Genomic DNA, 72,089 nt, shown 5'->3' with positions numbered 1-72,089 from the left:
GACGATACTCAGGGGAAGAGACACTGTTCTATTTGGCCAGGATCAAGAATCCCAAAGGCTGTGTTCCCTGGGTTCAGGATGTCTCACCTGGAGCAGGAGAAGAAAGATCCAGTTGTCGTGGTTTCTGTAGGTAGAGAGAGGAAAGAGGTTCTGCTGACGGAATATGAGCAGCTAAATTAAAAATCAGAACTGAAAAAGGTAATAATCTCTAGATTACTACCAGAGTCACGAGAAAATTGGCACAGGGTCAACAAGATTGAAGAGGTAAGCGCATGGCTGAAAGATTAGTGTGGGAGAAACAGTTCACATGCATGGGACATTGGCACCAGTACCAGGGAAAGGAAGAATCTGTTCTAACGGAAAGGGCTTCACCTGAATCATGCTGGGGCCAGAGTCCTGGAAAATTTCATAACTAGGGCTGTAGGTAGGGTGCAAAACTAAATAGTGCAGTAGGGGGTTCTGTTGCATGGAAAATGTTAAAGGGGGCAGTACAGAGGTTTTTAAAGTTTCCAGAACAAGTAATAGGATAGAGTATGGAAAGGATCAGGAATCTAACTTCAGGCACAGAAGGTCAGGGGACAACTATGAGAAGGTGGGCAGTCAACACAGGACTGAGATGTTGTACTTAAATGCACGCAGTGTACAAAACAGGGTAAATGAAATGAACTTTGTTGCACAGACTGAAATTAGCAGGTACAATGTTGTGGATATTACAGAGACATGGCTGCTTGGGGATCAGGGCTGGGAATTAAAATTATCCAAGGCTACACATCCTATCAAAAGGACTAGGAGATGGGTAGAGGGAGTGGGATTGCATTGTTAGAAAGAAACAAAATTAAATCGATAGCCAGAAGTGATGTCAAGTTGGAAGGCGTAGAATCGGCGTGGGTGGAGTTGAGGAACCGCAAAGGAAAACAAAGACCCTGATGGGAGTTGTGTGCAGGCCTCCGAGCAGTAATCAGGATGTGGGGAAGAAAATAAACCAGGGGATAGAAAAGGCCTATATGAAAGATACTATTACAATACTCATAGGGGACTTCAACCTCCAGGTGGACTGGGAATATCCAGTTGATAGCAGATCTCATGAAACAGAATTTGTGGAATGTCTACGAGATAGTCTTTTGGAGCAGTTTGTGGTACAGCCCACGAAGGAACAGGCAATTCTGGATTTAGTGATGTGAAATGAGGTAGACTTGATTAGGGAGCTTAAGTTGAAGGAACCCCTATGGGGCCATGATCATAATATGATGAATTCACCCTGCAATTTGAGAGGGAGAAGCTGAAATCAGATGGAACACTATTACAATTGAGTACAGGTACAGTAATTACAGAGGCAAGAGGGAGGAGCTGGCCAGAGGAGATTGGAAGGGGAGCCCAACAGGGAAGACGGTGGAGCAGCAATGGCAGGAGTTTCTGGGGGTAATTCAGGAGGCAGAGCAGAAATTCATCAAAGAAGAAACATTAAGGGGAGGATAAGGCAACCATGCTTGGCAAGGGAAGTCAAGAAAAATATAAGAGCAAAACAAAAGCATTGAATGTGGTGAAGATTAGTGAGAGAGTTCAAAAGGAAATAGCCGACGAGACTGTCACCAATGCCTCTACAATCCATCAGGAATCACTGAAGTCAGGAAAGGTCCCAGAGAATGGGAAAATGGCTAATGTAAGACCCCTGTTTAAGAAGGGAGGGAAGCAGAAGACCAGCTTACGACAGTTGACCTAGGACACCATCCTATAGAAATGTCCTGAAGTTGACATCCCAATCAAATGGGTCAATAGCTGAAAAATGGCAGATGAAGCTCAATCTGGATAAATGCAAGGTACTGCATTTTGGTACAACAAACAGGGTAGGGCTTACACAATTAATGGTAGGGCCTTGGGTGGTGGTGTAGAACAGAGGGACCTAGGGGCGCAGGTACATAATTCTTTAAAGTTTGCATCACATATAGACAGGGTGGTTAAGGCAGCGTTTGGCATGCTTGCCTTTATTGCTCAGTCCTTTGAGTATAGAAGTTGGGACGTTATGTTGGAGGTTGTACAAGACATTGGTGAGGCCTCTTCTGGAAATACTATGCCCAGTTCTGGTTGCCCAGTTATAGGAAGTACATTATTAATCTCAAGAGGGTTCACAAGAGATTTACCAGAATGTTGCTGGGTATGGAAGGTTTGAGTTATAAAGAAAGGCTGGATCGGCCGTGACTTTTTTCCCCCCCACTGGAGCGCAAGAGGTTGAGAGATGACCTGATAGAAGTTTATTAAATAATGAGGAGGGATAGATAGAGTTAATGGTAGTTGTCTTTTCCCTAGGATGGGAAATTTCAAGGCTGGGGGGCATTTTTTAAAGATGAGAGGAGAGAGATTTTAAAAAAAAAGACACAAAAGGAAATGTTTTACACAGAGGGTGGTTCGCGTGCGGAATGAACTTCTTGAGGAAGCGGTGGATGTGGGTCCAATTACAATGTTTAAAAGACATTTGGATGGATACATGAACAGGAAAGGTTTGGAGGGATATGGGCCAGGATCAGGCCGGTGGGACAAGTTTAGTTTGGGATTATGTTCAGCATGGACTAAAGGGTCTGTTTCCATGCTGTATGACTCTCCAAGATGACTGACCAACAACCACAACCATGTTCCTATGTGGCAGGTATGACTTCAACCAACAAACATTTGTAGAAGTGAAAGTGAATTAAACAGAACAAAAAGCAAATATTTCAGATGTTGTAAAGTCTGAAAATAAATTATGTTGTTGAAAGCACTTAACAACATTTCAGGTCAATGACTTTTAAAGAAAGTATTCTCACATTCTACAGAAGATGATAAGATGAGGCAATTAATACGTTAAAAACACTGCTTACATTAATGCAGTAAATTTTAATCATGATTACTGAGTTCTCCTTTCTGTTTACAGAAACAAATACAGTATATATTAAATTTGTATGTGGACAGTAAATGCCTACAGCCATATTTGTTGTGAAAATTGCCCATGTAAATTTACCACATAATAATTATTCCTCATCACCAAAAGGAGATGCTGCAGTGATGGGAGCTACTGCATTACAAAACTTATCAACATGTGGTCATAGATGATTCAGGGAATACCTAAATAATGATAAAATATATACTTTTAAAATGTGTGTGTGTCTAGGTGAAATTAGCCTCCCCAACACACAACAAATACATGTGGCTTCAATTTACAGATTAAAAATGTACATCAGAATAACCAGAGCAACAGAAACCAATAGAAAATAAATTTGTTAGCAGCACATTGGAGTTCAAATACAACATGTACACCTCACAGTACCAATCCAATACAGATACATAAGCAGTGTTCAATTAGCATATGTAATTTTCACATAATCCTTCAGTAACCCTGGATTTAAGTCATTAAAACAGTATGCGATCCCCTTGGCAATAGGGCTATCAATGCAGCATATGGTCAAATTGTTGCTTCTACACACATTGCAGTCAACTAGCTCTTGGTACTGGTCTCGGCACAAATGTAAACTTGTCAGTCCTTGAACTAAATTAAGCAGAAACCAACCTTAACCACACCTGGAATAATCCTTCCCTTCACTGCTGTCAAATTTGAACAAATACACTCAACCCTAACATTTGAGGAAGCACTACTTTTTTTTCCAAATTTTCTTCTCAGAAAATGAGCATCACAGTCAAGAACATCCATAACTGCTCTTGAGAAGTTGGTGTCAAAGAAGGTGCCTTCTTCAAACTTCATTACCTCTACCAGATGGACTGCCATGTCACAGTGATGTTAGGGAAGGAGTTCCAGGATTCTGACACAGCAGTGAAGAAATGGTGATATAGTTTCAAGTTAAGATGGTGAGAGACTTTGAAAATTCTTTGATAGGATACGACTATCGCTGACAAGGTCAGAATTTGTTTCCCATCCTGAATTACTCTTCAATGGTTAGCGAGCCTAAGGGTTACATGTAACCAGACCAGATAAGGAAGGCAGAATTCCTTCCCTCAAAACAGATAGACAACAAATGGCCACTATTACAGAGAATTTTCAATTTAAATTCAGCTAGTTGCCATAGTAGGATTTGAAGCCATGTCCCCAGAACATTAGTTTAAGTTTTTAAGACTACTAATCCAGTGATATTACGATTAGGTCAACATCTCCCCCTGAATTGGAGAGGGCTTTACAAACGGTGTTCCCATGTAGCTGCCGCCTTTGTTCTTCTAGATGTTCGAAGTTTCAGATTTACAAAATGCTGACAAAGAAGTCTATAGTTGCTGGAGTACATTGTGTAGATGCTGTACACGGTGGGTCAGTGTTGGAGGAAGTGAACGTTTAAGGGCGACAATCAAGCTGGCCACTTTGTGCTGGATTTTTCTTCTAACCTGCTCTTGCAGTCACAATATTTATCGAGCTAGGCCAGTTAAGTTTCTGGTCAATGGTCACCCCTCAGGATCTTAGTAGTGGGGGCTTCTGCAATGATAATACTATTGAAGTTAAAAGGAGAAAAGGTTACATTCTCTTCTGTTGAAAAAGTCATTCCCTAGCATTTGTATGGTGTGAATGTTGCTCATCATGTCTCAGATCAAAGCCAAATGTTATTCAGGTTTTGATGAGTGCAGCCATGGACAGCTTTGGTATTTGACAAGTTATGAATAACACTAAACATTATGCAAGCATCAGCAAAATCCCCACCTCTTAGCTCATCATGGAGGAAGGTCTATGGGTGCAGCAGATGAGGATGGTTAGGCTTAGGACACGACCCTGAAAAACTTCTGTAACAATGTCCTGGAACATAGATGATCAGCTTCAAACTACCATCTTCCAATCAGTAGAGTTTTCAACCACCTCCTACTAATTCCCATTGACTTCAATGGTGCCAAGGCTCGTTAATGCCACGTGAGGTCATTGCTCTCTAAGTACAGTAGATAGCACTGATGACAACACCTTCCATAACTTTAGTGACGATCAAGAGTCATCCAATGAGTTGTAAACTGGCCAAATTGCATTTGTTCTGCTTTTTGCAGACAGGACATACCTGGGCAATTTTCCATATTGTTGGGTAGCTATCTGTTCTGCAGTTGTATTGGAACAGCTTGACTACTGATGTAGCCAGTTCTGAATCACAAGTCTTCAGTACTACAGCCAGGATGTTGTCAAGGCTGATAGTGTTTGCTATATCTCATATCCTCAGCCATTTTATATCACATGCACAACATACAGATATCAGAAAGCAACCAATTTACTTGGTAAAGAAGCAAAATACTTCAGGAAAAAGACAAAAACATTTTACACCCATGTTTCCAAAAATGACAGTGAAATTTGCCAACGCTTAAAGGGAGACTTTACAACACATCAATGCAAAAGAAAGTTTAGGGACATAACCCAACACTGCTAAAGTAGCCATTCTGTATGATTCTTGAAACAGTTAACAAATGCTCACTGCAGCATTATACAAGGTCATGTCAAATTGCTCAGTCTCAGGTCATTGTGTCTACACAGGTAGCTTACTGAAGCTTTGCACTTTTTTTCAAATTTCTGAAAACAACTATAAAGAATATTATATCTAGCACCATGTCAATACTTTCCAATAGTTAAAATAATATGCATTTATTTTGAACCTAAGAGGTTTTTTTTTCCGTACACCAGCAACCTTACTTTGTTCAAATATTCATGCTCTGGGGTTTGGACAAGTGAAAGTTATTTAACAGTCAGAAGGAAAAACAACTCTTATTTGTTTCCACAGTCAATAGTGAATTACATAGTGGCCCTGGCAGAGTCTGGAAGTCTTCGTACCTCGGCAAGAGTTTATGATGGAGATAGGTGGACCATTTTTAATAAACCTATACTTGAACTCTCATACTTTTAACTCAACTATTTAATCGCATAAAACTTTGAGGGTTTGAAGACAAATAATTTGCGAACAGCCCTGCCTCAGTCAGTACTTGATAATCAGTCACAATCGACAGAATATGCTTAAAAGCTCATTCTTACAACTTCTACTATTGCATGCTACAATAATAGTATTTAACTAATGTTCAATTATCAAAATAATAAAAAACTGTTTAGTCATCAGGCAAGCATAACCATATTTCAGGAAAATAAGGTTCATTATAATTATATTTATTCATTATCTTATTACTTCTACATAAAAATTAGAGGACTGCATTGTCATTGCTTCCCACTACTCTAACTGCATACAAATGCTGGGCATATAATGCAGTTGCAGTATGCAAGAGACATCTTCACACAATGTATTCACAATTACCCTGGATATTTGGGGATTTATTTTTTGCACTGGTATGACCAGTACACAGACCTATAATCCCATACTTTTGTTCGCATTCTGCAGATAATATTATCACTATTTAGGATGTGGGTGTATAATCGCTCATGTTACATTTACGTATTACATTTCCCACTCCGTTCGACAATGGATTTTAAAATTGAATTCCAACAGGCGAGGAATGTGGTGTCACACAAAAGGCCTCATTCCAGACATTTTGAATACGGAGGACTAAAATACGTGCGTGAAGCATCAAACGCCACAAATAGCTTCACCAGATGGATTTAGGTGCACTTTGAACAGAATAAACAGAGATCACACTGTCGCTGAGTTTAACTTCTCGAGTGATTGGGGGTTGGGGAGAAGAGGAGACAAGAGAGAATCTTCATGACTAACAGCACACCTGCAACACTCAATAGCTCTAGGACTCAGAACCATAATATAGGACATCAGTAGTCTCCTCAGAGGGATTCCCTGACTGCAATATAACATCTTTAATCCCACGAGAGCCAAATCCTCACTTTCTACCAAATTAGATTCACATTCCCTTGATTAAGAACCTATTGCAAACTCACACTTAACTGCGCCAACCGTCCCGCCCCTTGGATGATCGATAGCGTGGCCGTCCAATCAGTGAGCGCAAATTCCCCAGAGGCACCAATGATCACGAAGGAGAGGCAAGACTTCCGGTAGCAGGTGCGGTTGACTGAGAAAAGGAGACAAACGTCTCGAAAAGCGGGCAGCTTTAACATTGCATTTCTCGTTTTATATTTTTACAGTAAAAACGCAGAAAACAAAGCAAACAAAGTTTGCTGAATTTGTTCCCGAAGCAGGTAGATTTGCAAAACAAACACTCCCACCCTCCTCCCTCAGAAGATAATAGTGAATAAATGTTAGGCCGCGGGTTCGTTCGCTTGACAGCGCGACGCGGACCGACATTTTATGTACCGTTTGATTTCGTGTTTAAACACTCGCTTCAGAACTGAATAAAAGCCGGTTTTTACCTCAAAAATTAGCGTTTACAGATACAGCAGCATTACCTCCGCTCGGCTTCGAGCAATTGAATTCCAGTCAGCGAACAACTTCCGCCATAACTTCCGAGCAACAGGGAAGCGAGCAGAACGACAAAAAAAATTCATAACACTACCAGGGCGAGTAGCCAAACTCCACCGAATCAATTCATACCGAGAGCAAGGGTAACAAGCAGATCGCTGATACACTGATCGACATTGACACTAACGCTAGCGATTGGAAGCCTGAAGAAAATCAAATTAGATCTTGTCTGACTTACAAAAACAGACAAATTTTTTTTTGCAAAAAATTTCACTGCAACGTCCATTCATATTAACGGAAACATTAAAGTGAACACTACATTCTTTGCCAAAATTACAGGCCAATTGCCAAATAAAACGCAAAATTAGTCAGGCAGCAGCCAATGGAGAGAGAGTAAGCTAACGCTTTGAGTTTAAATGACTCTTCATCAGAGCTGTAATGAAGAGTAATCTCGACTCAAAACGTTAGCTTGCTCTCTCTCCACGGATGCTGCATAACCCGCTGTGATCTCCAGCATTTCTTGTTTACAATCCAGATTTCAGCATCTGGAGTAGTTTGCTTCGAAAACGCAAAATTAATTGTATTCAGATATAAGTGCGTGTAGTATTGGAAAGTGAGGATTCAGTGATTTACACTATTCCCCAAAATGTGGACAAGATGAGAATTATTTCAAAACAAAAACAAGATGGTAATTTAAGATCTTTCATGTTTAGCCTTGAATTTTCATTGAATGAAGAGGAAATATAATACAATATGTACCTAGATAAACAAGATCTAAATGGAAGATTACAGACCTGAAACATTAACTCTTTCTCTCAACAGATGCTGCCTAACCTGTCGAATATTTCAAGCATTTTCTGATTTCAGACATATCTACATGAAATTTCCAAATTATAGATTTTTTTGGTAAATTGATAATCCCTTGCAGATGAGGATGACTTTCTTCCACTCTCAGGGTGAGTCGGTACGTGGATGTACAGACCGATGTGGCTTTTGCAGACTTTGTTACACTTGAGGCAGAAGGGGGTCATGGGAAGGGGTGGGTGGGGTGTGGTTGTATGCTCCTTGCCCTATTTTCTCCTGACTTCTTCTTTTTCCTGGTGGCAAGTCTTGAGGCACTCATAGAGTCAGAGAGATGTACAGCATGGAAGCAGACCCTTCAGTCCAACCTGTCCATGCCAACCAGATATCCCAACCCAATCTAGTCCCACCTGCCAGCACCCGGCCCATATCCCTCCAAACCCTTCCTATTCATATACCCATCCAAATGCCTCTTAAATGTTGCAATTATATCAGCCTCCACCACATCCTCTGGCAGCTCATTCCATACACGTACCACCCTCTGCATGAAAAAGTTGCCCCTTAGGTCTCTTTTATATCTTTCCCCTCTCACCCTAAACCTATGCCCTCTAGTTCTGGACTCCCCGACCCCAGGGAAAAGACTCTCTCTATTTATCCTATCCATGCCCCTCATAATTTTGTAAACCTCTATAAGGTCACCCCTCAGCCTCCGACGCTCCAGGGAAAACAGGCCCAGCCTGTTCAGCCTCTCCCTATAGCTCAGATCCTCCAACCCTGGCAAACATCCTTGTAAATCTTTTCTGAACCCTTTCAAGTTTCACAACATCTTTCCGATAGGAAGGAGACCAGAATTGCACGCAATATTCCAACAGTGGCCTAACCAATATCCTGTACAGCCGCAACATGACCTCCCAACTCCTGTACTCAATACTCTGACCAATAAAAGAAAGCATACCAAATTACTTCTTCACTATCCTATCTACCTGCGACTCCACTTTCAAGGAGCTATGAACCTGCACCCTAAGGTCTCTTTGTTCAGCAACACTCCCTGGGACCTTACCATTAAGTGTATAAGTCCTGCTAAGATTTGTTTTCCCAAAATGTAGCACCTCGCATTTATCTGAATTAAACTCCATCTGCCACTTCTCAGCCCATTGGCCCATCTGGTCCTGATCCTGTTGTAATCTGAGGTAACCCTCTTCGCTGTCCATTACACCTTCAATTTTGGTGTTATATGCAAATTTACTGTACCTGTTATGCTCGCATCCAAATCATTTATGTAATTGACAAAAAGTAGAGGGCCCAGCACCGATCCTTGTGGCACTCTTCCTGGATGATCCTCCTCCACTTTGGACGATCTTGGGCCAGTGATTCCCAGGTGTCTGTTGGAATGTCATACATCACCATTGAGGCCTTGAGAGTATCACTGAAACGTTTTCTCTACCCACCTGGGGGTCGCCTGCTGTTTCGGAGCTGGGAGCAGAGCACCTGTCTAGGGAGTCTCATGTTGATAATGCGAACGATGTGCCCAGCCCATTGTATCTGATCAAGGGTCATCAGTGCCTTGACGCTGCAGATATTGGCCTGGTCAGGGATGCTAGTGTTAGTGCATCTTTCTTCCTAGTAGATTCGCAAAATCCTGTGCAAGCAGCATTGGTGGCAGTGCTGTAATGCCTTGAGGTGCCTGTATACAGTTCATGTCTCACAGCTATATAGGAGGGTGGAATCCACCACCGCTCTATAAACCATGATCTTGGTGTTGGATCTGATGTTGTCCTCAAACACCCTTTTCCTCAGGCAGCCGAAGGTTGCACTAGTACACTAGAGGGAGTGCTGGATCTCTTCATCAATAGCTGCTTTAGCCAACAGGACACTCCCGAGGTATTGGAAGTAGTCAACATTCTCTAAGGCCTCCCTGTGGACTTTGATGATCAGGGGTTCCCTCCTCAATGCCAGGCCAGGTTGGTGGAAGACTCTTCATCTTGCGAATTTTTAAAATGAGACCCATGCTCTCATATGCCTCCGTATAGGTGCTGAGGATGGTCTGGAGTACATCTCTGAGATTGCATGTACACAAGCAACATCTGTGTACTGCAGCTCAATGAAGCTGGTTGAGGTGACTTTGGTCTTGGTTTGACGGCAGTGGAGGCTGACTACTTTCCTTAAGAATAAGAAGGCTGCTGGAGCAGATAGTGTCCTCATTGAGACATTGAAGTGTGGAGGCACACAGCTCCTGCTGCAGCTACCTGCCCTTGTCTGCCTTATCTGAAAGGATGAGAGCTTAGCAATTTCCTTAGCAATTTCTCATTACAAGTTTTTCAGCTGTATTTTCATAATTAATACTTGGGACTTGGATGTCACTGGCAAGACTGGATTTTATTGTCAATCCTTTAGTACCCTTGAGAAGTTGCTAAATAGCCTTATCCTACAATCCAAAAATGTGCAAGTTTTTGGCCATACTAAATTGCCCATAGCATTCAGGGATGTATAGGTTGGGTGCATTCGTCAGGGGTAAATATAGCGTAATATGGTAAGGGAATGAGTCTGGGTGGGTTACTCTTCAGAAGATCGGTGTGGATTTGTTGGGTCAAATGGCCTATTTCCACACTGTAGGGTTTCTACAACGATGAAGTCAAGGAAATGTGCCTGCAGTAGGCCTTTGTTGACCAAACTGTTAAAATTGCTGAAAATGTGTTGCTGGAAAAGCGCAGCAGGTCAGGCAGCATCCAAGGAGCAGGAGAATCGACGTTTCGGGCATGAGTCCTTCTTCAGGAAAGCCCTTCTTCAGGCTCATGCCCGAAATGTCGATTCTCCTGCTCCTTGGATGCTGCCTGACCTGCTGCACTTTTCCAGCTCTGATCTCCAGCATCTGCAGTCCTCACTTTCTCCTCGAAAACTGTTAAAATTGCCAACATTTTGATTGCCTAATTGCCTGAAATAAATTGCTTGATCTTCAAAAGACTTGGTCATCTTTGACCATCCAAAGTCATGACTGTTGATCTTCAAAGATTTCTGCTCATGCAGTCTTTATATAAGGAAATAAAACAAATAGGATATTTTGCATAAGTGCCTACATTTTGAAGAACTTTCTAAAAGGAATTTTAAAATTTTTTCATACCACATTTGTAACAGTTGATCAAGCCAATTTATATAATCTAAGCTTGACATCACTATAAATATATTAATCTTTAGCATTGCTTAAAAAAAACACGTTTTCAAAGCTTTTCATCATGTACTCATCAGAATAATTTGCAAGAATACAAATTTAATGGAAAATCAACATTTATACTATATGAGAGTGCTGATTAGTCACCAAGTGGACTCTGTTTTGTAGAGGTATTCCCATGGAGAATACATCAGTTAATAATGATTGACAGTTAACAGCCAGGCTTTGTTTGAATTTTAAAAAAGGCAGGTTGACTCTGATTGGTCGAGGCAATGCCCTAAGAAATGAAATGAATGGTTGCCACTTATTTTGTTGAGTTGAAACAGGCAAAATTGGTCTACAAAGAATATAGCCCCATGCATTGTTCCCCAGGAGCTGCATGGCTATGTTCACATGCAGCCACTCTGATGTTCAGCGCATGGCAATCAGCATCAGCACACTGATTCCTCCAGTTCTGGAAGTCAGTGCTATTCATGGGTCTTGAAAGCCTGCGCGGTCATTAATAAAGTTTGGGGCAATGTTGGTGCCGTGGATGAATGTTTGTAGCTTCTAGTACAGACAAATGGACCACACACTGCAAGCCTAAGTGACAATCATACACTGATTGTCAGCATGATTCTTCACACATTCAGCAAATATTGTCCAATTGAAGAATCTAATATAGAAACAGTGTTGTAAGTTTTGCAAGTATGGAATGGTGGGTATAGTCAGTACCATACTTGTTGTGAACACCCATGTGGTACATGTATTTCAGTGCCGGTGTGATGCTAGATATGTCTGAAGCATGTGCCAGTAACTGGCAGATTATATCAAACAACATATCCCCTCAGCTGCTTGCTGTTATACCTTCTAAACTGATAGGGAACATTGTCAGAATTACAAGTAACTTACCACAATTCAGAGTTTACAAAGCTGAACTTCATTAATGGCATCAGCCATAGTTTAGCCTACATGTCAGAAGGATCTGAGTTCATTCTGCTCCGGTGACTTCAGTACAAGGATCTTGGCTGATATTCCAGCATACCACTGAGGGAGTGCTACACAGCCTTTCAGGCGAGACATTAAAGCAAGACCCAAGCTTCTCTCTAAGGCGGATGTAAAAGATCCTATTGCAATATTTCAAAGGGTCATTTCAAACAGCACAGAAGGAGGTTATTCAGCCCTTCAATTCTATACCTGGTCTCTGTAGAGTAATCCAGTCATTCTCATTTCCCTGCTTTATCAACAGCGAGTTCCATGTCATCACTACTCACTGATTTAAAAATATTCTTCCTCATATTTTACCCTGTACCCTGCCCAAAACCATAACATTCTGCCCTTGTCCTTAATGGAAACTTTCCAATGTCTACCTTTTATGTAAAAATGTCATAATCTTAAACACTAATATCAAATCTCCCCGGACCTTCTTTGCTTCAAGGAGAACAGCCCCAGTTTGTCCAATTTAACATTGTAGCTAAAATCCCTAATCCCTGGAACCATTGTGTTAAATTTCTTCTGCATCCTTTCATGTTGCAACAATGACAAGAGGAGTGTGCTCGTAACCAGGCCCCACTACTCCGTGAATCGACGTTTCTGGCATGAGCCTTTCTTCAGGAATGAGGAAAGTGTGCCAAGCAGGCTAAGATAAAAGGTAGGGAGGAGGGACTTGGGGGAGGGGCGTTGGAAATGTGATAGGTGGAAGGAGGTCAAGGTGAGGGTGATAGGCCGGAGTGGGGGTGGGGGCGGAGAGGTCAGGAAGAAGATTGCAGGTTAGGAAGGCGGTGCTGAGTTCGAGAGATTTGACTGAGACAAGGTGGGGGGAGGGGAAATGAGGAAACTGGAAAAATCTGAGTTCATCCCTTGTGGTTGGAGGGTTCCTAGGCGGAAGATGAGGCGCTCTTCCTCTAGCTGTTGTGTTGCTATGGTCTGGCGATGGAGGAGTCCAAGGACCTGCTCCTGTTCCTTGGATGCTGCCTGACCTGCTGTGCTTTTCCAGCAACACATTTTCAACTCTGATCTCCAACATCTGCAGTCCTCACTTTTTCCACTACTCCGTGAGCCACACCATTTGTGTAACGTTTTGATTCTGTCATCAGAATGGCCAATTGTTTCACTTTGGTACTGCTATCCAGAATAAAAGAGAAAATTCTCAGGTGTTTTTGATGAACTTAAAAATAATGTATTATAAAATAAAAGTCATTTCTAAAAACAAGTGACAAAACTGGTCAACATCTAAGATATAATCCAGAATTATCCCCTTTTAATCCTAGCACAAACAAACCCACATAACAAAATGACAACAAAGAATCTGTGCAAATATTTTGAAACGGGCCGAAGAAAAATATCCTTATTGTCTGAAAAACAGAAAATGGAACTTCACAAATTCTCATAGTCCACCTGGTTTCTTGTTGACAAATTGCATTGTTAACAGCTGTAGACTGATGGAAGGCCTTCCAAACTAGCTTCAGGTCAAACAAAACACCAACTATTTCCAAGTCTTTGAAAAATGATCACAATTCAGATTCTGAACAATTAGAAGGCAGTCAAAATACCGTGATATGGAAATTTTATCAGGTTCACAACTACTTCAGCCAAGAGAGAGGGAGAGTGTCTTACTGATTTTATTTCAAGTTTTAGAGGTTTGCTTGTTTCTGACTCCCTTAAAGCTTTTTGAAACAGAAACCAAGATTAAAAAGGATTGCTAGGCAATCATCAGCACAAGTCTATTCCAAAGTCAGGTTTTCCAGTAATTTAGGGCAATAAATTCCATTTCTTATCTCACTAAAAGTTTTGCTAGGCTGTTTTCCCAAAGTCACGACTTTCTATAATTATCAGGTAGATCACTGCCCACACTAAATTGTTGACCTAGTTGCAGTTGTACTGGAACAGCTTGGATGTAGTAAGTTCTGGTGCATAAATCTTTAGTACTATTACTGGAATAGTGTCAGGGCCTGTAGCCTTTGCAGTATCCAGTGCCTTCAAGCGTCCTTTATATTGCCTGGACTGAATCAAATTGCCTAAAAACTGAAAGCTGAAGTGAACAAAATTAAAGAACAAAAAAAAAATTGGATTTGAATTATTAAGGGCTTAGGAGTACAAACACTTAGTCAGAAGTATCCTCAGGATGGATATAGATGAAGGGAGAGCTGAAGAATTTTGAGTCCATGTATGATGATATTTTAATGGTATTGGGTGAAGTGATCTGTATCTGGGAAATTTGAGAAGAACAAACCAAATTAAGGAGCATAAATTTGAATCAATATTATTGAGAGATTATGGATAATAGGATATGGTGAATTTTAACATGGAAATAGATAAACTGAAATCCAAAAAATATTTCACAAATATTATGTCAGTGATTTAAGTAGATCATCACACTTAAAAGGTTAAAGAAAGAGTGATCAAGAACATTGATAAGACAGGGGGTGATAGTAGTCTTGTCTTATAAAAGTGAAAGATTTAAAGAGAGTGTTTTCAATGCCTTCCTCAATTTGCAAATAATATTTGTGACTAAGAAAATGAGTGAATTTCATCTTTTATTGATAGTAGAATGGTTAGTGACTTATCTATTGGTTGCAATTACACTAGTGGAAAGATAGAACAAGAGCTATCATATGTAGCTAAGAGAAATAGTATGCAAAGTATTTAAAGTAGAGTCAGTATGATCAGAACCATATCTTTTGCATCAGCTCATCCAATCTTAATTGAGCAGCATGTGTGAGATAGCTTGGAATCAGTCACCATTTTATATGATATGATATGTGGGGTAAAAGCAAATAAATCAGTGAGCTACCCTTACCTTCACACAAACACTTATTGTGTGACATGTCACAACAAGTAATTTAAACACAGTAAGGACAGATATCCCATGAGGAACCGAACTTCTATTTTAAGCTAACTTAGAGCATGCAAATAAGTGACACAATCTGGAGAAATTAGAATTGTAACTACAACTGCAAGATAGATAAGAAAATTATTATGTGAAGCATCAAATGCCTCAAGGAGGTGACTTGTAGGATTAATAGGGAACTTATATTTGAAATTAACACTTTATAAATGACTTAGTTTAGTTATAATCACATGATGAAAGTATATTTATTGATTCACCTAATATAATAGTATTCTGCTTAAGTATAGCTAATGTAGATCATGACATTCTAACATCACATGACTTACCTTCAATTGACACAGAAATGCACCATGGGATTGCAAACAGGGTGAAGATGATAATCTAATGTTTTAGATTTACGTGCTATAAGGCTGAGGGGCATCTGTTTAGTTTCATGATCCATGAATCATGACTACAGCTATGTATTGGTGTATTTCAAACGTACTGCAATTGACTAAATGTAACTTTTGCAATGGAATTACCAATCTACAATGTAGTCAAGTTTGTAGTTGTATAATCCTTAGACTTTAACATATCCTTAATAAAAACTTTGTAGAATTTAGCATACTTTCTGATCTTATGTATTAAGGGGATTGGTTAGCTGGATGGCTGGTTTGCAATGCAGAGTGATGCAACAGCATGGGTTCAATTCCCACACTAGCTGGGGTTACCATGAAGGATTCTGCTCCTCATCCTCTTTCCTTGTCTGAGGTGTAGTGACCCTCAGGTTAAATCATCACCAGTCATCTCTCTCTAGTCAGAGAGAAGCCCTATGATCTGGTAGGATATGGAGACTCCATTGTTATTAAGGTAATATAAGGAACACAAAATGTTTCTAAATATTTCACATAGCAGAATCAAACTAGCCAAAAGCAAACTGATCATAATACGTAAGTGTCTGATTTAATGGGAACTTTATCAATTACTCAAGGATTGAGACACGAACTCAAGACATCAGTCGAGTCCAGATTATATATCCCTGCCATTTCCTTTGAACAAAGAAGCAATAAATATTTATCTTACTAAAATCACAAAACAAAATTAATGAAGCGGATTGATCCATGGACAATTGACACATTAAGGAACCAACAAGCAGATAGTGGGAGGTGATAGCAGTGAACAGCTAATTAGAGATTGATCACACATCCCTTAAACCAATTAGTAACAAGTCTTGCTTAGTTTAGGCAAGCAGAATGTATTGATGTAATTCATAAAATTGTGGGATGTAGTTTGGAAAGAGTTAATAAGCAGCAGCTTTCAATAATGAAGGCACATAGATGAGAAAGTCTGAAGTTGTGTTCCTAGTGGTGGACGAGAAAGAACATGTATAGTATATATAATACACTCTGCTCACAAACGTGTCTTCTTTTGCTTCACTATAAAAAATATACAAACTCTATTCACAAAGTTGTCCTTTTCTGTCTGACAATAAAAAAAGAGAAAGTTTGAAGTTATCCCATTTCCAACTAGGAGAGGAAGGCCAGTGAGACATTGGAGAGAGAAAGAGAGATTGGGTGTCAACCTGTGCCCTCAGCCAGAAAGTAAGAGCTATAGTACGCCTGTAAAGTCATTGCTCTGCTTTTTGATAAGTTGATTATAAATTTTTATAACTTACTATAAGTTTACTGAGTTACTGCACTGGAATGTATGTTGTTGCCTTATTGGTTAAAGTTTTCAAGTGAAAAAATTAATATTGGGATTTGAGTATTAGACCTCTATAAACTTACCCCAGCCAAATCACATAAAGAATGGTTGAAATTCTGTTCTGGTTAAGAGTTTTCACAGTCACTCATTTAAATTAAGATCAATGTATCATTCTAAAATGATGCATCATCCAACTGTCTGCCAATTTGCACACTAATCTACATAAAAGACTAAGTTGTATTTCAGCCACTTCATCAATCTAACAGACCTCAAATGAATTTCCCCAATGGTTGTGTGCATCCTTCATATTTAGATAAATTAAGTGTCTGACTTCATCGTACAGAGAAGATTCTGAACATTGTGCAGTCAAAATGCAAACAGGAAGACAGGACTCTAATATAGTAAATGTCAGCAGCCTATACTCCATACCTGACCTTTGTAATTCACAGTATTTCCAGTAAAATCATTAATAAAGCCGTTTAAAGAGGAAGAGTCTGATCAAGATTAGAAAATAAATTTGCGCAAATCCAACCGCAGTGTTCGAATACGTCTGAAAAACAGAAAACCACTGACATACTGTGACCAGTTTCTCAATTCTGGAGCAGAGCGTTGATATTGCAAGCATGTGTTTAGTTGTAGAAATGGAATGAGAATAGCAATATTTTAAAATTTCTAATAGCCAATACTGCAGATACATAAAATTGGTAATTAAGGTGGTGGCAATTCATTTTAGTTTTCTGAAATGATCCTGTTTTCAAGTAAAATGTAAGATTTTTAGAAAGCTAAATGTTGGGAGTTAATGTTCTTGGATTTTTTTATATACTAATGTAATTGAAAGGGGTGCTACGATACTAAAGTATCTGGAATCTATAACCTAAAAGAATGTATTTGTGAATAACTAAAAGCATCAAAGAGAGATTAAAGAATAAAACCAAATGAAGATCCAAGTACTTCTTTGTTTTAAACATTCAAAATAAATTTTGAGGACTGGAAATATATTTGTTGAACACAAAGCCAAGATAATGATGTTATTGTGGTTTCATAGCTAATATTGTTTGTGGACTTCAGTTTGAAGGATTATGGATACCTGGATTATTCTTTAAGAGGTCAATGACAGGATAACAAAACATTTTTAAACAAGTCGTTTCTTCAAAGTCACATCTTGCTATAACTGCTTGTTTACTGCAGGGCCCCAGTCTGGCTTTACAATTGATAGGTTTGCAGCTTCTATTTTGAAGATTGTTTGGACTTTTCAGTTGGCAGCCAGCTTGTGGGAAGGAAAAGAGCTCCCCAGTCCAGCTCTCCTTTTCCTGAAAAAAATATTCTTGTTGCAGATCCAGAGAGGTACATGCAGCCATGGTCCAATTGGAACCTTGATTGTTCTTCTGAAGAGCATTTGGTAATCCTGATCCTGTGTTTCCTGTGTAAGCTGCTTTGGCACAAAGACATCTGGTTATGTTTGGTGACATACATCTTTGTTTGGTAGATTATTAGATGGCAGTCATCTGTACTTTCCACACCTTATCTTTTTTTGCTTTCAAGATCTATGATTTCTGGCCAAAAGTCTTGTCCCCCGCAAAGTGAATTACTATAGAGAAATGTTATTTTCCTTTTACCTGTAGTGTAGCAGTAGTAGGCCATTCAGTCCATTGAGTCTGTTGTGCCATTCAGAGGTTATTGATCTGATAATCCTCAAATCCACTTTCCTGCATTTTCCCTGAATCCCTGTTTCCTTACTGATTAAAAATGTCTATTTCGGCCATGAATATACTTTACACTCAGCCTCTTCAGCTCTGTGTATTAAAGAATTCCAATAGATTCACTACTCTCCAAGAAAAAAAAAAATCCCTATCTCCGTCTTAAATGTGTGACCCCTTATTGTGATTATGCCGTCTTGTCCTCGATTCTCCCACAAGGGCAAACAAACATTTCGTATCCACCCTGTCAAGTCCCTTAACAATATTTTATGTTTCAATAAGGTCGTGTCACATTCCTCTATATTCTAATGAGTAAAAGCCCAACCTACTCGATCTCTCCTCATGAGATAGTCCCTTCATACACAAGATTTGGACTGCCCCAAATGCCAAAATATCTTTCCTTAGACGGAGCCTAAAACTGTTCACTATTCCAGCTATGGTCTAACTAGTTCCTTGTACAGTTTTGCAAGACTTCCCTATTTTTATACTCCATTCCCTTTGAAGTAAAGGCAGATATTCATTTACCTTTCCTCTTACTTGCTGAACTTGGATGCTAGCTTTTTGGGAATTATGCATGAGTATTCCAAATCCATCTCTGCTGTAGTTTTCCACAGCTTTTAAAAAAATCTAAATAATATTCTGCCTCTGTATTCTTCATGCCAATGTACGTACTATCACATTTTCTCACATTAGATTCCATCTGCCAAGTTCATGCCCACTCAATTAACCTGTTTATATCCCTCTGCAGTCTTTATGTCATCTTCATCACTTGGTTCACAGAAGAAACAGGAAACAGAAAGTATGCAAGAAATATGCGTAACTTGAGGACCCTGGTTCAACAGAAATAGTAAACTACTAGCAGACCTTAAGTGTTGAAACTCAGTGTATCTATTGTAATATAGATGCGGTCAACAAGTTTAACAATTGCGTTAAGTAAATGTGGAAATTGTTAGAAGTGTGCACTATATACGAGACTTACAATATAGGATCAATCAGATGAAAACAGCAGAAGTAATTAGGCCAACATGAGAAGACAAAATAATTAACTAGAAACTGTTTTCTATTATTTTCTCTTTCTCTTGCTATGTTTGTCAGCCTCCAAGAGACCAGCAGTTGAAAAGCTACACGAGAGGGCTCAGTTTGAAAATAAAAATCAATGATATCATAGGAGTAATGTTCATTAATCTCAAAATTCATTAACCTCTAATATTCACTTTGTAGTAAATAGCATGTGAGAAATTGTGGACACTTCCCGTAACCTAGATGAACACATGTGCAGGGAGTGTTAGCAGCTGCAGAAACTTGAACTCCAGGCTTTAGATCTCAATTGGCACCTGGAGTCACTGTGGTGCAAAGGCTTACAGTTACATGAATTTTCAGAGAGGTGGTCACACCACAAGTTAAGGACATGCAGGCAAATAGGAAATGGATGACTGCCAGACAATCTGAAAGAATCAACCCAGATAGTACAGGTGTCCCCTGTGGTCCTGCTCAAAAATTGGTTTTCATTTCTGGATAATGGTGAGGTTGATGGTTCCTCAAATGAGTGCAGCCACCTCTAGGTCCATGGCCCCACAGGTGGGCCAACTGTACAAGAGGGAAGGAAGAAGAATGGTTGAATGTACTGATTGGTGATTCATTAGTTAAGGATAGAAACAGGCATTCCTGTGCTATAGACATGACTCCAATATGGTGTGTTGTCTTCCTTGTGTCAGGGTCAAGTATATTGCAGAGTGGCTGTAGGACATTCTTCTGGGGGAGGATCATCAACCAGAGATTGTGGTACATGTTGTACAATATAGTAAGAAGGTCGATATGGTCCTGCACTTGTAATCTAGCAAGCACCAGGAAACCAACAAGGAGGACTTCAAAAGTTGTGATCTCCAGATTGCTGAGCACAGCACAAAAATGAGTACAGAAATAAGAGGATAAGGCAAATGAATTTATGGCTGGAAAGATGGCACAGGAGAGAAGCCTGGGACAGGATCTGAGGAGATGAAACCTAGAGAAGCTGCATGGGTTAAACCTGAACAGAATCAGAACTTAGTTCTTTGCACAGAGTTTTGGTAGTTCTCTTGGGGAGGTTCAAAACTAACTTAACAGGGGTGTGGAACCAACAGAAAATACTAGAGAGTATTACCATGGTGCACAAAATATTTGGAGAGTCAGATAGCACTAAAATGGAGAATAGTCAGTTATTAAGTAGAGTTGGAGTGAGAAATTAAAACATTCTAAATCAGGGAAACACTATGTATATAAATGTGTGGAAAATATTAAATAAGATTGGTGAGCTACAGATGCAGATTGCCATTTGGAATTATTATAATATAACAATAACAGAAACCTAATTGAAGGAAGGACAGGATTGGGTGTTAAATATTCTTAGTTACAGAATGTTCAGGAAAGATAGGAAAGGAAGGGAAAGAGGAAGGGTGGTATCAGTTAAGGAAAGCGTCACAGTACTTTAGAAAGAAGATATTTCAGAGAGGTCTAGGACAGTATTGATTTGGCTGGAGCTTAGAAACAAGAGAAGCCAGGAAAATGGCATTATGTTATGACTTTTATTCAGGGGGCTGGTGCAGAGATGATGGGCTGAATGGCCTTCTTCTGCATTGTAACAATTCTTTGATTTTGAACTCCATCTGTGATACCCCAGTCCACTCCTCTTGTTTTTGCATGTGTGAATTGAATTGAATTGAATTTATTGTCACGTGTACCAAGGCACAGTGAAAAGCTTTGTCTTGCAAGCAATACAGGCAGATCACAGAGTTAAGTAGCATAGATAGTAAATAACAGGTAAACAGCAGCAAAAACAAAAACACAGGTACAGGTGAATGTTAAGACTTTGAGAGTCCATTCAGTATTCTAATAACAGTAGGGTAGAAACTGTTGCAAAACCGACTGGTGCGTGTGTTCAGGCATCTGTACCTTCTCCCCAATGGCAGAGGTCGTAGAAAAGCATTACCATGGTGGGATGGATCTTTAAGAATGCTGGCGGCCTTTCCTTGACTGTGGGCCTGGTAGATGGATTCTATAGATGGGAGGTTGGCGTTTGTGATTGTCCGGGCTGAGTTCACCACTCTCTGTAACCGTCTCCGATCTTGAATAGTATAGTTGCTATACCAGGTGGTGATACATACAGAAAGAATGCTCTCGACGGTGCACCTATAAAAGTTGGCAAGGGTATTCGCCGTCATGCCAAATTTCCTCAGCTGCCTGAGGAAGAAGAGACGTTGCTGGGCCTTTGTAACCAGTGCATCCACATGAAGAGTCCAAAAAAGCTTGTTGTTAATGACCACTCCCAGAAGCTTGACACTCTCCACGATGTGTGATCAAGTCACTAATCATACACGGTTGTCCCCAGAGTCCTGACATTCACAGCTTGCTCAGTAAGTGCAATCTTCAGTATATCTTTCAATCACTCTTTCCAAAGAACAAATAGGTTTAACCCTGAACACAACAAGAGGATTTATTTCCAGAAAGCGGGAAGATCAGCGAGATAGACCTTCCTGCAGGTTTCATGTCCCCCAACTAATTCGAGCAACCAAAGCACTCTCTCTTGAGTTACTTTTCAAACAAGCCCGGTCGAGAAGGGGTTGCCATGCCACCTTTACACTTGTGGTATCTAAAGTTTTCTTTTCCTATTGCTCCATCTAGCTGCAACCCTGAAAGCAGCAGCTGAGTTGGAGTTTGTCTATTCAATGTCACTTTGGATGACTGTGGCTGGCGTGAGACCTTGAGGCTTCTAGTTTACTGGGGGTCTCCTGCACTAGTGCAAAGGCAACCCCTTGACCTCACTACTGCTGGAGCAAATTAAGTCAATGCTAGAGGGCATGAAGAGCCAGCACAAACTCTGCAGGTGCCCTGAGAGGAAGCCCCAGAGCAACTGGCATGCACTTCCCCTCCATCTGGGTGCACGGATGCATGATGCATCTGTTTCTCCTGCATGACAATGTGCAGTTAGGGTCATGTCAAGTGAAACTTAGCCCACTGTCTGCATGAATCCCTATCACACCTAATAGCCTGTCATTTACATGTGACATTCAAGTGCAAAGAACAGCCAAACACCTATATGTTTTGGCCTCAATTGTCATGTAGCACTAAAGTTAATCATACACTCACATTTCTGACATAGCTGCCCATTCAGTGATATAAGTTTTTTTATGGGAAAATCTTTGATGCTCTCTCATGAGAGACCCTTTATTGAAATGCAATCATGGCAGATTGGAGCAGGTCGTTCAGCCATTTCCTGCACTGTACTCAGGTATTGCAAAGAGCCCCATAGGTGATCACATCCATTGGCATCTCTCTCTTGGCTAATCTGGTCAGGCTGGAGGGCCTTCTGAAGCCATCTGCAGGGAGGCATCACTGAAGTGTTGGGATGATCTGTCTAGGCTCTGACATCTTTTAAAATGAAAGGCTTAGATGTAATTGGTAGGGGAGAGAGGAGAAGACAGAATAATAAAGGAGGGAGAATGATAGGACAAGAGGCTTGAGGGAGCCCGAGGTTGAAAGGGGTACAGCAAGAAATTGACCCGCTGACCAGGAAAGTTGGGCCTGACATATGTATGTCTGAGAGGTTCATTATACTCCATCCACTCCCGTTCTATTGTGGACTGATTGTGGGTTGCTCCCAGCAATATTATGTACGTGCCGTTGCTTTAAATATTAATTAGAATCGGAGGGAAGCAGTGAAAAGCAAAGCATCATAATGGCACCCACTTCTGGAATGGTGCGCCAAAGTTAAAATTCAACCCTGCATTGTTAGCACTGTGTTCTCGGGCTACTGTGAAAACTAGATGGTAGTCAAAACTTTTTCAAAAGAATACTTTGAATAATTTTGCTGGTTGTCCTTCTGTGGTTGCTTTCTGACCTGAAGGATACCAGGTGATTTGCTAATTTTTAAAAGAAGAAACAATATATCAGCCACTCAAACATAACATTCAGCTTGCATGTGTTTTTTAAAGTGTTTTGGATTGTCTTCCTTCAAACTATAAGGCTTTGAACTTGATTGATCGAATACTTCACTTCATACCACTTGAGCACTCAACTTTGTCCAGATCCATAATCCCTGCAAATTGGAACAGGATTTTGAGCAGCTAATTACAAAAAATTAAAAATAAGGTAGTGCTGGAGACAAACCAAATGACTGTAATAACAAGATACAGTCAGTTCTGCTCTAACATGTGTTTCTTCAACGTGTATTGGTTACAATGCGATTGAAGAATTTAGACCATTATTTGTAGAACACAAACTTGCCTTACCTGTATTGGCGATAATGCGATCCCAGTCCCATTAGTTTAAATGGCGCAGCTATTGCACAATTTTCTTATAACGAAGGATCGCATGGGAATGGAACTATTGCGTTATATCAGAGCCAACTGTAGCAAATGAGTCGCATGCCAAGGGTCTAACTAAAGTAATAAGTAGCTAATTTTCTCGAGAACCACTTTTTTTGGTAATTATCTCTTTGCCTCGTGTAATCAGATTGTAGGTCATCCCTTTGCTTGTTATTCAGCTGTTGACACTTTACTCACACCGTCTGACACTTTTGATCACCCGCAGAGACTTATTATTCAACACTCTACTCAAACCATTTATATGATCTTTTGATCTCTCTGCCTATAAATTCTGTGTCTGTGTACTTCTCTCTACTTTACCTGACGAAAGGGCTACACTATGAAAGCTTGTGATTTTAAATAAACCTTTTGGACTCTAATCTGGTGTCATGTGATATCTGTCTATTTCTTAGGTTATTCTAATTGTGTTATTTGGGCAATTAGTGTAACTAATTTGCAAAATCTGCTTAAATCTGAAATTTAAAGGCAGTCACAAAACAACTAATTGGCTATTACATACAGCAGATTCAATGTGTTGAAACATTTGGGGATGTGAAGGAATTACTGAAAATCAGTACTCAGTCTCATTTCCATGCATTGGCTGAGAGGGGCTCCGTGGAATGTACTCAAGCCACAGCAAGTTATGTATTGTATTCACTATTCAATTCACACTTGCCTGCAACAATCACATTCTATTAACCAGCAGAAATTCACGAGATGAAATGGCATACTCCTGCTCTAATTTCTGATGATATTACACAGGATGAAGTGAGATATTTCCAAATCTCTGAATCATGCAGTAAAGAGTTCTGCAGTAGGATTGGTCCACTCTGCCTCTGGAAAAGCAGTAGATTATATAGAGCATAGAACAGTACAGCACAGAACAGGCCCTTCAGCCCACGATGTTGTGCCGACCATTGATCCTCATGTATGCACCCTCAAATTTCTGTGACCATATGCATGTCCAGCAGTCTCTTAAATGTCCCCAATGACCTTGCTTCCACAACTGCTGCTGGCAACGCATTCCATGATCTCACAACTCTCTGTGTAAAGAACCTGCCTCTGACATCCCCTCTATACTTTCCTCCAACCAGCTTAAAACTATGACCCCTCGTGTTAGTCATTTCTGCCCTGGGAAATAGTCTCTGACTATCGACTGTATCTATGCCTCTCATTATCTTGTATACCTCAATTAGGTCCCCTCTCCTCCTTTTCTCCAATGAAAAAAGTCCGAGCTCAGTCAACCTCTCTTCATAAGATAAGCCCTCCAGTCCAGGCAGCATCCTGGTAAACCTCCTCTGAACCCTCTCCAAAGCATCCACATCTTTCCTATAATAGGGCAACCAGAACTGGACGCAGTATTCCAAGTGCGGTCTAACCAAAGTTTTATAGAGCTGCAACAAGATCTCACGACTCTTAAACTCAATCCCCCTGTTAATGAAAGTCAAAACACCATATGCTTTCTTAACAACCCTGTCCACTTGGGTGGCCATTTTAAGGGATCTATGTACCTGCACACCAAGATCCCTCTGTTCCTCCACACTGCCAAGAATCCTATCCTTAATCCTGTACTCAGCTTTCAAATTTGACCTTCCAAAATGCATCACCTCGCAATTATCCAGGTTGAACTCCATCTGCCACCTCTCAGCCCATCTCTGCATCCTGTCAATGTCCCGCTGCAGCCTACAACAGCCTTCTTATTAGTAGATGTTAGTAGATGTTCATATTAGTAGATGTTGCTCACAAAAAAAGGTATCAGTTATTAACAAGCTCTGCAATCAGGAAAATTGCAAGATGCAATTTTTAGTTCTTTGGTCTACATGGACTATACGTACACAATATAGTCTGTACTAGTTTCCAAAAGTATAAACACCAGACAATGGAGGAGGAGCATACTGAAGAGAGCGTTCAACAAGAGGTTACAATTGCTGAGTCACAGTCACTGGGTCAAAATCCTTGAACTCCCTCCCTGACAGAACTGTGGATGGACCTATGACACATGGACTACAGCAGTACAAAAGACAGCTTACCAACACCTTCTCAAGAGTAGTTAGGGTTGGGCAATGAATGCTGACCGAGCTGGCAATATTTATATCCCATTAATGAAAACAAATGTACAAGGTAAGAGAAGTAGTATTCAACACATTTATTTCGGAGTTACTTTGTAAACTGTAATGCAGGGGAGAATTACAATGCATTATATAGGTACATGAGAAAGAGGTAAAAGACAGAAATACTACACAGATACACATTCAAAATTCACTTTTGCTGTGAGTTCTTGGGTGTTAGCTGTGCTGCCACGGTGACTCAATAAATGGAATCTTGGTATTTATTTATTTTTATGGGTGTGCTGGAGTGGGGATGGGGAAGGAGGAGGCAGTAAGTCATAGATAATCAACACTGAGATATGCGCACACCTGCTGGCAGCAGAAGGCATTGGCATATTTCTGGCAAGTGTCTGCCCATTTCCTTGGGTAAAGAACCCATTCAAACAAAGAAAACATGCAGGAAATATGTTACTGTGATCTTATATGCACTTGATGGTCAATGCTCTATACTGGCATGTTATTTCTCTTGACATCACAAACTACAAAATACCTCGTGTGAACATTAGGAAATCATGGGCTACTGCTGTCCCTTTACAACAGAAAGCCACAAGGCATTGAAAGAAAATAATCTCCGTCCATAGCGAAAGAAGTCTTACAGTGTCCCCCCTCCCCATGCCCCCATTACCAGCAAAGATTTAATTTGAGGGTGGCAGCAAACCACAAAGTAAAATGTGTGCTTCTCATCTTCCATGTAAAACAAGGAGACTGAGAGACCTGGAGAATAATGATACTACATCAGTCACATGTTAAAAAAGCAAGAGGATATGGCAGTGTTATAGGGCTGCTATAAGCATAATGATAGCCTAAGTGGGAAAGGAAAGGATAGAGTATACAAATACAGAAAACAGCAGTGAATAGGGTCAAAAGGATAAAAAATGATAAAAAGGCAAAATTAATACTTCTTGAATGTGTGTCCTCTTCTAAGCAATATAAATGATTTAATGGCACAAATACAGGTTCATGGGTATGCCCTTATCGCCATTATGAGGACATGTTTTCAAGGAGATCAAAGCTGAGAACTAAATATTCATGGTTGTGTGACTTTTTGAAAGGACAGACAGGAAGGGTAGTAATATTGTTTGTACAGGATGGAATAAGCATGATAGCAAGAAACAAACGCACTAACAAACAATCTTGGGTTGGAAGATGTGGAAATTCATTTAGGTGGAGGTAAGCAATAAAAAGGAAAAGATGACACTGGTAGGAGTAGTGTGTAGACTCCCTAATAGTAGTTACATGTTGGGTTATGGAATAAATCAGGAGATAATGAGAACACGTAAAAAATGCACATTATTAATCATGGGTGATTTTAGTTTTCATGCTGATTGGGGTAGTCAGATTGGCAGACAGAAGAATTCATAGAAGTATTCAGGGCAGTTTCCTAGAACACTATATTGTTGATCCAACCAGGGATAAGGCTATTTTAGATCTGGTGATGTGTAATAAGGCAGCTCTAATAAATTATGTCAGAGTAAGAGATCCCCTGGGAAGCAGTGATCATGACAAGGCAGAATTTAGCATTTAGTTTGAGAGGGAGGAACTTGGGTTGGAAATACCTGTGCTAAACTTAAACAAGGACAATTACAAAGGAATGAGGACACAGCTGGCTGCAGTAGACTGGGAAAGGAGTTTAGACACAAAGACAGTTCGGGAACAACGGTAGATGTTTAAGAAAATAGTTCATGGCTCACAGCGAAGAAATATCCCAATGAGAAAGGAGGATTTTAGGAAGGGGATAAGCCAACCATACTTAACCAGGGAATGTAAGCGTATCACCAAATTGAAAGAAAAAAGAAACATACACTCTGGCAAAGATTAGTGGTAAGACAGAGAATTGGGAAAACTTTAAAAATAAACAAAAAGATGACCAAAATAAGGAGGGAGAAGGTAAACTTTGAGAGTAAACTTGCAAGTGATACAAAAGATAGACAGCAATAGCTTCTTTAAAAAGAGAGATGGCAAAGTTAATCTAGGCCCCTTAGAGAATGAGGCTGGGGAAATAATAATGGGGAACCAGGAAAAGCAAATGTATTGAATAAATACTTTGTATCATCTTCACAAGTAAAACACACTAATAGCACTCCAAAATTACTAAATATTCAAGAGACAAAAGGAAAAGAGAAAATAAAGATCAATAGAGGAAAAGGTGCTAGGTATACTAATGGGGCTAAAGACTGATAAGTCCCCTGGACCACATGGTGTGCATCCTAGAATGTTAAAAGATATAGCTACAGAGATAGTGGATGCACTAGTAGCCACCTTCCAAGAATCTTTATATTTTACAAAAATCCCAGAGGACTGGAAATCTGCCAATATGACACCTCTATTTGGAAAAAAAGAAGAGACAAAAATAGGTAACTATAGGCTATTTAGCTTAACAGATGTTATTGGGTAAATGTTAGTCTATTATGAAGGGTGTAATAGCAGAGTATTTAGAAATGCTAATATGATCAAGCAGAATCAATTAGAATTCTTTGAAGAGGTAAGAAATAGGATAAATATAGTGGAAACAGTGGATGTAAGATATATTTGGAGTTTCAGAAGGCTTTTGATTAGCTACCACACATTAGGCTACTTAATAAGAACCCAAGGTGTTAAAGGCAGTATGTTAGCATGGATAGAGAACTGGCTAATGAACAGAAGACACAGAGTTGGGATAAGAGTTCATTTTCAGGATGAACTGTAACGACTGCTACGCGACAGGGATCAGAGCTGAGTACACAAATCATTTATTATATATTAACGACTTGGATGAGGAAAATAAAATGTACTATATCCAAGTTTGCAGATGACACAAGAATAGGTGGTATGACAAAGTCTGCAGAGGGATACAGACACGTTGCAAGTGGTCAAAAACTTGGCAGATGGAATATAATGTTGGAAAATGTGAGGTTATGCACTTTGGTAGGAAGAATAAAGAGCTGAATAATATGTATATGGGGAAAGAATGCAGAAAGCTGCAGCACTCGGGCTTTAGGACTCCTTGTGCATTAGTTACAAAAAGCAAACATCCAAGTTCAATGGGTGATAGGGAAGGCAAATAGAACATTGGATTAATTTCAAAGGGAATAGAATATAAAAATAAAGGAAGTCTTGCTAAAGTTATAGAAGGCACTAGTCAGACCACAGCTGGAATACTGCAAACAGTTCTGGGCTCTTATCTAAGGCCTGTACTGACTGGGATATAGAAGAGTAAGAGGTGACATTCTTAAAACATGCAATATTCTTTGGGGACTTGAAAGGGTAATGAGGGGAGGTTATTCCCCTTGTGAGAGAGTCGAGGATGAGAAAGCACAATCCCAGAATAATGGGTCACCTATTTAAGACAAATACGAGGAAGAATTCCTTCTCTCAGACATAGTGAATCTGCGGAATTCTTTACTGCATAGAGCTGTAGAGGTTGGGTCATTAAGTATGTTCAAGGGTGAGGTCGATTTTTGCACTGTATGGGAATCAAGGCTTTGAGGAAAACACAGAAAAATGGAGTTGAGGATTATTAGATCAGGCATGATTTCATAATATGGTGGAGCAGAATCATGGACTGAATAGTCTACTTCTCTCCCAAGTTTTATGGTCTTAAGGAAACATCGCTTCCTTACATCATGATGTGGTAGTGTCGGTATTGGACTGGGGTGGACAAAGTTAAAAATCACACAATACCAGGTTATAGTCCAACAGGTTTATTTAGAAGTACAAGCTAGCTACCAGATGAAGGAGCAGTGCTTAGAAAGCTTATACAGTACTTCCAAATAAACCTGTTGGACTATAATCTGGTCTTGTGTGATTTTTCACTTCCTTACATCAAACAGCCCTGTGACATGAAAACAATAGCAATAAAAATAGGAAGGTGACTAAGTAGAACTAAAACTCCACAAAGATTTTTATAGAATTCAGAGGGAAGTAGCTTCACCTATTGCGCTTTTAATTACCAATGCCAATAAGAACCTCCCCAATTTGACAGCATTACCACCCCCACGCTGATTGATGATGTCACTTCTGCCCCCATCATGGCCACTCCCACAGCCACTTCCAGCCCTCACATCATCGCCGATGCCACACGCTCAGTGACTTCCGCCACCCCTACTGCCATGTCTGCCACCACTTCCGACCCCACCAGCGCCACTCACCTGCATTCTGCTGACACGCCCCCCACAGACCCCACTGTCACTATCCCCACCCCCCAGAACCCTGAGGGGAACACTACCCCTGCTCATGACTCTACCCCCATTCCCCCCACCATCACACCCACTCCAGGTACTGGCTCCGACCCCACTCCCAGCTCTACACCCACACCAGCTCCCAGCTCCCAGCCCTGCCGAGTTTTCACCATCCCCCCAGACCTCCCCCTCACTGAGGACGAACGATCAGTCCTCAGCAAAGGACTCACCTTCGTCCCCGTCCGTCCACGCATCAATGAATTTAATACACGCCGTGACATCGAACAATTCTTCCGTCGCCTCCGCCTCCGAGCTTACTTTCACAATCAGGACTCCCGCCCACCTTCTGAGGACCCCTTCGCCCACCTCCAACACACTGCATCCACCTGGACACCCCGCGCTGGCCTATTACCTGCCCTCGACCTCTTCATTTCCAACTGCCGCCGGGACATTAACCGCCTCAACCTGTCGACCCCCCTCCCCCACTCCAACCTCTCACCCTCACAACGCGCAGCCCTCCAATCCCTCTGCTCCAATCCTGACCTCACCATCAAGCCAGCGGACAAAGGGGGCGCAGTGGTAGTCTGGCGCACTGACCTCTACATCGCTGAAGCCAAACGCCAACTCGAGGACACCTCTTCCTACCGCCCCCTTGACCATGACCCCACCCCCCATCACCAAACCATCATCTCCCAGACCATACAGAACCTCATCACCTCAGGAGATCTCCCACCCACAGCTTCCAACCTCATAGTCCGGGAACCCCGCACTGCCCGGTTCTACCTCCTTCCCAAGATCCACAAGCCTGACCACCCTGGCCGACCCATTGTCTCAGCATGCTCCTGCCCCACTGAACTCATCTCTACCTACCTCGACACTGTCCTATCCCCCCTAGTCCAGGAACTCCCCACATACGTTCGAGACACCACCCACGCCCTCCACCTCCTCCAAGACTTCCGTTTCCCCGGCCCCCAACACCTCATCTTCACCATGGATATCCAATCCCTCTACACCTCCATCCGCCATGACCAGGGCCTCCAAGCCCTCCGTTTTTTCCTCTCCAGACGTTCCCAACAGTACCCCTCCACCGACACTCTCATTCGTTTGGCCGAACTGGTCCTCACCCTTAACAATTTCTCCTTTGAATCCTCCCACTTCCTCCAGACCAAAGGGGTAGCCATGGGCACACGTATGGGCCCCAGCTATGCCTGTCTCTTTGTTGGCTACGTAGAGCAGTTGATCTTCCGTAATTACACCGGCACCACTCCCCACCTCTTCCTCCGCTACATTGATGACTGCATTGGCGCCACCTCGTGCTCCCGCGAGGAGGTTGAGCAATTCATCAACTTCACCAACACATTCCACCCTGACCTTAAATTTACCTGGACCATCTCTGACACCTCCCTCCCCTTCCTGGACCTCTCCATCTCCATCAGTGACGACCGACTTGACACTGACATCTTCTACAAACCCACCGACTCCCACAACTACCTGGATTACACCTCTTCCCACCCTACCTCTTGCAAAAATGCCATCCCGTATTCCCAATTCCTCCGCCTCCGCCGTATCTGCTCCCAGGAGGAGCGGTTCCACCATAGAACACACCAGATGGCCTCCTTCTTTAGAGACCGCAATTTCCCTTCCCACGTGGTTAAAGATGCCCTCCAACGCATCTCATCCACATCCCGCACCTCCGCCCTCAGACCCAACCCCTCCAACCGCAACAAGGACAGAACGCCCCTGGTGCTCACCTTCCACCCTACCAACCTTCGCATAAACCAAATCATCCGCCGACATTTCCGCCACCTCCAAACAGACCCCACCACCAGGGATATATTTCCCTCCCCACCCCTCTCCGCCTTCCGCAAAGACCGTTCCCTCCGTGACTACCTGGTCAGGTCCACGCCCCCCTACGACCCACCCTCCCATCCTGGCACTTTCCCCTGCCACCGCAGGAACTGTAAAACCTGCGCCCACACCTCCTCCCTCACCTCCATCCAAGGCCCCAAAGGAGCTTTCCACATCCATCAAAGTTTTACCTGCACATCCACTAATATCATCTATTGTATCCGTTGCTCCCGATGCGGTCTCCTCTACATTGGGGAGACTGGACGCCTCCTAGCAGAGCGCTTTAGGGAACATCTCCGAGACACCCGCACCAATCAACCACATCGCCCAGTGGCTCAACATTTCAACTCCCCCTCCCACTCTGCCGAGGATATGGAGGTGCTGGGCCTCCTCCACCGCCGCTCCCTCACCACCAGACGCCTGGAGGAAGAACGCCTCATCTTCCGCCTCGGAACACTTCAACCCCAGGGCATCAATGTGGATTTTAACAGTTTCCTCATTTCCCCTTCCCCCACCTCATCCTAGCTTCTAACCTCCAGAAACTCGATCCCCTGACCTGTCCGGACTTGTCCGACCTGCCCAGCTCCTTTTCCACCTATCCACTCCACCCTCTCCTCCCTGACCTATCACCTTCATCTCCTTCCCCACTGACCTATTGTACTCTATGCCACTCTCTCCCACCCCCACCCTCCTCTAGCTTATCTCTCCACGCTTCAGGCTCTCTGCCTTTATTCCTGATGAAGGGCTTTTGCCCGAAACGTCGATTTTGCCTGTCCTCGGATGCTGCCTGAATTGCTGTGCTCTTCCAGCACCACTGATCCAGAATCTGGTTTCCAGCATCTGCAGTCATTGTTTTTACCTACAGCATTCCTCTAACTGCCCATTGTAATCAAAATTTTCTTCCCTGTACATCAAGGGTCAACTGAGGAGAAAAAGAATACTACTAGCTTCTTATACTAATACAAAATTTAAAGAAACATCTCCTTGCTGATCCTCACACTCTCTCTCACTCTGCAATCTCTCTCTGTCTCTGCAATCTCTCTCCTGTAATAACCTGATTTGGAGGTGCCACTGTTGCATTGGGGTGTACAAAGTTAAAAATCACACAACTCCAGGTTATCGTCGAGCAAGTTTATTTGGAAGCAGTAGCTTTCGGAGCGCTGCTCCTTCATCAGGTGGTTGTGGAGTATAAGATTGTAGGACACAGAATTTAAAGCAAAAGTTTACAGTGTGATGTAACTGAAATTATATATTGAAAAAGACCTGGATTGTTTGTTAAGTCTCTCATCTTTAACAGTTGGCATGTTGGTTTTGGTTCTTTCATATGTAAATTCCAGAACTTAAAGTTACATTCTCAAGTGACCTTTAACAATAGGTGTCATGTTGGCCCAGATAATGCATTGAAGATTTGAGGTGCCTGTGTGAGGCTGTCTGCGCCCCGGTGTTCAGACTGATTCTAATCTAAAAAAAGGGATCAACAAAATCTTACATGGATTCATGCAGTTTTTGAGCAAAATAAAATGTAATTCTGCAAGTACAAATGCACCCCACAATCTTATGGGTGTGTGTGTGTGTGGGGTGAGTATGAGTGTCTGTGAGAAACTGTATGTATGTGTATGAGTGTGAGTGTAAAGGGGTTAAGTCTGTGAGAGGGTGCATGTGAGAGTGTATGTGTGTGTATGAGAGAGAGCTTGTATATGAGAGAGGGTCTGAGTGAGTGTATGGGTCTGTAGGTGTGTGTGTCTATATATTTGTGAGTGTGTGTCTGTGTGTAGTGCAGTGGAGTCACCTGTCATGTAACATGAACCCAAGGTCCCGGTTGAGGCCATCCACATGGGTACCGAACTTGGCTATCAGCCTCTGTTTGGCCACTTTGTGTTGTTACCTGTCCCGAAGTCTGCTTTGAAGACGGTCACCTGAAGGTCCAAGGTTGAATGTCCTGGACCGCTGAAGTGTTCTCCGACTGGGAGGGAACACTTGTCTGTTGATTGTTGTGCGGTGTCCATTCGTCCGTTGCTGTAGCCTGTGCTCGGTCTCATACGCTGTCTATCTCATACGCTGCAGGCAAGGATGCTCTGAGGCATGGTACATTGATGAGACCGAGCAGAGGCTACCCTACCCCGGACATCATGAGATTTTGCTTTTCACAGTAACCTTTGATGTAGCACTTCATCAAATGCCTTCTGAAAATCGTATCAACTTACACAGAAAATTCAGCACAGTGGCTGTACCAACACCCCATGGACTGTGGCAATTTGAGTAAGTGACTCATCAGCAGCTTCTCTGGGGCACATAGCGGCAGAGGCATTGGAGTGAAGGCCACATCTAAATTCTTTTAAAAGCCTCCAGTACTGCAGTCCTCCCAGAACTCCAATCATAGCCTCCATTGTCAAAATTAAACTTTCTTCAATCCACCATTGCCAGCGATGTGGGCCTGAAGGTCTGGAATTTCCTCCCTAAAATACTCCACCATTCTCTTCAAGATGTTACTGAAAATCTATCACTTTGATCAAGCTTTTTTGACTGAGTAATGTAACTTCCTTTGGCTTGAGTTATCTTGGCACATCATACGTTATATATAGTGTTGATATTCCCCAGCTAAAACTAACCCAAAATTAGAAAAAACCTTGAACTTGGGAGAACTGGTCATTCCCCTTTCTTTGTATAAGTGTTTTCCGAAAAAACTTAAAAGCCTTTTCAAGTAGATATTCCCAGACATATTGGAACCTCTGCCTTTACAATGCCTCTCAGAAAAAAAACAAGGACAGAATAACCTTGTTAAAGGAGCAGCATCATCACAACAGGTGTCAAATTTGTTGACAACACAAAGACATGCCAGAATGCAAGTTGCAAACAGAATACAAGGAGATTACAGAAAGATATAAAAATGAGTGGGCAAAGATGTGGCAAGTGAAGAATAACTTGGAAAAATGTGTATTTTTCCATTTTGGCAAGAATAACAAAATCAGATCATCTATATGGTGAAAGATTGCAGAGTTCTGACATGCAGATGCAATCTGGATGGCCCCATGCATTAATCACAGCAGGGTAGTTTGTAGATATAGCATCCACTTGCTAATCAATCAGCATCCTCCTCTCATACCATATGAAATGTCAGTTTTCACTTTGAATTAGTATTCTTACAAACTGCATTGATGAGGACAATACAAAAAGCTTTGACAAAATGTATTTTTTCCAGCAATACTTGAGTTCTTCAGTATTAGAAGATGAAACAGTTTAAGTTTTCATTCCTATAGTATATTATGGTTTAATCATGTAAAAGTCATATTATACTTGAATAGCCTAAGAAAAAAAAATTACTTTTAATTTTTCTAAAGGAAAATATCCAAACATTTCTCCATATCTTACACATGAAACCAACTCATGCTCATCTTCAACTTTGATGATTTCAAGTTTTGCTGTATGTATTTCTTTCTTGGCCTCGCCAACTTCTGACTTCAAATGGAACTCCTACATTCTTAAAGCTGCCTCCAAGATAGAGACAGCATATTGTGTACTAAAGAGATATAGATATGAGTTAAACACTAAACAAAAATAAAGAACTTCAGATGCTGGAAATCAGAAACAAACAGAAATTGTTAGGAAAACTCAACAAGTCTGCCAGCATCTGTGGAGAGAGAAACAGAGTTAACCTTTCGGGTCCAGTAGCCCTTCTTCATGCATGTTTGTTTATTGTTGTCACATGTTGATATTTTCTAATCACCCCATTAAGAGATGTTATCACAAACTTCTGGAGCAGGTGGGACTTGAACCCAGGCCTCTTGGCTCAGAGATAGGGACACTTCCACCATGCTACAAGCATGCTTGCTATTACGTTATTTAATTATTAGCACAGGTTCTAGTCGCACACATTCATACTTATACAGCAAATGTTATTTTAACTGGCACTTGATAAACTGGCCAAAATTATATACCTCAAATACTGTCCAATTATGATATTTTTAAAACTTTATTTACCTCAGTATAAGCATGCTTGTTGTTCAATTGAATGACCACATGAAATATCAACAGTTGATTCAATTTCAAGTCAATTTCTCCTCAAGTACCGTGATATCCAAGTCGTCGGATGAGGGTGCAAGTGAGAAGGCCCTCTGCCAGTAAGTTTTGTTTAAGGCAAAGTTGCGTTATTATTTAAACTCCCTTGGAAGTTTCAAACAAGAATACACCTGAAGTCTGAAATGGTCAAATTCACAACGCATTACACTTTTCAAAATTGTTTCAGAAAATGCTAGCATGATTGGTAAAGACAGCATGTGTTGTTTATCCCTAATTGCTCTGGAGAATGTGGTATTGAGCCACGTTCTTGAATCCTGCAGTCCGTGGGGAGGTACCACAGAGTGATCAGGAAAGGTTCAAGATATGTGGCTTAGAGGGTAACTTACAGGTGGCAGTATTTCCACACGTTTGCTGCTCTCCTCCTTCTAAGTGGCAGAAGTCATGGGCTTGGAAGGTGCTGTGGAAGGGGTTTAGTATCTCATATAAAATACACACTGTCGCTTAGTACTGGTAAATAGATAGTGAATATTTAAGGTGACATATGGGGTGTCGATCAAGTGGGTTGCTTTGACTTAGATAGTGTTGAGCTTCTTGAAGTTTGTTAGGACCACACTTATCCAGACAGGTGCAGAGCATTCCATCACACATATTGTGTTTATCCTTAAAGCCTTTCCCCATACCAGAAATGGTTTCCTTGGAAGCACAACTCCCAGGACAGATGACCAACTTGTCAGTGTACTGATCCTCAAACTGAAAGCATGCAAATTGCAAACTCTAAATTAATGTAATTAATAAATAAATTTAATAAATCAGAACCAAGACAGAATATAATTTACAAAACATAATGTACAAGAGTATTAAAAGAAAATCAAAGTCCTTCTTTTCCTCCAAACACAGAGCTCAAACAATGAATAGCTCAGGATGCATGCCTTTTAGCACACTGGTTGAAACTGTAAATGTACACGTGGAACTCAGTCTGTACAACAGACATGCTTGGGAAGCAAGTTGGTTGCTTAGAACTTTAAATATTACTGCATTTATATCAATATTTCAAATTTGTAAGACCCATGGTCAAAGAGATAAAAATAGTTCTACATCCTTCAACAGTGATCTCCGGATTGCATCAAAGTTAATATTCAAAAATTATTCAGACTGTTTAAAACCATTGCAAACTTGACTTCTTTTCAACCTTATTTTTAATATCTTTTACAATTAAGAATTGGACTATCAAAAAATTCAGTCTCTTTATACACAGTACAGTTCTTGCATTTATTAATCTGTAGGCATCCATACTAGAAATACTACAGATTTGTTACGTACTTTACTGGAAGTTGTTCAACTGTGATTTTTCCCAGTAATTACAAACTAGGCATCACAAAAACTGGGTCACGTTTACAGCATAGGACCAGGAAGTTAGATTAATCTCATCATGGAACTGATGATTTTGTACAAATTTGGAAAAACAGAATTTTTACTGACTAATCCATAATTTTAACATTCCAGTCACTAAAACAGCGTCAGCTGAGGAGTTTGGTAGACATTTCGAACATTACCAAACCCCACAAGCATAAAACAAAGAATTGTTCGGTTTTTGGTTTTTATTCTTCTTTGTCTGGTTGGGGTATTCTTCCTGGCAGTAGTGATAAAGAGAACCACCGACCAGTGATAATATTCTGGAGGTACAGGAATTCAGATCACTGCATTTTCAATGGCTGCCATAGAGCAGTTGCAAGCAGCTTTGGCCAGATTTCACTGTGCAATTCATTGGTTGAATCACAGGGACTTCAATGGCAATTTGAGTGATGAACCTGTGCTGGCTGATGGGGAATATTTTGTGGATACATAAAACACATTCTCACCTTAATCTTTGCGAACAACAGCAAGGTCTAAGCGATAGTTCTGTTACTAGTGAGCAATTTGGTAAGTTCCTCACTCATTTTGTGTTGCAAACATTCAGTCCAGAGTTCTCAATCTTTGGCATTACTTATTTCATAGCCCCATGGGTGGCTATTAAAGTCAGAGATAATATCAAGTTTGAATAAATGCACTTCGAAACACTGGCTTTGGCCATGTCAAATCTAGGACATTTTTGGAAATAGCAATCTTTAGCTCTTGCAGCTGAATCGCACTGGTCTAACATTGAGTATAGGAGTTGAGAGTCATGCTGCGGCTGTACAGGACTTTGGTTAGGCCACTTTTGGAATATTGCGTGCAATTCTGGTCTCCTTCCTATCGGAACGATGTTGTGAAACTTGAAAGGGTTCAGAAAAGATTTACAAGGCTGTTGGCAGGGTTTGAACTATAGGGAGAGGCTAAATAGGCTGGGGCTGTTTTCCCTGGAGCATTGGAAGCTGGTGAGTGACCTGGTTTAGAGGAGTATGGGCCAAATGCTGACAAATGGGACTAGATTAGGTTAGAATATCTGGTCAACCTGGACGAGTTGGACCAAGAGGTCTATTTCAATGCTGTACATCGCTATGACTCAAAGTAGCTTCTTCAACTGTGGTGAAGGAAAATATAACAAAATTCACGATGCTTTCTTCACACATTCCACATTCCCAAGCCACATTTTGGGTGGCAGTACTTATTCATGAGGCAGCCCCCACAGGTACAGTAATGGTTAGCATGTTGGCCATTTGAGTGTGATAGTAATGGAACTGTGTCTTTGAACATGCAAGTATCTCAAAACAAAAATCACAGAATTGAGGGACTTTCCCAGGTGTTGGTGAGCCCTTGTCCCAAAACTTCTGGCAGTTTGCTTGGAGAACCAGACTACTATGGTTGCTTCTCTCAAGATAGCAAGATTGTTAAATCAATGTTCAGTTGCCAGGACAATGACATCAGTTGTGATTTCTCACTTAATAGAGTGAGCCACGTGAAGGCTGCCATCTTCCACTCCAAATGACTGACTGGCAAAACTTTACATTAATATGTCAAATCTAGAAGCATCCCAAAAGTACAGCAAGAGACAATGGTCATTGGGAAATTGTTGTGAAGTTGAAGGCATGTACTGTTCCTTTATGTGAGAGAGTGAAAGCTGGCAAACACCTGTGATGTCACAGAGCATACTGGACACTTTGAAGATGTAACATTTGGGCTGTAACTTCGAGCGCTGTAACGGTACAGAGTTGTTTTCACAGCAGTTTGAATTTAACCAGTTTAAATTATGCCCCAAGATACTAAAACCCGATCGAAGTTGAATTTTACTGTTTTGACAACATCAAACTAATGAGATGATCTGATGCTTTGGGGTATAAAAAGCAGGCATTTTGTACAGTTAGCCAGAGAAAGAGCACCTTCTGCCCTCAGACTGCCCACAAACCCTCTCTAAAAATGTACCTTTTTCATATGGAACATCTGTGCAGCAGAAGACCAAAGATGACCCAGGAGATGTACAAACAGAGGAAGTTTGACACCCGAAGACGACAACCGTGGTCTGGTTTTGAAAACTGATTTTCTATAAATTTAATGGGGACTTTATTGGATCAGTATATTGTTATAGAGTGGGAGGTAGATAACAAATCTTTCAGAGAGAGGAGGCTTAGAGTCGTAAATAGTTGTTGTTTAGTGTTCTCTTTTGGAGGTAAAGAATAAAATTGTAATTTTTTTCTTTAAATAGTGGAATTTGGGTAGTTCTCTGTCACTCACACTTTAACAGATTACAAGGTGAGATGAGTTTTTTTGTCTGTTTGGTTTAAATTAGCAGAAGGGTTTACCCAGTGTCCTGGGTAATCCCAAAAGTATAGCAAGAGACAATGGTCATTGGGAAAACTGACCTATGACCCAGGAAGCTTGACGTCAATATTACTGATGCACAGGACATACTAAATTTTTGAATGCATCATCATCTGGCGAATCAGTCATCAAGTGAATGAACCTCAAAGAACAAATAAATTCCAGCCAAAGTGCAGCTGTTGTGGCAAGATTTTGCCATTGCAGAACACACAGACTCAATTCCAGAAGAAAGCCAAAGACTGGCACAGCCTTTGTAGATCAGTCCTTGGTCTAAAGGACTGATGCTGAAAATCACAAAGGTCATTCCCTGCCTGAAAAAACAATGTGTGCTTGGGAAAATAAGAAATAGATAGCTAAGTGATCACTTGCGTGACAAAGTAAACTTCTACAGCTCCTCAACAAGGCTCATTACTTGTACTGATGTTCTTCAAGATTTAGACCACGAACATGCTACCAATGAAGTTGTGCAATTTGCATATGCAGATGATCTTGCCTTGCAAACAGCCTTCATGAACATCAAATCGACCTTGGATGGAATGTAAATTCTAATGGAACAATATTCCCAGAATTGGAATCTCAAATCAAATCTGGACAAAACCAGTTCCTGGATTTCATCACGACAACAGGAACACTAAGCACACCCCAAAAATTGATCTTCTTTGCCAATATTGTGCAACATGATCTTGCACTTACATATTGTGGAGTGAAGTTGGACCATACGCCTAAAGAAGGTAGCCACTAATACAAAGATAAGGATGAACCTGTTTTTGAACATGGCAAGCACAAGCTGAAGAGCAATCAGCAGGATTGCACTGGACATCACAGATGGCTTTCAAGTACTATGGATCAGTACAGACCAGAAGTTGCCACACAGATCCAACTGAATAATGCAACGCAAGACTGAAACCCTCAGGTTGACTCAGAAGTCCCTTTGTAGTTCTACATCTCTCCATTCATTAGCTGCAATGCTAGAAAGTCCAAATAGAGTAAAATGAACATCTGTCCACCAACACACCAATAATATCCATTAAAATTGCACAAGTTCCTTTGGACCCACATGCTTAATTTTTCCAGCAGTGTAACTTTAGTAATGAAAAGTTTACACAGTCAGATTGAACTATCAGAAAGAAAGAAACATCTTGGGAAAGATCAATTCATGTGAAAAACTAAACCATATTTGCACAAAACATGGCAGATTAGGATAACTGATACACAAACAGAAAGTTACAAACTTGTCAATGTGTAATTATAGTCACCTGAAATTGACCATGGAACACTGATTCAAATTTCCCAGGCTTAATGATCTGAGAACAAAATTATCTTTGCTGCTTACAGCTGCGTCAGCCATAACATTGCTGATATCAGTCATCCACCATGGGAAAATCACCAAGTGGAAGTTGGAGACATACCCACTGAATGAACAACATCAGCCTCAGTACACTGTGCAGCTTTTACTGGCTGGATTTAAAGTAGCCTGGAAATCTTACCCAACCACTGATGTTTAATAAACACAAAGCTTGAGGGAAAACAGAGGCAATAAGCCAAGGAGGGTAAAAGAAGATTCTAATGGAGACTTACTCAAAACAGAAATCAGGCACCAAAATCGGTTCAGGTTTCAAACTCAGTCCTATACTAAAATGGAACTTTGGTGCAAGTCATTACAGGGACAGCACAGTGGCTCAGTGGTTAACACTGCTGCTTCACATTGCCAGGGACCTGGGTTTGTTTCCAGTCTTGGGCGACTGTGTGGAGTTTGCACATTCTCAGTGTCTGTGGGGTTTCCTCCCACAGTCCAAAGATGTGCAGGTAAGGTGGATTGGCCATTCTAAATTGCCGTGGGAAATACAGGGATAGGGTAGGGGGTTAGAACACTCTTCAGAGAGTTGGTATGGACTCAATGGGCCAAATGGCCTACACCCACACTATAAGGATTCTATGATTACAGTGTTTTAAAAAAAAAAATTCACTGTGCCTCTTAAATGGAGCTAGATTTTTATTGCGCACCACATTCTTTTCATAATCAGAAGCTGCACAGCAATACAAAGAGAAAAATAACAATTTTATTTTAATTTGACAAACAAGCTATCAATTCATTAACACTTTAGCATGACAGTGGCTTTGAGCAGTCACAGATGTCTATATATATATCCCACTTGGATTGACTAGCGTGATCTGAAAACAAACAGAACTTGCGTCCCAATTGCACAACTGAATGGTCAGTCACCAGAGGATACAGATTTAAAGATAATAGTGCAAAAAAAATGAGGGAGGATAATAATTTTTTATTTAAACATGACAAATTACAATCTGGAAGGCTCTGCCTCCAAGAGTATAGAAGGACATTCAATGGTAACTTTCCAAAGGGAATTGTGTACATACTTGAAAAATGGAAAATTTGCAAAGTGTGTGTGTGTGTGTGTGTGTGTGTGTGTGGGGGGGGGGGGGGGGGGTGTTGGCGGTGGGAAAGAGAGAGGCAGTAGTACTAACTGAATAGGTCTTTCAAAGAACCACCACAGGCACAGTGGACTGAATGGCATCCTTCTATGTTGTAATAGTCTATGAACAATCAGCTTGAGAATGAATTCAGCCTCTCTCAGGCTCACTCTTAATAAGTGTTAACAATTTACGAAAATTTCAAGAAAGGAAAGAATGAATGAACAAACTTGCATTTCATGACCTCAATAAACAAATGCTTTGGCCGAAGTATTTTCGGGTGCAGTCAGTGTTATAATGTAGAAAATGGAGCAGCCAATTTGTACACAGCAAAACTTCGCAAATAGCAATGTAGGATTGACTAGATAATCGGTTTCAGTAAAATGTTGGTCGAGGAATAAACACAAGCTAGGACGTCTCAGCTCTTTTTTGGTAGTGCCAGTTGATCTTTTATATTCACTTGAAAGAGGCAAGTCAGGGTTTCAGTCTAGCATCGCATCCAAAAGATAGCTGCTTTAGTCTCAATCATTCTTCTTTTAAACGTTGCCAGGGTTGGAGGATTTGATCTATAGGGAGCGGCTGAACAGGCTGGGGCTGTTTCCCCTGGAGCGGAGGTGGAGGGGTGACCTTATAGAGGTTTATAAAATCATGAGAGGCATGGATAGGATAAATAGACAAGGTCTTTTCCCTGAGGTAGGGGAGTCCTGAATGAGAGGGGAAAGATATAAAAGGGATCTAAGGGGCAACTTTTTTCACACAGAGGATGGCACGTGTATGGAATTAACTGCCAGAGGAAGTGGTGGAAGTTGGTACAATTACAGCATTTAAAAGGCATCTGGATGGGTATATGAATAGGAAGGGTTTAGAGGGATATGGGCCAAGTGCTGGCAAATGGGACTAAATTAGGTTAGGATACCTGGTTGGCATGGATGGGTTGGACCGAAGGATCGGTTTCCCTGCTGTACACCTCTAGGACTCTAAATGAGCTGCTTAAAAAAGGGACTATGCAGCAATAAAGATCACAAAATGGAAAAAATAGTTTAAGAAAAGCAATTCAGAGTTACACTTGTTTAGCGCCACACACGTTTAGCGCCACACACGTTTAGCGCCACACACGTTTAGCGCCACACACGTTTAGCGCCACACACGTTTAGCGCCACACACGTTTAGCGCCACACACGGCCTTTGGACACTCAAAAGCACTTTATTGCCAATGAATCCCATTTGAAGTGAAATCACTTGTGTTTTTAAACTTCTTGCAGGTCTTAAAATTCTACAGCTAAATATTTTGAAATTTTGTTCTCCAAGCAACAAGTCATGGTCACTTTATGACAGTATATTATGTCATGCCCAAACAAAAATGAGAAAATTGATTCAAATACAAAATAGAAGCCACTACATTGGTGTTTTTTTTTTAAGCCATGTCTGGAAATGCCTAAACAACAAAAAAAAAGAATGGCAGAGGCTAGAAATCACAAACAAAAACAGAAATTGTTAGGAAAGCACAGTAGGTCTGGCAGTATTCATGCAGAGGTAACGTGACCTGAACCCAGCAATTTCTGTTTTTGTTTCTACAAAATCTCTAGATGCATCTCTGAACATTAATCTGCTCTAGACTTGTCATTCAGAGGTTTTGTTCTTTTGAAAAAAGAAAATCCAAATTAATCAAATAAACGCAATCAGCAATGAAGGCATTCACTAAGAATTTTGAATAGAGAAATACTGAGCTCAGTAATTCAAATAGAGTGGCTTAAGAGAACTTGACTGTATATATAGTTAATGCGATGACATCAAGAACTATCCCACAGGGCAACTGTATATAGCCAAACATTCTTCTGTAATCAGAGATATTCAGATCCAGATTCTAACCACTATTAGGTTTGATTGTAATTTTCACCCGACTCCAGGAATTATTCAAAACACCACGTAAATTCCAGATGGGTGCAACGGTATCAGGTTGCACGTTGTAGTTGTTGTCCACAGCTTTGCAGATTATCTCCAAGTTCTTCTGGCCCTTTGGCAGAGGCATAGTGAGCTGCCACAGTTTCCATGCCCATGCCTGACCGGCATCCTGCTTCTCCCCAGTTAAGTCAGCTACTTTCCAAGTCTTCCCACCATCTAATGAGACATCGACTCGAATCACTTCTTGGCCACCTCCACTCCATGCATAACCTTTCACCGTGATCTCTTCATTGTCTGCAGAGATATAATCATTATTGCAAGGTGTCGTTATGGCAGACTGGATGGGGAGTTCTTGGATTGCTGGCGCAGTACTGAAGTCAACAGTATCCCAATCTACAGAGGGAGAAAACCCTTTATAGTCATTCACCTGCCAATGGCTCTGGCTTTCTTCTTTACTTACAATGATCTTGCTCAACCACTTCACATTGCGTGCTCCAACCACTCCAGGCACAATGACACGCAGGGGAAAGCCGTGATCCCTGGATAGATCTTCACCATTCATTTCATATGCAAGTAGCACATCACCATCTTTAGCCAATGCCTTGCGAATGGAAATAGAGGCCCCATAGGGGATCCCGGTCAGGTCTTTATCAAGTCCCTCAAATTGGACATGCTTGGCATTTGTGTTCTCTGGTAGCCCTGCATACTTAAGGACATCAGAAAGCTTGACCCCTCTCCAGGTAGCATTACCAATAGCTGCCATCCCCCAATTCAGTCCCTTTACCTGACGCACAGCATTCATTTCAGAGCGCCGATTCCCTGCACATTGCAATGTAGCAGTTATTGTGTGCTTTGGAAACTTGGTCTTGAGATCATCAAGAGTTAGTTGGATGGACTTCAGTCCCTCTCCTATAACCTGCAAACGGTACGTTTTTGGATCAACTTCTGGTACAGGCAAATGATTTCGTTTGAAGAAAATTTCATTTGGGGTAATGTAATTTTCAGACAGGAGTTCTACTGGTGGTTCTGCATTAAATGGCTTTAAGCTATTCACCTTCAAAACAGGGTGTCTCAGGGGTTCATTTCCATAAGGATCATCCACATCCATGATTGCCTGCTTTTGATCTTCTGGGCTCAGCTCTCCAATTCTGTACTCTTCAAGTATGGAGTAAACATGTTCTTGATTGTGGACTGCATACATTGCCCAGAATGGTTCAATGGCACCACCAGCAGCAAGCATGATCTTATCCCCTCCGGGATGTAGGTCCACAAACTTTGTAATATCATACACACTAGTTTTATAGGTGACCCATACCCCATCTGCAAGAGATTTATGTTTGGCAACATCCTGCCTGGTATAGATTGAGTTAGTTGGTTTCACCTCATTGCCCAATGCTGACACAGTTTGGCTGGTCAATTCTGTGGTAGTTTTAGGCTCTGCTTGCTGCACCTAGAAGACAAAATAAAAGACTATAAGACTATAGCTCATGGGAAAAGAAAATCCTCAAACTCAGACTTTCGCTCATCAGTTGAAGCTCAGAGGCAGCACTGCAACTGATGGATTTGGGCAGAATGAATCAGCTGAAGTTCCCATTCCTGACTGTAGTCCAGATGCTGAAGTGTAAGTTGGGCAAGTACAGCATTATCCTCAGTTACCATCACCACTGACACTCATGTTCAAGATCTATACTCAAATATTAGCCACTTCGGCAAAGTACTATGATCGCCATGCTCATTGGAATGCACTGCACATGCCAGAATCCTCAGGAGAAAATGAAGTGTTGAAGTGAGAGTTAGCATCAGCAAAGATCTGTCAAGAGATGGTCTTTAAGGAATAAGATATATAATTTAAAAACAAAAATTATTACACGTACTGAGCAAAGCTATTATAAAGCTGTTAATAAAGATGCAATAGGTATTCCCTCATACCTGCTGTCTATGCAAGCCATAAACTAGGACAGCACCTGTACCCGCCAGGACCCCTACAACCAACTGTCTCCATCCAGTGTTAGAAAATTGGTAGCCCATACTTCTGCCACCGTTGGCAGCTGTATTCTTCCATCGTGCGAAGCCGCATCCTGAACAGGCCTGCAGAAGTAGTGCAGAGGTCTCTATCCGTACTCTGAAAAAGGAAGCAGGAATGGAAAAAAGAAAAAGTGCACAGCTTGATACATTCAATTTCAAATTGCAATATGTTCCTATCATCCTGCAGGAGCCAGTATTTAAGACTTACTTAACCAAATTGCAGGTTCATGCCTCCACACTATTTAACTTGCTGAATGGTAAGCATTACTGAGTGACAAAGCCAAGGTGTCCAGATCTCGAACAATGAGTGCAATGACAACGTTCAGTTGAGTTCAGTTATCACATCAGGATCAATAATTTCTTGAATGTAGAGTTAAAAAAAATGGGGGGATCATATTGGACATGGTAGCATGGGGATTAATGTTACTGCACAAATAATCCCGAGGACTGAACTTAATGGTCCAAAGACAGTTTATCAATTAGAGATTAGTCAATCTCTGATTACTTTCTTTTATCATTTAATACCCACATCCCCAATCACATCTCAACCCTGCCTCCCTGGGAAAATGTTATCCCCCAAATTTACTCACCAACTCTAAACCATCTTGCATTTAGCCCTCTATTCACCACGTTACTGCAGCCACAATTTATGCAAATGCATTCTTAACTCCTCCTTTGATGTTCAAGTTATCAATAAAACAACTACTTTCTCTTGCCCTGGTCATTACCCTGATACGGCCCTCATCTGCATTCCCTTAATTCCAAAGATGACGACTTTTAAAGAACACGTAGGTAATTGGTTTAGCCATCCACAGCCAGATTTGATCAGACCACTTAAAAACATGGTCAGGTCCTGCTCTCATCTGTGGAAATTGCTCACTGCATTCCAGGCAAAGGTGACACTTTCCTTCATGGTAAGTAATTTTCTTAATTCCCTCTTCCTTGTAGCCTTCACCCGCAACTCCAGCAAATGCAGGAAGCTCATGGGCTTCCTTGTCACTAAGATTGAGCGTCTGCCACATCATTCCCTTCAACTAGCCCACCTGGTTAAACTTCCTCAAAAGAGTCCCCTAAATTTGAACTTATATCTTACTCTAGTTACATACATACAGATTTGGAGATGGGTACACCAAGGGGCCCCTCAAGCCTGCTCACCATGGAATAAGATCATGACTGATCTGATCACTTCACATTCCCACCTACCTCTGACAACTTTTCACCTTCTTGCTGAGCAAAACTCTATCCATCCTGCCTTTAAAAATATTTAGATTCTTCTTCAAAAGACAGTGAAAACAAACAGTTCCAAAGACTTGATCAGCGAAAAAAATTCTCATGCCGAAAATGGCAATTCCTTATTTTGGAACAATGATCTCTAGTTCTAGAATTTCCCACAAAAGGAAACATCCTTTCCACATGCACCCTGTCAAGACCCCTCAGGATCTTACGTATTTCACTCAAGTTGCTCCTTAGTCTACTGAACAGATGCAGACCGAGCTTGTCCCTACATTCCTTACAAGACAACCCGCCTATTCCAGGCACTTGTCATAAATATTTTTCGAACTGCTTCCAATGCACATCCACCATCCTTCCTTAAATAAAGGGGACCAATACTGTACACTATTACAGATGGGGTCTCACCCTGTATAACTGAAGCATGGTCTTGCAACTTTTGTATTCAATTCCCCTCACAATAAGTGACAACATTCTATAAGCTTTCCTCATACTTGCATACTACGTCCTATCCTTCTGTGATTAATGTATTAGGACATTCAGATTCCTCTGCACGACAGAGCTCTGCAATCTCACACCATTTAGATAATGCTTTTTTAAATTCTTCCTGTCAAAATGGGCTATTTTACATTTTTCCACATTATACTCCATTTGTCACATCGCTGCCCACTTCCTTCGTAGCAATGTGTCATCACAATTTATTTTCTTGCCTGTCTTTGTGTCACAAGTGAATTTAGTGACCGTACCCTTAAATCTCTTCACCCAAGTCATTTATATAAACTGTTAAATGTTGAGGCCCCAGCACTGATCCAGTGGCACACTGGACAAACCAGAAAATGGGCCATTTATGCCTTCTGTTTCCGACAGCCAGGCAATAGACTATCCATAACAATAAGTTCTCCCCAACACCATGAGCTTTTACTTTCCACATCAATAATTTGATGTGGCACCTTACCAAATGCCTTCTGAAAACTTACGTATATCCACTGGTTCCCCTTTATCCAAAGCAGGCTACTTCCTCAAAAGAACTCTAGTAAATTGGTTAATCATGATTGCAGTTTCAAAAAATCACGTTGTTCTGTCTGATTATCTTGATTTTTTTTTTAAATGCCCCTCTATAATGTCTCTATAAATAGGGAAAAATCATAGAATTCCTACAGTGTGGGAGCAGGCCATTTGACCCGTTGAGTCCACACAGACCCTCTGAAGAACATTCCAATCCCCTACCCTATCCTTGTAAACCTGCATTTTCCCCACAGCTAATCCACCAAACCTACACATCCTTGGCCATTACGGGCTATTTCACATGGCCAATCCACCTAACCTTCACATCTTTTGAAACCCATGGTGACACAGGGAGAAAGTGCAAACTCCATACCGTCGCCAGAGGGTGGAATCGAACCTAGGTCCCTGACGCTGTGAGCAGTGCTAACCACTGAGCCACCACACTATCTGATATGCTGACGCTTACGACAGATGTTAAGCTAACTGGTACGTAGTGTACTGCTTTTACTATTCCCAATAAATGAGTTGAATTCATTAGCTAATCATTAGATTTGGAATCTTTCTCAAATCAAGGGAGTCTGGAAAATTAAAACCAACACAAATCAACTATTTTACTAGCCACTTCTTTCAAATGAAAGACATCAATCAGGATCGAGGACTCGTCAGCCCACAACTCCATCAATTTGCTCAGTACCACTTCCCTGGTGATTGTAAATTTTCTTAAGTTCCTACCTCCTTTCCATTTCCTGAATTACAGCTATTCCTGGGATGTTACTTATATTTTCTATAGTGATGACCAATGCAAAGTTCATCAGCCATCTCCTTACTTTCCATTATTAATTCCCCACACTCAATTTCTACAAGATTAATGCTCACTTAGTTAGTTCTTTTCTTTTTTAAATCTCTCGACAAACTTACTACTTTTACATTTCTAGTTAGCTTTTTTCTTAAGTTAATAAGGAGGACAAAATTAAAGTAATTCTTTGATATTTGTTTATATTCTGTCCAAACGTCACTGTCGACACTATGGCTTTAAGAAGTGTAATTTGTCTTAAGACCTCCCTTCAAAAAGACAGATGTATTTATTTGAAGCCAATAAAGTGAACAGTTTGTGAGGGCGAGAGGTTTTTTTTGTTAAGTTGGAACAATAGAAGCAACATGAATGGGTACAGCAAGGCATCCACAGAACCAGGGTTTTCGTTTAGTTTTCAGCAGTTGTTGGGGTTTGAAGTTGGCAGTGGAATCTTTACATTTTTGTCAGACACAGCAAGAACCTGAAATTCTCTCTGCTGCCAGAATCACTTTTGAGACAATCTATTTTACCAAATTTGCCTTTACCAAGGGGGTGTTGGAACATTGCTGTTTAGTAGTTAATCTGTTATCCTGTTAAGTTTCCCAGTAGAGTTAAAAGTTATACCAATTCTTCTTTCTTTGGTTTGTATTAACTCTAGGGTAAGAATAAACTGTGTTTTGCTTAAAGCTAACCAATTAAATCATATCAGGAACACAGCGCCTTACACTTGCCTTTAAAGATGATAAAAATTAGGGTCTAAGCTATCTCCTTGATACATTTGGGGGTTTGGTTTGGTCCGTTCCATCTCTTTAAATTCTCTACGCAAATTGTAAACAATTGCGGCCCCACTGATCAATAACCAGAAAAAACACAAATTAACACGCTCTCTTTGCTTTCTGTTAGTTAGAAATATTCTATTCATGCTAATACATTACCTGTAATGTCATGCACCTTTATCTTATGCAGCCTTTTGTGCGGCACCTTCTCGAATGCCTTTTGGAAATCCAGATACACCACATCCACATCCCTGTTGTCCACTGTGCTTGTAATGCCCTCAAAGAATTCCAGTAAATTAGTTAAATATGACCTGCCTTTTATGAACCCATGCAGCCCAAAGGGACAATTTATTTATTCTTTATTGATTCACGGGATGCGGGAATTTATTGCTGATCCCTAATTGCCCTGAGGGCAGTTAAGAGTCAACCATTATGCTGTGGGTCAGGAGTCACATGAATTTCAGACCAGTTAAGGATGGCAGTTTCCTTCCTTAAAAAGGACATTAAATGAACCAGATGGGTTTTTCTGTCAATTGACAATTGATTCACGATCATTATTAGATTCCTAACTTCAGATATTAATTGAATTCAAATTCCACCATATGCCTTGGTGGGATTTGAAACCGGGTCCCCGGACCATTATCTGGGTCTCTGAATTAACAGTCCAGTCATAAATATCACTAGGCCATCACCACTTCCCAATTTCTAACCAAATATTTCATTTTTTTCCCCTCGATTATAAATTCAAGAATTTTCCCCTCTATAGAAGTTAAGCTAACAGGCCTATAATTACCTGCCTGGTGATCTATCCCCTTTTTTAAACAGTGAAATCACATTTGCTGTTTTCCCAAACTGCTCGAACTGCCCCAAGTCCAACGAATTTTGGCAAATTACCATGAATGCATTTGCTATTTCCCCCGCCATCTCTTTCAGTACTCTGGATGCATTTTATCAGAGCCAAGAGACTAGTCTACCTTTAGCCCAACACTACCTCTTTCGTGACCATAGTTTCTAGGTTCTCATCTGCCATAGCCTCCTTGTCATCAATTATTGGCACGTTATTTGTGTCTTCCACTGTGAAGACCGACACAAAATACCGGTTTAATGCCTCAGCCATTTCTTCATTTGCCATTATTAAATCTCCCTTCTCATCCTACAGAGGACCAATGTTTACCTTAGCCATTCTTTTTAAATTTTACACATTTGTAAAAACTTTTGCTATCTGTTTTTATAATCTGAGTTAGTTCACTCTCATAATCCATCTTACCTTACTTTTTAGCTTTTTGTGGCTCTGTTGACCTTAAGATTTCTCAATCTTCCAGTTTCCCCACTAATCTTTGTCACTTTATATGCATTAGCTTTCATTTCCTTAGTTATCCACAGCCGGTTTGGTACGTTTTGGTGCAGCCGTTTGGGCGCCGGAGTTTTGGCATGGCAGTTTAGGCTCCAAACCTATTTTGGCGCCAGCCCATTTGGCAACAGACGTTTTGGCGTTAAGAACATTTCTTTATTTGTAAATGTACGTTACAGTTTTTAGTGATTAACAGATTTAATGTTTTTAATTTTCAATAAAGTTACAGTTAAGACTTTTTAAAGTTCTACCTTTGAATGATGATGAATTAATCAACATTTTTTCCCTAGCGCCAAAACATCCGCCGCCAAATGGGCTAGCGCCAAATCGCCGGTGCCCAATCGTCCCATTCCAATCCACAGCTGATTAACCCTTTTCCTACAGTTCTTCTTTTTCACAAAATGTATACTTTTGCTGAGCACTGTGAAAAATCCTTTGAAATTCCTCCACTATCCCACCATATAGTCTTTGCTCCTAGTCTACTTTAGCCAACTCCTCCCCTCATCCCATTGTAGTTTCCTTTGTTGAAGCACAAGACACTGGTATTGGATTTTACCTTCTTACTTTCCATTTATATTTTAAATTCAACCATACTGTGATCGCTTCTTCTGAGAGGATCCCTATCTGGGAGATAATTAAATATTCCTGTCTCATTACACAGGATCAGATCTAGGATAGCTTGCTATCTCAGTTTCAGAGTATGCAATGGAACCTATTGCAGATACATTCTATGAACTCGTCAAGGCTGCCTTGACTAACTTGGTTTCACCAATCAATATGTAGATTAAAATACTCCATGATAATTTCTGTTTTGAACTGTCTATTCAAATTTTGCTATTACCTTAACTTTCTCTCACAACATCACTGACCAAATGAAGAAAATCCAAAATCTAAAGCTATTTGCACAAATGTACATAACAGAGGTTTCAATCAAGTCACCTCAAAAAAAAGCCTCAACTTCTCTCATCACCCGACATTGCTAAATCCAAATGGATATTGCAAATGTTCCATTGTTTATCTTGCCTACAGTGAGAATAGGCATCCAAACCTGCACACAATATTCCACCATGGCCCAATTGAACTTTTAGAAGCTCAATATCACTTGCAGATCACAAGGAGCTGCTTAGCGATTGACATCTACAAATAAAACCCCAGATCCAATTTGCTATTTCTGACTATATTTACTTGTGATATAACCTTTAAGTACCCATGTATCTCTACATCTGCACCTCTACTTAAAAGTATATTTCCTTAGCTTCCTTCCGAATATTATTTCGCATTACATGCCACTCTTTTTTAGAACCTTTGTTATCCTTTTCCATGCTCAATCCTCATTTGGCATTAAAAGCAACCTTTCATATTGTTCCCTCAAGTAACAAGTTCAGATCATTTATATATGCAGTGAACAAATATGATCCTAAAATCTCACTTCAGTCATCCAAAGGATGACAATATTATTTTGAATTTTAAAAAACCTTCTGTACATATCTCTCAGACTGGCATTTGTAACTCAATAAAATATAAAACACCTGGTTTTACATGTCCTATTCTCCTAATTTCATGTCACAGGCAAAGTTTTTAAAACTGTTATATTTACATTGCTGTCTATTTAGTATTATTCATGCTTTCCTGCTATAAAATCTGTATAATCAAAACTACCTCCCATGCTATTGCAAATATAACTGAACCATTAAATTTAAAATATTTGTTCAATTTATTGTCAAAACTCTGAAAAACTTCTAATGTGTTATTACCTTCAAGGCCACAGCCTCAAAATGATAGGACACTTCCAGGCATTGATGGACATTTCCTCTTTGGCCAAACTATGTCAAAAATTTATACTTCTATATCTTCTTTCTGACTGCCAAAGTACTTCACAATCAATAGCATAAGGAGTGCACTGCCACACCAACACCCCTCCCCTCCCCTCCCCTCCCCTCAGCTCTTCCGACAACCACCTTCTACCCAAAGTGTAATAGTCTGTGCAAAACACATTGGACCGTACAGTCACCTACGGATTCGCCCCAAGAGTGGAAGAGAATCATTATGGTCTGTGAGGGACCACCAATGAAATAAATTAAACAAACAATGAAATACTTTTGAAATGTAGTCACTGTTGCATTTGTTATGAATATATAGCTCATGGTTTATGCTTTAAAATGTAATTTTAGTTTTAGCCAGTGTAGTGTACCTAACTGAGCCAGAAGGCCCAGGTTCAAGTCCCAACTGCTCTAGAGGTGTGCAATAATACCTGAACAGGTTGATTAGAAAACATTTGTGCCAAGACAAATAAATAGCCATAAATAACATTGAGTAGGTAATGTTGGTGTAGTGATAATATCACTGTACTAGTAATCCACACACTCCCCAGGCTAACATTATGGATTCACCATGACAAATGGTGAACTTTTAACTTAGTTACTAAGAGGCACTTGTGGTGCAGAGATAGGTCCCCTGGCTCAGAGATAGAGACACTATGTTCAAGCCCCACCACTCCAGAATTGTGTCATAACATCTTTGAACAGCTGGATTAGAATATCCACCAGATGGCTGTTAAGAGCTCTTGTGGTACGACCGTAGTATTCCTACTTCTGAGCCAGAAAGGTCCAGGTTCAAGTCCCACTTTCCTGGAGGTGTCAAAACATGTCTGAATAGGTTGATTAAAATAACTACCACAGAATCACTGTAATAGGTACGTGAAACCTGACAAGCCAGGTGGCTCCTCAGAATTGGATTGGAATGCTTGCCTGCTAGAGAAGAAATGCTTATCTGAACTAATTTCATCAGGAATGGAAAAATCTTTGGGCTCTGAGGTATAGTGGTAGTGTCTCTACCTGTGGGCCAGAGGCCAAGGTTCATGTCCTATCTGCTCCAGAGGTGTGTCATAACACATCTAAACAGATTGATTTGAAGTATCTAGAGGGAAGAGTCTTGTCTGCTAAAGGTTCATGTAGAACAGTGGTAGTGTCCCTATCTCTGTGCCTGAAGATCTGGATTCAAGTTTCACCTGGCCCAGAGGTATCATGCCATATCTGAATAGGTGGATTAAAAATAAACTAGAAAGTTAAGGTGGTATTTGATAGCATTTATGGATGAAACTTCTATTTCTGCAAAAAGGGGCTTTTGTGGTGCAGTTGTCGATCCCCACCTTTGAGCCAGGAGCCCCAGGTTTAAATCCCACCTGCTTCAGAGGTCTACCATAACATCTCTGAACAAATTTATTAGAAAACCCATCAGCCTAACTTCTATCCTAGGAAGCCAATTTTTGTTTTAGGGGAGGGAATGGTGCAATTGTAATGTTACTGGGCTGGTAATTCAGAGGCCCAGTTCTTTAGGAGGCTTTTGTGGTGTAGTGGTATTGTGCCTACCTCTGGGCCAAGAGGTCCAGGTTCAAGCCCCATCTACCCCATGTGTCATAACATCTCTAATAGGTTTGATTAGAAAATATCTACCAGAGGGCTCATGCAGTGCAGTGATAGTGTCCCTACCTCTGAGCCTGAAGGCCTGGGTTCAGAGATGTGTCATAACACGTCTGAACTGGTTGATTAGGAAATATATACCAGGAATAACTCCTGAGCTATTCTGCAAAAAACTTTCAACATTCTCTTGAAGGGCAGACAGAGGTGTGCATTTTAACTGAAAACAGCACCTCTGACAATGATTCTGCAGTGTCATCAGAGACAAAGCTCATACTATTTTCCCCAAGAGTATGTGGGGTAAAGCCCTTATTAAAATGAATTATTTTACAACAGCCAAATCAATGCATTACGTGTAAAATAACCAAACGATGGAATTACCAGTACCTGCTTTGCATTTGCCAGATATTCAAAGCAGATCGTGTACAATGAAGGAATGACATCACTGCACCTGAAAAAAAAGAGAAAAATATATTTTTTTAGATCAGGTTTTAATTATTCTGTATTTCATGTTTCAATCTATCTCCATTGTAACTATCCACCCCCAATGAGATTCCTTGCTGAAGTCCAACTCCAAAAGCTTGAGTCATGCTCCAATCCTTCATGCAAGAGAAACATCAAAGTTCCACTTGTAAATCACCTTATTCGGGAGTTTAATACTTTGATGTAGTAAAGTTTAGAGGCATGGCCTGGATGATTTCAAAGTGAAAAGTATGAAGTTGATTTCTAGGTATGGATGGAAAGAATTGATGGAAGCAATGTTCAGGCTCAGAAACAGTTATGGAAAACCAGTGGCTCCAGTGACTATTTGAGGAACAAATAGTCAGTGGCTGCATGGTTTGGCCAGTAGAGACTGAGTTGATTATGAGCCAGAGGCTGACCCGGGGTTCCAGAGGTCACTGTAGTATTAACAGTGCAGATTCAGAATAACAGTGTAGGGTTAGCGAGACCTGTGCAGCCCAGGTATTCCAAGATAGTGAAGGGCAAATTGACGAAATCTGTGTAGATGAGGGAGCTGAGGAAGAACGATCAGTCCTCAGCAGAGGCCTTACCTTCATCCCCCCTCTGCTCTTGGATCAATGAATTCGACACATGTTGTGACATTAAACACCTCTTCTGCCACCTCCAGGCTTACTTTTTCCACCAAGACTCCCACCCACCTTCTGAGGACCCCTTCTCCCACCTCCAACACACCCCACCCACCTGGACACCCCAAGCCGGTCTGTTACCCACCCTTGATCCCATCGCCACTCCCTAATCACCCGACACCTGGAGGAAGAACGCGTCATCTTCCACCTTGGGACCCTCCAACTCTACGGCATCAACGTGGATTTCACCAGTTTCCTCATTTCTCCTCCCCCCACCTTATCCCCAGTTCCAACCTTCCAACTTGGCACTGCCCTCATGACCTGTCCATCTTCCTTCCCAACTATCCGTTCCACCCACCTCTCCGACCTACCACTATCATCCCCACCTTCACCTACCTATCGCACTCTCAGCTACCTTATCCTTCCTATAATGCGGTGACCAGACCTGCATGCAATACTCCAAGTGCGGCCGCGCCAGAGTTTTGTACAGCTGCAGTATAACTTCATGGTTCCGAAACTCGATCCCTCTATCAATAAAAACTAACACACCTTCTGAACAACCCTATCAACCTTGGTGGCAACTTTCAGGGATCTATGTACCTGGACACTGAGATCTCTCTGCTCATCTACACTACTGAGAATCTTACCATTAGCCCAGTACTCTGCATTCCCGTTACTTCTTCCAAAGTGAATCACCTCACACTTTTCCACATTAAAATCCATTTGCCACCTCACAGCCCAGCCCTGCAGCTTATCCATGTCCTCTGTAACCTGCAACATCCTTCGGCACTATCCACAACTCCACCAACCTTAGTGTCATCTGCAAATTTACTAACCCATCCTTCTATGCCCTCAACCAGGTAATTTATAAAAACGACAAACAGTGGACCCAAAACAGATCCTTGCAGTACCCCACTAGTAACTGAACTCCAGGATGAACATTTCCCATCAACCACCACCCTCTGTCTTCTTTCAACTAGCCAACTCCTGATCCAAACCACTAAATCACCCTCAATCCCACGCCTCTGTATTTTGTGCAATGGGCTTATCATGGGGAATCTTATCAAATGCTTTACTGAAATCCATACACACCACATCAACCGCTTTACCCTCATCCACCTGTTTGGTCACCTTCCCAAAGTACTCCAAGGTTTGTGAGGCACGACCTACCCTTCACTAAACTGCGTTGACTATCTCTAAACATCTCTATTTCCAGATGATTATAAATCCTATCTCCTTAACCCTTTTCACACATTTACCCACAACCGAAGTAAGGCTCACTGGTCTCTAATTTATTCTTTAACTCCAAGAAAAAAAAACGAACTATCTACACTGTAATCCTCCTTTGTCCGATCAATTTGTCTACCTCCCACTCTACAACACTATACTGATCCAATAAAACCCCCGATTAACTTTTAAAAAAAAAAAATCAATTTTCAAAAACCAGTCAGGTGTTTATTTTCCTCTGTAGATTTTTCCTGGGTCTTTTCTTCAGTCTTCTGCTGCACAGATTTCATATGAACAGGTACCTTTCAGAGAGCATGTCTGCAGTCAGTTTGTTGGTGCTCTTTTCCACTCTGGCTAACTGTTCAAAATGCCCAATTTTTTTTAACTCCAAAACATCGGATTGGCTCATTGAATTTTACTGGTTTGATGTCATCAAAACAAAATTTGATTGGAATTTGGTTTCTTGGGGCATAATTTAAACTGGCCAAATTCAAATTTGTTGTGTACCATAACAACTCTGCTCAGCTATTTGTTTCACAGCCAAATGTTACATTTTTAAATTTTTCAGCACACTGTGCTTGTAAAGTCCTTGCCAGCTTTCACTCTCTCTCTTAAAGGTACAGTACACACCTGCAACTTTATAACATATCCCTTAATTCTTTGAGATATGAAAACATCTCACTCTTGAATTATTATACTCCACAACCCCTTTAGTATCCATCCACTGTGGTAGACTGAATTCAGTAAAAGCTGGAATAAAAAGCATAAAAGCCCATCTACTTTGCTAATGCTCTTTCATGAAGGAAACCTTACCTGGTCTGGCCTGTGACTTCAGACCCACACAATGCATTTGATACTTGGATAGACATTAAATGCTGACCTAGTCAGTGATACTCAAATGCCATGAACAATTTTTTAAAAATCAAATTCTCCTCATACTTTTACAGATTACAAGGAGAGGTGAGCTTTAATGTGTCTCTGGTTTAAATTAGCAGGGGAGTTTACCCATGTCGTACCAAATGGCACAACCAGAAAAGTGAAATTGTAGCAGAAAATCACCCATGATCATCTTGAATGGTTGAGCAGGCTCAAAGAGCTGTAACCTACTTCTTATGTTGGCTCTTATATTGAAAACAACAAATGCTGGAAATCACAGTGCAGCATCCATGGTTGGTGGGGGGTTGGTGGTGGGAGGGGAGAGACAGAGACAGATAACGTTTTGAGTCAAGATGACTCTTCATCAGAACTAGAGTGTGGAGGAACACCATTTAAATTTTAGGCAAAAGTGAGGACTGCAGATGCTGGAGAATAGAGTCAAGAGTGTGGTGCTGGAAAAGCACAGCAGGTCAAATAGCATCCAAGCAGGGGATTCAACATTTTGGGCAAAAGATTACTGATGAACGGCTTTTGCTAAAAAAAAAATCAATTATCCTGCTCCTCAGATGCTGCCTGACCTGCAATGCTTTTCTAGCACCACACTCTCGACAATTTAATTTTAGCTTGCTCGCTCGCCATGGATGCTGCCTGACCCACTGTGACCTCCAGCATTTGTTGTTTGTAGTACAGATTCCAGGATCTGCACTAATTTGGTGCCAGTAAGTTTCAATGTTCCAAGGTCACAAATACTGCAGAAATGCAAGTCTTGCAGGTTTGGTTTACACTTTTCCTCAAGTGAGCAGCATTTGGAAAAGGGAGGCTACAGTGAGGGGAAAAGATAGAATGGGGGGGGGGGGGAGAAAAGAAAGGGGGAATCAAAACCATCGCTTCCAACAATACAGAAAATAGCATTTTCCAGAAATAAAACTACATTCATTTTCTTAACGAAATTGGAGCAGAAAGAAAGAAAGAAAGAAAGATAGATAGATATATTTGATAGCACAGCAGAGCCCCAGAAGTGTAGAGGTGGATATGGTACAGACCACCGTGTCAGCTTGCAGAGATCATGACTGTTCTTGGCACTACTGACCACAAGGAATCCTACATCAGCTCAGTGAACCTGACATTTCAGAACCACTTTCGTGATTAAAAGTTGAAATTCCAAAAAGAATACACGCGTGATGATCAGTTGTTTCTTTTACAGAAAAGATGGTTTTTTAAAAAAAAATGCCCAATGGTTTAACCCTCTCATTAAACTCAGTTTGAAGTTTCAGGACAACATTGCCAAATAAAATGGGTTCAATTGCAATATACTTTAAAACTTTTAACGTTTAAGTCGAAATACGTTAAAAAAAAAACTCGTGATTTAAAATGTTTCGTTGCTTCTGCCTTGATAAAAACCTTTGAGCATCATCATTAAGAAAATATTCAGACTTTCAAATCCCCTCAGAAACCACCCCTCACCCAAGCCCAACGACACTTTACCAGACGATTCCACACGACGCGTCATTCGATTGACACGGGAGCAGCATGCGCATGCGTGGTATCAGGCCAGCGCCTGTGACGTCTATTTATTTATGGCTTGAGCGCGAGCCGCGTTGATCCAGAAGATGTCGAGTGTGATGACAGTAACTGGAAGAGCAATGTGCAGCTGCACTGTTTCCCGGACAGTTCGTGGCTGTCTGAGGAGTTTATATACATGTATTCCCCATAGATTATTTTAATGTAGAACAAAAAAAAACATGCTGTAAAAATTGAGTTAGTCTACCGCTATTTGTAGAGGGAAAGCCTGACCTGTCAATTATATCCGGCGGGTTTTTTTTCTTATTCAGATTTTGTTTTGGCGATTTGAATACTCCGTCTGACTCCCACTCGAGGCCTGTGAGCTCTGGCTACGATGCTATTTCAGTGAAGTTCAACATAAGCCTGAGGAACATTTCAACTCGTTTCCTTTTTCTTTGCAGATTTGTTTTTACCTTTTTCTTACAGCAATTGTTCATGAGTCTGTCATTCACACCTCACCTAAACCTATCTTTTGTACCAATTACTGACCTCTTTGCTTTGCATGATCAACCCTGTAGGCATTTAATCTCTCTGAACTTGCCACACTTTTTGCCCTTTTATTGCCTTTAAAATATGTTATCTCTTCAATTTTTCTCAGTTTTGACAGAAGGACATCCACCTGAAATTTTAGCTGATTTGTCTTTCCATAGATACTTTATTGCTGGAACAGCACAGCAGGTCAGGCAGCATCCAGGGAACAGGAGATTCGACGTTTCGGGCACAGGCCCTTCTTCAGGAATGAGCAGAGAGTGTTCAGCAGGAGAAGATAAAAGGTAGGGAGGAGGGACTTGGAGGAGGGGAGTTGGAAATGTGATAGGTGGAAAGAGGTCAAGGTGAGGGTGATAGATCGGAGTAGGATGGAGGCGGCGAGGTCAAGAAGAAGACTGCAGGTCAGGAAGGCGGTGCCGGGCTGGAGGGATTCGGCTGAGACAAGGTGGGGGGAGGGGGGATGAAGAAACTGGTGAAGTCCAAGTTCATCTCCTGTGCTTGGAGGGTTCCCAGTCGGAAGATAAGACGCTCCTCCTCCGACCGTCGCGTTGTTGTGGTTTGGCGGTGGATGAGTCCAATGACCTGCATATCCTCGGTGGAGTGGGAGGGGGAGTTGAAATGCTGTGCTACAGGGTGGTTGGGTTGGTTCGTCCGGGTGGCCCAGAGGTGCTCTCTGAATCGCTCCACAAGTAGGCGGCCTGTCTCCCCAATATAGAGGAGGCCACACCGGCTGCAGCGGATGCAGTAGATGATGTGGGTGGAGGTGCAGGTGAATCTGTGGCGGATATGGAAGTTTCCTTTGGGGCCTTGGAGAGAAGTGAGGGGGGAGGTGTGGGCGCAAGTGTTGCACCTCCTGCGGTTGCAAGGGAAGGTGCCGGGAGTGGAGGTTGGGTCGGTGGGGGGTGTGGATCTGACAAGGGAGTCGCGGAGGGAGTGGTCTCTACGGAAAGCTGATAGGGGAGGGGAGGGAAATATATCCTTGGTGCTGGGGTCTGTTTGGAGGTGGCGGAAGTGACGGCGGATGATGCGCTGTACATGGAGATTGGTGGGGTGGTAGGTGAGGACCAGTGGGGTTCTGTCCTGGTGGCGGTTGGAGGGGTCCCAAAGGAAACTTCCATATCCGCCACAGATTCACCTGCACCTCCACCCACATCATCTACTGCATCCGCTGCAGCCGGTGTGGCCTCCTCTATATTGGGGAGACAGGCCGCCTACTTGCGGAGCGATTCAGAGAGCACCTCTGGGCCACCCGGACGAACCAACCCAACCACCCTGTAGCACAGCATTTCAACTCCCCCTCCCACTCCACCGAGGATATGCAGGTCATTGGACTCATCCACCGCCAAACCACAACAACGCGACGGTCGGAGGAGGAGCGTCTTATCTTCCGACTGGGAACCCTCCAACCACAGGGGATGAACTTGGACTTCACCAGTTTCTTCATCCCCCCTCCCCCCACCTTGTCTCAGCCGAATCCCTCCAGCCCAGCACCGCCTTCCTGACCTGCAGTCTTCTTCTTGACCTCTCCGCCTCCATCCTACTCCGACCTATCACCCTCACCTTGACCTCTTTCCACCTATCACATTTCCAACGCCCCTCCTCCAAGTCCCTCCTCCCTACCTTTTATCTTCTCCTGCTGAACACTCTCTGCTCATTCCTGAAGAAGGGCCTGTGCCCGAAACGTCGAATCTCCTGTTCCCTGGATGCTGCCTGACCTGCTGTGCTGTTCCAGCAATAAAGTTTCAACTTTGATCTCCAGCATCTGCAGACCTCACTTTCTCCTTTTCCATAGATACTGCCAGGCTTGGTGAGTAAGTGAGGATTTTCAGTTTTCATTAGAAATTTTAGGAACTTAATCATAGGATGAATGAGCAAACATGGTGAATCAACCTTCCCACATTCACACGTCCATTATTCGTAGTCAGAGAGTCTACAGCACAGATAAAGGTTCTTTGGCCCATTGAGTCCACACTGGTCAAAAACAACCATCTAACTATTCAAATTTCATGTTCCAGCATTTGGCCCATATCCATGTGCATCATAGCATCACAAGTGCACATCAAAATATTTCAAAAAAGACATGAAAGTTTTTGCCTCTGCCACTCTTACAGGTAGTAGTTCCAGATTCCCACCACCCTCTGGGTGAAAACAATTTCCTCACATCCCCTGTAAACCTCCTGCCTTAAATATATGCCTATGATCATTGATCCCTCAAACAAGAAGGAAAGTTTCTTCCCATTTCCCCTGTTTGTACCTCTCATAATTTTGTACACCTCAATCATATCCCCTCTCAATCTCCTCTGCTCCAAGGAAAACAACCTCAGTCTTTCCAATCTCTTCTCGTTAGTAGAACTCTTCAATCCTGGCAATATCCAGAACTGCACACAATACTCTAGCTGTGGCTTACCAATGTTTTATAAAGTTCCAGCATCACCTCCCTGATATTAAACTCTATGTCTTGTCTAATAAATGCAAGTATCCCACATGCCTTCTTAACCACTATCTATCCCACTACCTTAAGGAATCGGTGTTCATGCACACTAAGGTCCCTCTGTTCTTCAGTGCTTCTCTGTCCCAAGGACATCACCTCACACTTATCTGAATTGAATTCCATTTGGGAGAAAGTGAGGACTGCAGATGCTGGAGACCAGAGTTGAAAAATGTGGTGCTGGAAAAACACAGCAGGCCAGGCAGCATCCGAGGAGCAGGACAATCGACGTTTTGGGCATAAGCCCTTCTTCAGGAACGAGGCTGCTGTGTCAAGCGGGCTGAGGTAAAAGGTAGGGGGGAGGGAATTTGGGGGAGGGGCGCTGGGAATACGAGAGGTGGAATAGGGTGAGGGTGATAGGCCGGAGAGGAGGTGGGGGCGGAGAGGTCAGGAAGAAGATTGCAGGTCAAGAGGGCGGTGTTGAATCCGGGGGTTGGGACTGAGATAAGGTGAGGTACCGAACTACCCAAATGGCCTCCTTCTTCAAAGACTGCAATTTCCCCTCCGACGTGGTCGACGATGCTCTCCACCGCATCTCCTCTTTTTGAAGGTAGAACCAAAGTATGTATTTAATTGGTCTGCTATCTGTTTATTCCCCATCATAACTTCCCATGTTTCTGACTGTACCTTACTTCACATCTTTCCTATTGTGTGGTGACCATAACTCTACTAAATACTCTAAATACTCTACATGAAATTTAACCAGTCTTAGATAACTCCCTTTTGCCTCAGAATATGTGTAGTTTCTGTTCTTATCAGTTTAATTGCTGATGTCTCCCGAACGTGGGAGTGTTTGTATTAAATGGATTTTTGGAGCAGGGAGATGGGTTAAGGGCTTGCTCTGTCCTCTCCATGTATCAGCCTGGTATTGCAGTGTTTCCAGGAATGGTGCACCCAATGCCTACCCAAGTTCAAAAGCAGGTTAATGTAATGTGAATCTCTTGCCTTTGCTAGTTTGCCGTGTTGATTGCAGTGATTGTTCCATCTATTATCTTTTCAGTTGCATGAAACTATCATCTTTTGTTATGAGTTTTCTGTCTTATAAAAAGGGCGGCACGGTGGCACAGTGGTTAGCACTGTTGCCTCACAGCGCCAGAGACCCGGGTTCAATTCCCGCCTCAGGCGACTCTCTGTGTGGAGTTTGCACATTCTCCCCGTGTCTGCGTGGGTTTCCTCCCACAATCCAAAAATGTGCAGGTTAGGTGAATTGACCAGGCTAAATTGCCCATAGTGTTAGGTAAAGGGGTAAATGTAGGGGAATGGGTCTGGGTGGGTGGCGGGTCGGTATGGACTTGTTGGGCCGAAGGGTTTGCTTCCACACTGTAAGTAATCGAATCTAATCCCTGCTCTTGTACCTTCGTCCTATAGGATACTGTCTCCTTTATTGACAACTATCTTTAACTTTCTTGCCAACTTTAATGACTTATGCATGTGTACACCCAGGTCTTTTGCACTCCCTTTAGAATAGTATTCTTTATACTGTCTCTCCATGTTCTTTGTATCAAACCTCATGCTTCTTTGCACTGAATGTTATCTGCCACCTATTTGCCCATTCTACCAATGTGTCAATATCCTTTTGAAGTTCTACACTGTTCTCCTCTGTTTACAATTCTTCCAAGTTTTCTGTTGTCCACAAACTTAGAAATTTTGCTGAACAATACTTTCAGGGATATGGAGTGAATGGAGCTAAGATACAGACATTCATATATGTAACACTCAGGAGGAAAATGGTGGACAGCTTTAAATTTAAGAATTAATTCCTCATTAGTTTATTTTTAATCTAAAAATAGTTTGTGTTCAATATTTGCTTTGATTCTGCAGGGCTTTTGCCCGAAACGTCGATTTTACTGCTCCTCGGATGCTACCTGAACTGCTGTGCTCTTCCAGCACCACTAATCCAGAATTTTATGGTCAATTAATATTCTGACATTGCAGTAAGTTTGTGTGCAGCATATCATAAAATATATGCATTCTTCTTGTGTTTCACTTTGGATTAATAGGTTAAGATGTAATTTCTTATGGAATGTACTTTATTACCTTCAATGTCCTCAGTTCCATTTGGCATGGACTCAAACGATTGTGGTTCCAAGCTTTGTTGCAGAACTTCACCCTGACACTTCATAAATTATTTAATGAGTGCTGCAGGTTAGAGATTCTATCTTCAGTTGAGATTTTTAAAGCAAAGGCTTCATGTATCTGTTCTGCGAGATGTAAAAGATCCCATAGTCTAACTTGAAGAACGACAGGGTGTCTGACCCACCACTGTCCCTTAAAACTTAAAATCAGGCAGACTGTTCTAACTAATTACATTAACTGTGTACTGCATTTTTCAAGACATTGAAAGCAATTGATTAGTTTTAATGCATCTTGGAACTTCTAGAGGATGGTGATACAGGAACATAGGAACAGGAGTAGGCTATTCAACCCCTACAGCCTAGGCAAAAGTGAGGACAGCAGATGCTGGAAATCAGAGTCTAGATTAGAGTGGTGCTGGAAAAGCACAGCAGGTCAGGCAGCATCCGAGAAGTAGGAAAATCGATGGTTCGGGCAAAAGCCCTTCATCAGGACTGAAGAAGGGCTTTTGCCCGAAATGTCAATTTTCCTACTCCTCGGATACTGCCTGACCTGCTGTGCTTTTCTAGCCCCGACAGCCTATTCCACCATTCAATGAGAATGTGGTGCTCAGTAAATAATCACATACAGGAAGAAAGTAAATATATGGCCAAACCAGCAACAGTACATTTTAATGTCCTAATTTAAAGCTTCCACAAGAGTAGTAATTTGGTCAGGTCACCTGGGTGTGTGCACAACTCTGTTAAATCTAAGGAGAGAGGCAGGCAGCTGTCTTAATTGCAGAAGTGCATTTCCCTACCAAACATTAATTAGGCTACATTTTAGGGGGGGGGGGGGGGGAAACTTGCAAACGGTGGTATTCCTTTGTGCCTGTCAGCCTTGTCCTTCCAAACAGAAGTGGTCTATGCTAATGTCTACAGTGCTTCTCGTGGACGGTACACACTGCTGTTACTGTGTGTCAGTAATTCAGGGAGTGAGTGTGGATGTGGTGCCAATCAAGTAACTGCTTTGTCCTGGATGGTTTCAAGCTTCTTGAGTGTTGTTGGAGTTGCACTAACCGAGGTAAGTGGAGATTATTCAATTGCACTCCTGACCTGTGCTTTGTAGATGGTGGACAGGTTCTGGGGAGTCAGGAGGTGAGTTTCTCGCTGCAGGATTCCTAACCTCTGACCTGCTCTCTGGAGGAGGCCAAGATGGATCATTCACTCAGCACTTCTGGCTGAAGATTATTCAAATGCTTCAGCCTTGTTTTTTGCACTGATGTGCTGGCATCCCCCATCATTGAGGATGGGATTATTCATGGAGCCTCCTCCTCTAGTGAGTTGTTTACAAATTCACAACTGGAAATGGCAGGACTGCAGTGTAGATCTGATCCATTGCCTGTGGAACTATTTAGCTTTGTCTGTCACTTGTGGCTTATGCTGTTTGGCATACAAATATTGTAGTCCTGTTTTGTAGCTTCACTTTTAGGTATGCCTGGTGTTGCTGCTGGCTTGATGGTAATGTTAGAATAGGGGATATGCCTGATCATGAGGTTTCAGATTGTGTTGGAGTACAATTTTGCAGCTGCTAATGGCCCACAATGCCTCATGGATGCCCAGCCTTGATCTGTTCAAAGCCTGTTCCGTTTATCATTATGACAGTGCCACATAACACAATGGAGAGTATCCTTATTGTGAAGACGGGACTTTGTCTCCATGACAACTGTGCACCCTTACTATTGCTGTCATGGACCAATGAATTTGCAGAAGCAGAGTGGTGAAGATAAGATTATTTGTTTTGTCTGAACACTGCCACAGATTGAGTTTAACAGTTATGTCCTTTAATCAATAGCAGCGCTGCAAATCACTCTTGGTGACGAACATTGAAGTTTTCCACCCAGAGTACATTCTGGCCTTTGCCAGAAGTGGTAATGAACATATAGGAGCACTGATTCATCAGCTGAGAGGGGATGGGGTACATAATTATCAGGAGGCCTTGCATTTCCCATGCTTGCCATCAGAGTTCATGGGGTCTACAGTCCTTGAGAAATCCTTGGGCAAATCCATCCTAACTATATATCAGCGTCTTTCCACCTTTATTGGGTTTGCCTTACCAGTGGGACAGGACATACAGAGGGATAGTGATGGTGTTGTCCAGGATATTAACTATAAGGTATGATTCCATGAGTATGGCTATTTCAGGCTGTTGCTTGACTAGTCTCTGACAGCTCTCCTAATTTTGGCATCAGCCCCCAGACGTTGAGAAGGAGGACTTTGCAGCGTCAACAAGGCTGAGTTTGCCATTGTTGTTTCTGGTGCTTTCATCGAAGCCTGATGGTCCATCCTGTATCATTCCTTTTTGAGCCTTTTTAGTGGTTTATACAACTAAATGGCAAGCTAGGCAAGATCAAGTAAGGACAAATTTTCTTGCCTGAAGGACATTACTGAATCAGAGAGATTTTTAACACAATTGACAATGGTTTAATGATCATTATTCACCTTTAAATTCCAGATTTTTATTAAATTCAAATTCCACCATGTGCAATGGTGGAGTATCTGGAGTTGAAAACAGTGCTGAACAATTGTCAGAGAACATCCCTATTTCTGATCTTGTGATGGAAGGTTCAAGACCCAAAATATTTGAGGTAACAAACAAGCCCAATTACAAAATCAAACCTTTCATTTGTTCAGATTTGTGTTTGCCTCAATTCCTGACCCCACACAGGTTAGGTAGACTTTGAGGGTCATAAACCTGTTCTACTCAACAATTGCTTCATAGATTTCATAGAGAACAATTGGCTAGATTAGCTGAGTAAAATAGATTAGATGCAAATAAAGAAAACAATGTAGGTCTTGACTTCGTGGCAGTGTAACATATGTGATGGCAGGTTGTTGGCCTGTCTCTTCTCTGGTCTCATTTTATACTTTTTATCCACCCTGAACTGTTTATGCTCTTCTGAAATGGTAGACTTGTCATTGCACTGCATAGGCACAGTTATGACAAAGTCCAAAAATGTGTTGTGCTTTTTCTGTACTTTCATGCAGTGTCATTTCCTACAGTCAAGTGCTAATAACAGATAGAGAGGCTTTTTACACCTGTGTTACTCTGCAACCGGCCATTAATCCGAGATGGATTCTTAGAACAGCTGGTGCTGGAGCCTACCAGGGAGAAGGCAATTCTGGATCTGATATTGTGCAACAAACCAGAATTGATCAGGGACCTCGAAGTGAAGGAGCCATTGGAAAATAGTGACCATAATACAATAAGCTTCAATCTGCAATTTGAGAGGGAGAGGGTACAATCGGAAGTGACAATATTTCTGTTGAATAAAGGGAACTATGGAGCTATGAAGGAGGAGCTGGCCAAAGTTCAATGGTGCAATACCTTAGCAGGGATGACAGTGGAGGAACAATGGCGGATATTTCTGTGTATAATGCAGAAGATGCAGGATCAGTTCATTCCAAAAAGGAAGAAAGATCCTAGGAAGAGGCATGGGTGGGCGTGGCTGACGAGGGAAGTTAAGAAACATATAAAGTTAAAAGAGAAAAAGTATAACATAGCAAAGATAAGTGGGAAAACTGAGGACTGGGAAGCTTTTAAAGAACAACAGAGGATTACGAAGAAGGAAATATGCAGAGAAAAAATGAGGTACAAAGGTAAACTGGCCAAAAATATAAAGGAGGATAGTAAAAGCTTTTTTAGGTATGTGAAAGGCAAAAAAATGGTTAAGACTAAAATTGGGCCCTTGAAGACAGAAACAGGGGAATATATTATGGGGAACAAAGAAATGGCAGAAGGATTTAATTGGTACTTCAGATCTGTGTTCACTGGGGAAGACACAAGCAATCTCCCTGAGGTAACAGTGGCTGAAGGACCTGAACTTAAGGGAATTTATATTTGCCAGGAATTGGTGGTGGAGAGATAGTTAGGTCTGAAGGTTGATAAGTCCCCGGGGCCTGTTGGTCTACATCCCAGGGTACTGAAGGAGGTGGCTCGAGAAATCGTGGATGCGTTGGTGATTATTTTCCAGAGTTCGATAGATTCGAGATCAGTTCCTGCGGATTGGAGGGTGGCTAATATTGTACCACTTTTTAAGAAAGGTGGGAGAGAGAAAGCAGGAAATTATAGACCAGTTAGTCTGACCTCAGTGGTAGGAAAGTTGCTGGAGTCTATTATAAAGGATGAAATTACAACACATCTGGATAGTAGTAACAGGATAGGTCAGAGTCAGCATGGATTTATGAAGGGACTAATCTTCTGGAATTCTTTGAGGATGTAACTCTGAAGATAGACGAGGGAGATCCAGTAGATGTAGTGTACCTGGACTTTCAGAAAGCTTTTGGTAAAGTCCCACATAGGAGGTTAGTGAGCAAAATTAGGGTGCATGGTATTGGGGGCAAAGTACTAACTTGGATTGAAAGTTGGTTGGCTGACAGGAAACAAAGAGTAGTGATAAATGGCTCCATTTCGGAATGGCAGGCAGTGACCAGTGGGGTACCGCAGGGATCAGTGCTGGGACCGCAGCTTTTTACAATATATGTTAATGATATAGAAGATGGTATTAGTAATAACATTAGCAAATTTGCTGATGATACTAAGCTGGATGACAGGGTGAAATGTGATGAGGATGTTAGGAGATTACAGGGTGACCTGGACAGGTTAGGTGAGTGGTCAGATGCATGGCAGATGCAGTTTAATGTGGATAAATGTATGGTTATCCACTTTGGTGGCAAGAACAGGAAGGCAGATTATTACCTAAATGGAATCAATAACAAGAGGGATTGAGTATAGAAGCAAAGAGGTTCTTCTGCAGGTGTACTGGGCCCTGGTGAGACCACACCTGGAGTACTGTGTGCAGTTCTGGTCTCCAAATTTGAGGAAAGACATTCTAGCTATTGAGGGAGTGCAGCATAGGTTCACGAGGTCAATTCCTGGAATGGCGGGACTAGCTTACGCTGAAAGACTGGAGCGACTGGGCTTGTATACCCTTGAGTTTAGAAGACTGAGAGGGAATCTGATTGAGACATATAAGATTATGAAAGGATTGGACACTCTGGAGGCAGGAAACATGTTTCCACTGATGGGTGAGTGCCAAACCAGAGGACACAGCTTAAAAATACAGGGTAGACCATTTAGGACAGAGATGAGGAGAAACTTCTTCACCCAGAGAGTGGTGGCTGTGTGGAATGCTCTGCCCCAGAGGGCAATGGAGGGCCAGTCTCTGGATTCATTTAAGAAAGAGTTGGATAGAGCTCTCAAGGATAGTGGAATCAAGGGTTCTGGAGATAAGGCAGGAACAGGATACTGATTAAGGATGATCAGCCAAGATCATATTGAATGGTGGTGCAGGCTCGAAGGGCAGAATGGCCTACTCCTTAAATGTGACTATTTGAGAGAATGATCAAAGTTGCCTCTGAATGAGAAAGGGTTGGCTTCCAAAGATATCCCACAACAGCAAGGCTGAGATTAGTGGCACCCGTGGTAAGGAATCACATCGTCATTTTTTAACATTGTGCCTTTTAATACAAATGTTAGCATTGAAATTTCTGTTGTTGATGTCAACAGCTGATCAATGAATATGTCCATTCTGACAAAGTTGCTCTGTATCAAAGTTGCCTTATCAACTACATGGTGCATTTCATGCCACGACCTACTGAGTCATGTGATGAGACAGCTCAATGTCTCCTGGGGAGGATACAAGGAAGTCACATAATCAAACTCAGAGGAACACAGGGATCTTGGGGTGTGTTTTTCTATGACAGAATTAATCTCCATTTGGAGAAGCAAGGTTTGACCAGGGATAGGGAGCATGACTTTGTCAGAGGGAGGTCAGGCCTAACAAATTGATTGAATTTTTCAAGAAGGTGACCCGGTGTGAAAATTAGGGTAGTGTAGTGGATGTAGTTTATGTGGGTTTCAGAAAGGCCTTTGACAAGGTCCCACATGGGAGACTGATAAAGAAGGTAAACGCACATGGGATCCAGAATAACTTGGCAAGTTGGATCCAACATTTGCTTAGTGGTAGGAGACAGAGGATAATGGTAGAAGGCTGTTTGTGTGACTGTGTGTGACTGGATGCCAGTGCCCAGTGGCGTACCATAGGGATTGATGCTGGGTCCCAAAATGATTTTGAAAGAAATGTGTGTGTCTGGATGGTGGATGGTGGGGGGAGGTGGGGCAGCGACTAATGGTGATGATATGTAAGACTGCAGATGACGCAAAGATTGAATTGAACTGAATTTATTGTCACGCGTACCGAGGCACAGTGAAAAGCTTTGTCTTGCAAGCAATACAGGCAGATCACAGAGTTAAGTAGCATAGGTAAATAAATAATAGGTAAACAGCGACAAAAACAAAAACACAGGTACAGGCAAATGCTCAGAGTTTGTGTGTCCATTCAGTATTCTAACAACAGTCGGGTAGAAACTATTTTGAAACCGGCTGGTGTATGTGTTCAGGCTTCTGTACCTTCTCCCCAATGGTAGAGGTTGTAGAAAAGCATTACCATGGTGGGATGGATCTTTGAGAATGCTGGCGGCCTTTCCTTGACAGCGGGCCTGGTAGATGGATTCTATAGATGGGAGGTTGGCCTTTGTGATTGTCCAGGCCGAGTTCACCACTCTCTGTAACCGTCTCCGATCTTGAATGGAACAGTTGCCATACCAGGTAGTGATACATCCAGACAGAATGCTTTCAATGGCGCACTTATAAAGGTTGGCAAGGGTATTCTCTGTCATGCCAAATTTCTTCAGCTGCCTGAGGAAGAAGAGACATTGTTGGGCCTTGTAACCAGTGCGTCCACATGAAGAGTCCAAGAAAGCTTATTGTTGATGACCACTCCCAGGAGCCTGACACTCTCCACTCGTTCCCCCTCTGTGCTGTTAATGTGTAAGGGGGCATGAGTAACATCCCGCCGAAAGTCAATAATGAGTTCTTTGGTTTTGCTGGCATTGAGAGCTAGGTTGTTCTCAATGCACCATTTTTCCAGGTCGTCTATCTCCCGTCTGTAGTCTGTTTCGTCGCCATCTGAGATTTGACCGACTATGGTGATGTCATCAGGAAATTGAAAAAGGCATTAATCTGGTGTTTGGCGACGCAGTCATGCATAGACAGTGAGTACAGTAGGGGGCTGAGTACGGACCCCTGGGGGACTCCAGTGTTGAGTGTTAGTGAGGATAAAATAATATCCCCAATCTCCACTGATTGTGGCCTGTGGATCAGGAAACTCAGAATCCAGTTGCAGAGAGTGGGGCTTAGTCCGAGATCACTAAGTTTAGTAATCAGTTTCGCGGGGATAATAGAGTGTTGAAGGCTGAACTGCAGTCAATGAGTAGGATTCTTACGTAGCTGTTCTTGGTGTCAAGGTGTTCTAGGGAGGACTGAAGGGCAAGTGATATGACATCTGACATGGATCTGTTGGTCCGATAGGCAAATTGGAGTGGGTCAAGAGTAGTGGGGAGGCTGGACTTGATTAATACCATGACCAGCCTTTCAAAAAACTTCATGACCACCGAAGTTAGGGCCACTGGGCGGTAGTCATTCAGACATGCTGCATGAGTCTTCTTAGGCACAGGGATGATGTTGACCTTCTTGAAACAGGCAGGGACAGTGGCCTGCTGCAGGGAGAGGTTGAAGATGTCCGAGAAGACCTCTGCCAGTTGATCTGAGCATGCTCTGAG

General features: G+C 41.7%; 2 protein-coding genes and 1 non-coding gene across 10 annotated transcripts in view; 1 reads left to right on the top strand and 2 right to left on the bottom strand.

Annotated features, from left to right (window-relative positions):
* The window catches only part of ikzf4 (IKAROS family zinc finger 4), a 267,594-nt gene extending 260,035 nt beyond the window's left edge, over window positions 1-7,559 (bottom strand). For 3 of the 7 annotated variants that reach the window (XM_087985438.1, XM_087985439.1, XM_087985436.1), the window contains exon 1: window positions 7,265-7,559. The gene's annotated coding sequence lies outside the window, so the exon portion shown is untranslated. Of the gene's footprint in view, window positions 1-6,835; window positions 6,967-7,264 lie in introns of all 7 variants that reach the window. The other 4 variants (XM_087985435.1, XM_087985437.1, XM_087985440.1 and 1 more) reach the window with 4 other exon arrangements.
* A 34,114-nt stretch (window positions 7,560-41,673) lies between these two features.
* On the bottom strand, window positions 41,674-59,325 carry suox (sulfite oxidase). 2 transcript variants are annotated; one of them, XM_043681868.2, is made up of 4 exons: window positions 59,301-59,325; window positions 55,012-55,075; window positions 45,958-46,150; window positions 41,674-45,478 (listed from the first exon to the last, which is right to left on the bottom strand). In XM_043681868.2, exons 1-4 carry the CDS (start codon window positions 59,323-59,325, stop codon window positions 43,991-43,993), a joined length of 1,770 nt encoding a protein of 589 aa, XP_043537803.1. In that variant the 3' UTR covers window positions 41,674-43,990. The 2 variants fall into 2 exon arrangements, with proteins under 2 accessions (XP_043537803.1, XP_087841775.1); XM_087985649.1 differs by lacking the exon at window positions 59,301-59,325 and adding an exon at window positions 59,280-59,298.
* Window positions 59,326-63,067: 3,742 nt separating this feature from the next.
* On the top strand, window positions 63,068-63,254 carry LOC122543439 (U2 spliceosomal RNA). The gene has a single exon (XR_006310023.1). It is a non-coding gene; the product is annotated as a U2 spliceosomal RNA (small nuclear RNA).
* The last annotated feature ends 8,835 nt before the right edge of the window (window positions 63,255-72,089 follow it).

The sequence above is a fragment of the Chiloscyllium plagiosum genome, unplaced genomic scaffold (genome assembly GCF_037043375.1).
Source record: "Chiloscyllium plagiosum isolate Xiang-an unplaced genomic scaffold, Cpla_swu_hap1 HiC_scaffold_53X, whole genome shotgun sequence".
Classification (NCBI taxonomy): Eukaryota; Metazoa; Chordata; class Chondrichthyes; order Orectolobiformes; family Hemiscylliidae; genus Chiloscyllium; species Chiloscyllium plagiosum.
The sequence above is the reverse complement of the archived record's forward strand: the minus strand, read 5'-3'. Positions and strand labels throughout refer to the sequence as shown.

Coding starts and splice junctions, on each gene's coding strand:
- suox (XM_043681868.2), bottom strand. CDS start 59,325: ATGACGCGTCGTGTGGAATCGTCTG. Junction 55,076..59,300: donor GCGTCGTGTGGAATCGTCTG/GTAAAGTGTCGT, acceptor CTTTTTTTTCAG/GTGCAGTGATGTCATTCCTT. Junction 45,479..45,957: donor ATGGCTTGCATAGACAGCAG/GTATGAGGGAAT, acceptor TTTGTCTTCTAG/GTGCAGCAAGCAGAGCCTAA.